At 27.7% G+C, this 66,724-nt stretch overlaps 17 protein-coding genes across 20 annotated transcripts in view; 10 read left to right on the forward strand and 7 right to left on the reverse strand.

The window, feature by feature from the left end:
* Positions 1–416: 416 nt before the first annotated feature.
* Positions 417–3,554, forward strand: LOC145750541 (mitochondrial fission regulator 2-like). The gene is made up of 7 exons (XM_082566600.1): positions 417–554; positions 753–961; positions 1,169–1,395; positions 1,648–1,892; positions 2,113–2,216; positions 2,489–2,672; positions 2,950–3,554. The coding sequence occupies exons 1-7, from the start codon at positions 531–533 to the stop codon at positions 3,004–3,006; spliced, it is 1,050 nt and encodes a 349-aa protein (XP_082422726.1). The 5' UTR covers positions 417–530; the 3' UTR covers positions 3,007–3,554.
* Positions 3,555–3,666: 112 nt separating this feature from the next.
* Positions 3,667–5,219, reverse strand: LOC145750401 (low molecular weight phosphotyrosine protein phosphatase-like). The gene is made up of 5 exons (XM_082566433.1): positions 5,125–5,219; positions 4,918–4,991; positions 4,610–4,794; positions 4,124–4,232; positions 3,667–3,927 (listed from the first exon to the last, which is right to left on the reverse strand). The coding sequence occupies exons 1-5, from the start codon at positions 5,162–5,164 to the stop codon at positions 3,841–3,843; spliced, it is 495 nt and encodes a 164-aa protein (XP_082422559.1). The 5' UTR covers positions 5,165–5,219; the 3' UTR covers positions 3,667–3,840.
* A 361-nt stretch (positions 5,220–5,580) lies between these two features.
* LOC145751115 (uncharacterized) lies at positions 5,581–6,344 on the forward strand. Its single transcript, XM_082567199.1, has one exon. It carries the CDS (start codon positions 5,677–5,679, stop codon positions 6,082–6,084), a length of 408 nt encoding a protein of 135 aa, XP_082423325.1. The 5' UTR covers positions 5,581–5,676; the 3' UTR covers positions 6,085–6,344.
* Positions 6,345–6,462: 118 nt separating this feature from the next.
* Positions 6,463–12,174, reverse strand: LOC145750108 (nucleotidyltransferase MB21D2-like). The gene is made up of 10 exons (XM_082566053.1): positions 12,005–12,174; positions 11,712–11,839; positions 11,275–11,392; positions 10,361–10,483; positions 9,981–10,107; positions 9,539–9,755; positions 9,011–9,189; positions 7,863–8,093; positions 7,506–7,627; positions 6,463–7,299 (listed from the first exon to the last, which is right to left on the reverse strand). The coding sequence occupies exons 1-10, from the start codon at positions 12,040–12,042 to the stop codon at positions 7,125–7,127; spliced, it is 1,458 nt and encodes a 485-aa protein (XP_082422179.1). The 5' UTR covers positions 12,043–12,174; the 3' UTR covers positions 6,463–7,124.
* Positions 12,175–12,516: 342 nt separating this feature from the next.
* On the forward strand, positions 12,517–16,188 carry LOC145750495 (AFG1-like ATPase). Its single transcript, XM_082566546.1, has 10 exons — positions 12,517–12,704; positions 12,864–13,123; positions 13,204–13,363; positions 13,550–13,677; positions 13,802–13,901; positions 14,048–14,189; positions 14,507–14,696; positions 14,893–15,033; positions 15,324–15,446; positions 15,905–16,188. The coding sequence occupies exons 1-10, from the start codon at positions 12,569–12,571 to the stop codon at positions 16,034–16,036; spliced, it is 1,512 nt and encodes a 503-aa protein (XP_082422672.1). The 5' UTR covers positions 12,517–12,568; the 3' UTR covers positions 16,037–16,188.
* A 121-nt stretch (positions 16,189–16,309) lies between these two features.
* LOC145750496 (WD repeat domain phosphoinositide-interacting protein 3-like) lies at positions 16,310–17,694 on the reverse strand. The gene has a single exon (XM_082566547.1). The coding sequence runs from the start codon at positions 17,662–17,664 to the stop codon at positions 16,642–16,644; it is 1,023 nt and encodes a 340-aa protein (XP_082422673.1). The 5' UTR covers positions 17,665–17,694; the 3' UTR covers positions 16,310–16,641.
* A 255-nt stretch (positions 17,695–17,949) lies between these two features.
* Positions 17,950–26,884, forward strand: LOC145749429 (dual serine/threonine and tyrosine protein kinase-like). 2 transcript variants are annotated; one of them, XM_082565194.1, is made up of 19 exons: positions 17,950–18,048; positions 18,250–18,398; positions 20,086–20,195; positions 20,337–20,552; positions 20,891–20,992; positions 21,166–21,815; positions 22,003–22,162; positions 22,501–22,573; positions 23,225–23,351; positions 23,598–23,700; positions 23,830–23,913; positions 24,111–24,238; positions 24,371–24,549; positions 24,743–24,914; positions 25,093–25,219; positions 25,402–25,515; positions 25,711–25,825; positions 26,139–26,273; positions 26,475–26,884. In XM_082565194.1, exons 2-19 carry the CDS (start codon positions 18,254–18,256, stop codon positions 26,636–26,638), a joined length of 2,904 nt encoding a protein of 967 aa, XP_082421320.1. In that variant the 5' UTR covers positions 17,950–18,048; positions 18,250–18,253; the 3' UTR covers positions 26,639–26,884. The 2 variants fall into 2 exon arrangements, with proteins under 2 accessions (XP_082421320.1, XP_082421318.1); XM_082565192.1 differs by having other exon boundaries at positions 17,963–18,119.
* Positions 18,862–20,139, forward strand: LOC145749430 (uncharacterized). Its single transcript, XM_082565195.1, has one exon. The coding sequence runs from the start codon at positions 19,016–19,018 to the stop codon at positions 19,832–19,834; it is 819 nt and encodes a 272-aa protein (XP_082421321.1). The 5' UTR covers positions 18,862–19,015; the 3' UTR covers positions 19,835–20,139.
* Positions 26,885–39,800: 12,916 nt separating the features above from the next.
* Positions 39,801–46,908, reverse strand: LOC145749379 (extracellular signal-regulated kinase 2-like). Of its 2 annotated transcripts, XM_082565129.1 has the most exons (15): positions 46,794–46,908; positions 46,325–46,453; positions 46,081–46,171; positions 45,864–45,994; positions 45,433–45,608; positions 45,095–45,292; positions 44,655–44,789; positions 44,341–44,446; positions 44,146–44,226; positions 43,956–44,045; positions 43,579–43,809; positions 43,209–43,319; positions 42,773–42,853; positions 41,890–42,033; positions 39,801–40,996 (listed from the first exon to the last, which is right to left on the reverse strand). In XM_082565129.1, exons 1-15 carry the CDS (start codon positions 46,857–46,859, stop codon positions 40,778–40,780), a joined length of 1,989 nt encoding a protein of 662 aa, XP_082421255.1. In that variant the 5' UTR covers positions 46,860–46,908; the 3' UTR covers positions 39,801–40,777. The 2 variants fall into 2 exon arrangements, with proteins under 2 accessions (XP_082421255.1, XP_082421256.1); XM_082565130.1 differs by lacking the exon at positions 42,773–42,853.
* Positions 46,909–47,822: 914 nt separating this feature from the next.
* LOC145749799 (uncharacterized) lies at positions 47,823–50,364 on the forward strand. Its single transcript, XM_082565662.1, has 10 exons — positions 47,823–48,010; positions 48,112–48,236; positions 48,301–48,417; positions 48,503–48,625; positions 48,836–49,016; positions 49,139–49,241; positions 49,349–49,476; positions 49,677–49,775; positions 49,970–50,069; positions 50,239–50,364. The coding sequence occupies exons 1-10, from the start codon at positions 47,823–47,825 to the stop codon at positions 50,362–50,364; spliced, it is 1,290 nt and encodes a 429-aa protein (XP_082421788.1).
* A 606-nt stretch (positions 50,365–50,970) lies between these two features.
* Positions 50,971–52,638, reverse strand: LOC145751091 (molecular chaperone MKKS-like). The gene has a single exon (XM_082567173.1). The coding sequence runs from the start codon at positions 52,510–52,512 to the stop codon at positions 50,971–50,973; it is 1,542 nt and encodes a 513-aa protein (XP_082423299.1). The 5' UTR covers positions 52,513–52,638.
* A 361-nt stretch (positions 52,639–52,999) lies between these two features.
* LOC145749736 (multifunctional methyltransferase subunit TRM112-like protein) lies at positions 53,000–53,860 on the forward strand. The gene is made up of 3 exons (XM_082565587.1): positions 53,000–53,141; positions 53,243–53,344; positions 53,503–53,860. Exons 1-3 carry the CDS (start codon positions 53,043–53,045, stop codon positions 53,695–53,697), a joined length of 396 nt encoding a protein of 131 aa, XP_082421713.1. The 5' UTR covers positions 53,000–53,042; the 3' UTR covers positions 53,698–53,860.
* LOC145749734 (uncharacterized) lies at positions 53,828–54,921 on the reverse strand. Of its 2 annotated transcripts, none has more exons than XM_082565584.1 (2): positions 54,609–54,921; positions 53,828–54,512 (listed from the first exon to the last, which is right to left on the reverse strand). In XM_082565584.1, the coding sequence occupies exons 1-2, from the start codon at positions 54,800–54,802 to the stop codon at positions 54,131–54,133; spliced, it is 576 nt and encodes a 191-aa protein (XP_082421710.1). In that variant the 5' UTR covers positions 54,803–54,921; the 3' UTR covers positions 53,828–54,130. The 2 variants fall into 2 exon arrangements, with proteins under 2 accessions (XP_082421710.1, XP_082421709.1); XM_082565583.1 differs by having other exon boundaries at positions 53,833–54,518; positions 54,615–54,921.
* Positions 54,826–55,604, reverse strand: LOC145749735 (ADP-ribosylation factor-like protein 16). The gene has a single exon (XM_082565586.1). It carries the CDS (start codon positions 55,532–55,534, stop codon positions 54,995–54,997), a length of 540 nt encoding a protein of 179 aa, XP_082421712.1. The 5' UTR covers positions 55,535–55,604; the 3' UTR covers positions 54,826–54,994.
* A 477-nt stretch (positions 55,605–56,081) lies between these two features.
* Positions 56,082–57,020, forward strand: LOC145749764 (large ribosomal subunit protein uL23m-like). The gene has a single exon (XM_082565625.1). It carries the CDS (start codon positions 56,220–56,222, stop codon positions 56,769–56,771), a length of 552 nt encoding a protein of 183 aa, XP_082421751.1. The 5' UTR covers positions 56,082–56,219; the 3' UTR covers positions 56,772–57,020.
* On the forward strand, positions 57,020–58,534 carry LOC145749763 (replication factor C subunit 5-like). The gene is made up of 4 exons (XM_082565624.1): positions 57,020–57,313; positions 57,442–57,609; positions 57,693–57,930; positions 58,025–58,534. Exons 1-4 carry the CDS (start codon positions 57,038–57,040, stop codon positions 58,327–58,329), a joined length of 987 nt encoding a protein of 328 aa, XP_082421750.1. The 5' UTR covers positions 57,020–57,037; the 3' UTR covers positions 58,330–58,534.
* Positions 58,535–60,079: 1,545 nt separating this feature from the next.
* The window catches only part of LOC145750001 (uncharacterized), a 7,479-nt gene continuing 834 nt past the window's right edge, over positions 60,080–66,724 (forward strand). Inside the window, exons 1-26 of the mRNA XM_082565906.1 lie at positions 60,080–60,175; positions 60,243–60,300; positions 60,432–60,527; positions 60,662–60,724; positions 61,069–61,121; positions 61,379–61,424; positions 61,603–61,698; positions 61,777–61,827; positions 61,939–62,096; positions 62,184–62,239; positions 62,366–62,466; positions 62,567–62,742; positions 62,925–63,022; positions 63,137–63,202; positions 63,324–63,597; positions 63,720–63,889; positions 63,961–64,099; positions 64,211–64,291; positions 64,375–64,616; positions 64,722–64,882; positions 64,959–65,053; positions 65,256–65,423; positions 65,508–65,692; positions 65,850–66,076; positions 66,204–66,414; positions 66,527–66,668. Of these exons, the coding sequence (XP_082422032.1) occupies positions 60,130–60,175; positions 60,243–60,300; positions 60,432–60,527; positions 60,662–60,724; positions 61,069–61,121; positions 61,379–61,424; positions 61,603–61,698; positions 61,777–61,827; positions 61,939–62,096; positions 62,184–62,239; positions 62,366–62,466; positions 62,567–62,742; positions 62,925–63,022; positions 63,137–63,202; positions 63,324–63,597; positions 63,720–63,889; positions 63,961–64,099; positions 64,211–64,291; positions 64,375–64,616; positions 64,722–64,882; positions 64,959–65,053; positions 65,256–65,423; positions 65,508–65,692; positions 65,850–66,076; positions 66,204–66,414; positions 66,527–66,668 (3,259 nt within the window). The 5' untranslated portion in view covers positions 60,080–60,129. The remainder of the gene's footprint in view (positions 60,176–60,242; positions 60,301–60,431; positions 60,528–60,661; positions 60,725–61,068; positions 61,122–61,378; positions 61,425–61,602; positions 61,699–61,776; positions 61,828–61,938; positions 62,097–62,183; positions 62,240–62,365; positions 62,467–62,566; positions 62,743–62,924; positions 63,023–63,136; positions 63,203–63,323; positions 63,598–63,719; positions 63,890–63,960; positions 64,100–64,210; positions 64,292–64,374; positions 64,617–64,721; positions 64,883–64,958; positions 65,054–65,255; positions 65,424–65,507; positions 65,693–65,849; positions 66,077–66,203; positions 66,415–66,526; positions 66,669–66,724) is intronic.

Consider the following 66,724-nt stretch of genomic DNA (forward strand, 5'->3'; position numbering starts at 1 on the left):
TTTAATTTTTTGAATCACATCTACACAGTTTTTAAATTAATCTTACGCTATTTTGTAAGACCTTTAGAAAATTGTTCTAAAAAGGTATATTTGTAAAAATTAAATTGGTATAATTGTTTACCGTTATTAAATATAACAAATCCTGGCAAAAAAGTTGTTGTAGTAAAATAAAAAGTATTTTAAATTGTTAACGTGTTGTTTAAAGTCCTATACCAGTTACAACGCTTATTTTACGACCTCTGCCAAAATTCAATTTTTCGCTTTATTTGTATTACGAGTATTGTGGTTTTCTAAGCTGTAAATGTTGTTGTTATTCGTGATGTTTAAGCAATGATAACACCTTTAGATTGCTAGTTTTAGGTAATTTATATTATTATCATATCTTACTTAAAAAGTTTATATTGATATTGCTTTTTAGCTTAGAAAAAATTTATCGAAAAATAGTTTTATGTTGATTTTAAATTGTGAACAAAATATTGGAATATATGAAATTATTTTCAACTTTGTATTTTGGAAAGTTGTGACTACATATGGATTCTACCATTAAGAGTCAGGTAATACTTGTTTATTTAAATAAAACCGTAACAGCTTGTTGGTTTTAAACAAAAAAAAACGTGTTATCCAAAATATTTTAATTGTTAAAGCCTTATATACCTAAGGTATAAATATACTAGCTTCTCTCAAAAAATAAATGAAATTTTAGTGCGTAGTTTATTAAGTTAGGTGCCTAATTCTTTAATTTGCTTTTTTAGGGTGATAGAAGTGCAAATTTGGATGACAGTAGAGGAGGATATCGCAGAAGTTTGGTTCGAAGAATTGGTGCCAAATTACCACTCGCAAGTGTAGAAAGACCTAGATTCGAACTCCTACCTAATGGTGCCAGGTTGATCGAAAATAATGGGCAAAAAACAACTTTGTTTTCACTGTCCGATATTTGTCAACTTATGGACATACCAGAAGTGTAAGATTTTTAAAATATTATTGTACAAGTCTACATGATTTTTTAATAAAGGGCCTCCATAAAAAGCATTACATTCTAAGATGCTAATTAATTAAACTCTAAGGCATGTTAGCTTTATTTTAATAACTTAAAACAAATATAAACTATCTGCAATTTTATTTAAAATTGATAATTATTTCATATTAAAAATGTTACTCTTTATTTTAGATTTCCAACTTCAAGATCAAGTTTAGATCTAAGAGCTGAAGTTGACTTCAGAAAGGAAGAGGAAGATGTAGGAATTGGGATCATTAAATCTACCTCCATGACTTCACTATCATCCCAGAATGAAAACATGCCAAATATGGTGACAAAAATCACAGCACTGGAAGATGAGCTATCTCAACTAAGATCACAGATTGCAATGCTTGTTTCAAACCAACACAAAAATGATGGTAGGTCTATAATATCTAAGTACGAGAATATTTATGCTTGTGTATTGAAATAGCAATTTGATGTTCGATAATGAAGTGATTTAAAAGTGAAGTGTAACACTTAAATCATCTACTTAAAAGGTTTTTAATATTGAAGTGTTTTATATTTATTTAACTCTTATTTAAGTTAAATATTGGATTAAAAATTCGTTGTTTAATTAAGTTTGTTTTAAAATTATTTGTTTAACTAAACAACAAACATTTTTATTTTAGTTTCAATCAGTTTTAACTCAACCATGAGTGGTGCAGGGGAACCAGCGTTATGTTCCACCCCCATAAAACCTCCTGCAACAATTATCCCCCCTCCCCCTTTATTTAATATCCCTCAACCCCCCAATTTGTCCATACCACCACCCCCAAATTTGTCTATACCCCCTCCCCCACCTTTATCGAGTAGCACGCAATGCAAATCTGCACAAAGTGTGATAGACCTAATAAGAGAAAGAAAAAGAGCTAAGGTAAAAACTATAAAAAGAGTTTGTAAAAAAATTTAAAGTTCATGACTTCAAATTTGTAATAGAACATAAGTTAGAGCTGTTTAATTGTAAAAAAATGTATTTAATAACCTTTGTTGGTAATCACTAAAAGTAACATTATATACTATATTAGAGTTGGACTTTGTTTTTTTAATTTAACATTTTTACTTTATTTTAATTAATAAAATTGTTTTGGTTTAAGGGCAAAGAAGTGGGAACTGCACAAGTCTCAAATGAGCACAGACCTGTTACAATGGCCGATGTTTTAAAAGATTTACACAAAGTCAAGTTAAAGTCGGTCACAAGGTACCACTTATATAAATAAAAAATACAACCTAAAAGACCCAGTTGTTCTACATTTAGTTTAAATACCTGCAACTTAAAGTTTTAACCAACAAATATTATTGATTATTTTATAATTTCTAAATGCATGCAAAATTTTAACTTTAATGAAATGCAAATCTAAAAAAGGAATAAAAAATAACCTTATAATATAAACTCAAAGGCTTTGAGAAATCGACAAAAAATACGAAACCGACAAAAATTCTATTTTGCTTAAACATTTTTGTTGATTTCAGGTCCCCAGGGGGAACCCCCATGAACAAGAAAGCCCCAAGTGAACCAGATCAATCGGACCCGGCTGCTTTCATCGCTGCAGCTTTGCGCAAGAAGTTTGCCCACCGCAAACGAGTCGACAGCCCAGATGGGAGGAAGAAATTGCAAGTTAATGGAGATAAAGAATGGGAAGATTCACCACCTAAGGTTTATACTTAAACACTAACACTATATAAAACTAATATAGTTGTAGTTATATATTCAGGGTTTTAACTGTTATGTTTTAGTAATTTAGTTATTAAGTTGACACAGTCAAAAGGGTTAAACACTGTTAATATGATACTGAACTTTTTAAAACATTTTAACTGGATTAATAACTGTAAAAAAATAGATTTTGATACTAACATAATATGCACTTTTTTCCGTTACCTTTCATATAAAGTAAAATAATTGTAAATTTTAAATAACAAACTTATTTTTGCAGTTTGGTCAGCACTTATTGAAAAAAAGAACTTCATTAAACCAAGTTGCAACAACCTAATTGTTACAAGAATTAAATTAAGTTATAACTAATTCATAGTAACTAACTGTCATGCTAATTTTCATGTTCTTACCTTTTTATGTTTTTTATTTTCTTATATGTCGAAAACTAAGAAAAAATATTACATTAATTGTCTAGAATACTGTATCAAAATTATATACTATATTTAAATAGAGTAAAAAGGATATTTTAACATTGAACTGTTTTACTTATCAAAAGTTTTAAAATGATTTTTTTATTTTAAACCAGTACTTAAAAACTGAGCATCATTTTAACTTTCTTTTTTATGCATGAACTTTATTTCATCTTTATAAATATTTTACTTTTCATATTACATACAAGTTCTTTTTAACTTGTGTAACAACTTCGCGGTCCCCATGATTGTATAGTGAAATCACCAACCTATATGCTTGCACCTACTTTTAGTACAATTCTCATACTTATAGTAATACTGTGCTCCATGTAGTAAATTATAAAACCTCTCAAAATTTTATAAATATTTAAATTAAACTGCTACTTTAAAATGTAAGGTGGTTTAGATGTGGTGACGTTGGATATTAATTCGAATTGTTTTTACTTTTGGTTTGCAATATTAAAATGTTCCTGTATTTGTTATTCTTGCAGTTTTTACGGTAACAAATAAATTGTTTTGCTTTTAATTGTGTTTAATTACTTCTAGACAGTGATCAGAGTATATATATCAGGTAGTAATGGGATAAAATTATTTTTTTATACAAATATGATCCTAGTTTTTTAATAAATCCAAAATTTTTAACACTGTAAAATTAAACCTATATAAACAGATAAAAGTAAACGATAACTAACCATTTCTGATTATTTGAAATGATCTGATTTCAAAAAATTCAAACAGGACCTCATGCATTGTTCATAAACATTTTCAAAATCTTTAATATTATTTCCCTTGAAAAAACATAATTAACATGTTAGATAGTAAGTAAAAAAAAAAAAAATTAATTGTCGCGCACCACAAATAGCAGTTTTATTTTTTGTAAAATTATAAATTAAATATACATATATATATCATCCATTAAGCTCCTTTACATATAGATTCTACATTAGCTATAATAAAAAGCACTAAAGTCGTGGTCAAACTTACATAATAGGGGTCTTCTATAACTCCATTGCTACTTTGGTCGTCATCAAAAGTTCCCAACATGAATAATTTTGCTTTGTAAGGTTTTCTGGGAGCCATATGTTTCAGATCACTTTTACAAACAAAAATGTTATACTTGATTATGTTTGGGTAACTACTGTTTGGGTAATAGTATATAAAGTTAACAGATGGTCAGGTAATTTTAAAAAATATAAAAATTTAAGCGAATTAAATAGAACTTTAAAAGTATTGTTTAAAATAATTTTTTTTAGAAAATATAAGTTGAAATACTAATCCCACTAGAAACACCCTATGGTTGACCTTCTGATATACCAGGTATGGCACTACATTACAAGTCATAAAGTTTTATGTTCAAGATTGACCAACGCAACACTTTTCACCTCACAACCGCTCACCTTTTTTGCAAAAAACTACAAAAACCTATCACGTTACCATGCTAAACATAAAAAAATTTTTAATTATATATACCTCATATTTTCTTCATCCATTCCAAAAATATAATCAAATTCCATGTAATCAGCTTTGGTAATTTGTCTTGCTCTATGGTGTTGAACATGATGATAAGTTTGTTTACTTTTCATACATCTTTGACCAAGTAAATTAGGTGGTTCCCCAATCTGATATCTTGATGTCGCAGCACTGTCCACTTTCCACTATAATAAATTGTTTAATTAAATGTTAGGAGGTTAAATTGAAAATAATATTATTTGTACTATGGTGTGTATTTTTCAGTTTTGTTTGGTAGCTTTAAATTTTTAACAAACATTTAATCTTACATTTTTAAGTGTTCCCTTTTGTTCAAGGATATGTTTAAAACAAGCTTCTGCTATTGGAGATCGACAAATATTTCCTAAAAAATTTTAAATTGCAATTTTATTGGATAAATCTACCTCAATATTTTTTATAAATAAAACAAACAAAAATTTTTATTCAAATTGGACAATTTAAGTTAGTTTTAAATGACATATTATTTATTTACCTACCTAAGCAAACGAATAACGCAGATCCTGTAGATTCCGACATTTTATTTGGGTTCTTTTAAGGCAAAATGTTTTGTTTTGAAATTCTCCTGGGACACGTGCAAATCTTAAACAGGGGTTGTAATAAAATATCACGTAACTATGCAAAAAAGTATTACGCAATGATACCATGATGATACCGATTGAATTTTCAAGTCACTAATGTGTTTAGGGCAGAAAATAAAAAAAATTTCTAAAAATTGTTATAAAAAGAACTTCAACATGAAAACTTGATTAATACAGACGTTTGCTTTTAGATAAAATTGCATCTCCGATTTTGGTCATAAATATGTCATTACACAATTACAACGTGACTTTTGTTTAACGTTGAAGTAAACAACAACCTGACAAATCAAATTTTTGCATAGAAAATATATTTATAGATACGTTTTGCTGACTATTTTATGTATAACAGATTATTAAGCATATGTTTATTAAATTGTGTAATTTTAATATAATTTACAATTATTTAAGATCTGATTTAATCTAATTTAACATTGTGAAACCAAGAAAAAAATGAGTCAAAAGCGAAAAAGAAATGTAAAAGATGTAATAGTTGATCCACAAAAACTGAAGATTGTCCATGAATATAAGAAGATGGCCAGAAAAGAGAATCCAACAGGCTCAAAACAAGTTAGCGGCGGTAACTTTGAGAAAAAACGAAAAAAGGTGTTCAGTCAAACATCTAAAACAAACGATGTTATGATTGCTTACAAAACAAACTTAAAGAATAAAGAAAAAAAGAATAAAATAAAGATCGATAAACAAGAACAAGAAAAAATAAAGGAGCAAAAAAGAAAAGAACGACATCAAATTCACAGGAAATTAAAAGAGCGAACTTCTAAAGGGCAACCGATCATGAAAAATCAAATTGAACATTTATTAAACAAAATTGAGCAGAAAAAAGATATTTACTGCCCTTAAAAGCATATATAGTGTCTTTTAACCTTTCTTCTTGTATAATTTAAGGCTTTTTATTACAACGCATGATCAGCAATATAAATTCTTTATAAATACATTATCAAATTGCAATTGTAATAACTTTATTTAGTTTTTTTCTGACATTTTTAAACAAATAGGGTTCATATAGCTATCACAATTTAACTTTATTATAATGTATGTTTTAGTGCTACAATTTACCTTTAACTTTCCAATAATAAATTAACAAAACTTCTTATCTGTTGGTTTCAATCTAACTTTAAAGCACAATAATAAATTGGTTTATGATAATATATTTTTTATAAGTTTGAAACAAAAATATACAGAATTTGCTACAAAATTAGTTAAGTCATCAACCATTATTAAATTTAAATAAAAAACAAATATAAAAAGCTTCAACACAAAATAGTAGTTTTCAAAAGATTTTTGTTAGCTGTTTTTGTTATAAATATGGGACGGTAAAGAAAAATATTAATTACTATTTAAATTAAAATGTTGACAATGATTATTAATTGCACGCAAGCACTAAATTAGATTTCTAATTATTCAAAAACTGGCCAAATAAAATAAAACAAAATTACAAGCACTAAAATAAAAATAGGGTATGATATATATATAAAGTAAAACTTCACTTAGCTAAGAGAGATTCTCATTCAACTTTATATTAAGAGTATTAGGTAGTCTGGATTACATTAATGAATATACAGAATGGGGGAAGTTTGGTAAAATTGCACTGTAGCTAGCACCTTATAAAATGGAATTTATTTTAAACAAAAATGGCAGGATGAATTGAAAAGGTAAGTGTGTAATGTAAGTTGACCAAAATCAGATTTATTGTTTGCATGTTTAAAATTTTTTAATTTGACCAAATTCTTTCAAAATTTTAATTTTATCAAATGTATAATGTTATTTGCCTATTGTATACATACAGCTTTAAAACAGGAACATGGAGAATAGTGCAATTAACATTAGCTATGCTTTTGTAAAGCAACAATCATTGTAGGACCATTTATAGCTTGAAGAAATCAGTAAAATTTGCCATCGATTCGAAAATGTGGTTGTAGACTTTCATCATCTGGATTTAAAAACACAGAAATACTTTTGCCTGGGTTGCTGTCAACAAGTCTTCGCATTTTTTCAGCTAAATCAAGTTCTTGTCGTGAGTCTGTGCCCATTTCACTATTAATATCTCCATTGTTGCTTTAAAAAAGTTTAAAAAAAAATTCAATTTTGTGTTTTCCAAAGGGCATGCATTTATAAACCTCAATAATTTATTAATCTATTAAGTCAGATTTGTCAAATTAAAAAACAAATTTAAATATTAATTAACACTTGGCAAACATGTAACTTAAACATAGTTTATAATACATAAATCGTTGTGTTTAAATATTCTAGCAAACACTTACCCGTTCATTTTTCTTGGATGTCTTTTTTCCATAGCTTTGTCATGATGTTCTTTTGTTAAATTTCTTGCATTTTTAACTTGGTCAACTGCATTTCTTACATGCTCAGCAGGATCACTTCTTACCTTAAGTTAAAGAAATAGTTAAACTGAATTCATGGACTTAAATATACCTTCTGTTAAAAGTTAATAAGCAATTGGGTACGTACAAACCTATGGAAGGTTTGTACAAAAATTTTGTACAAACCTTCCATAGGTTATGTTTAGTAAAGCGTATAGAAAATTAAGTTATACTAAAAGAAAACAGTTTCATACTTATTAAGTTACACTAGAAATTTACAGTCTTATACTTTTTACCTACCATTAATACAACTTGACATAGTTTTAAGACCGTGGCATCATCAAGATGCCCAATCATGTTATATTGTGGAATAAAATAATTAGGACAACTTCTGCTGAGTAAACACTGTAAAGTATCGTCTATTAAACCCAGCAACATTTCTGAAAGAGTTTCTTCAGATTCAAGGTAATGTCTTTTAACTCGATCGCAAGCCCATAATAATAATCCTCTAAGTATATACGGCTTCATTACCTAAATACAAATTTTAGTTAATTCAAATACCATCATAAAACCTTGTCGATAGCCTACCCCACAGTTGGGATTGAAATTGTTGTAACAACCCTTAACTAATAGTAGCTTGCGATGATTTCCCCTTGCACCACAAACTGCAGTTTTATTTATTTGGCAGCAGATAAATTGGACATATGTTTACTAAGCTCCATTATATATCGATTTTCTAGGTATCTATATTCTAGTTTTTAGAAGAAACTAGTTAGCTGTAAATTAATTCTACATCAAACAAAATGGATTTTTAATTACTAAAATTTTAATGACAATTTATGAAGGATAATTAAAAAAATCAATATTATTTGCTTTATATCAATTTTGCAAGCAGAATGCAATAAGAGATAACAGCATAATCATATAACTTAAAATATGAAGTAAGTCTTTAAAATCAATAGGATCAATCACAGCAATAAATCTATTCATTGATTTACCCAAATAAGGTCAGTGTTTAAAAATAAATTAAAGTATTTATATATTAAAATAACTTTAAGGTGAATAGTATTATGTTAGATGTTGCTATAAATAATTTATTTACTTTTAAAATAATATTAAGACATCAAAAGCCTACACTTGCCAATTATTTTAACTTAAAATAAATAAACTAATAAGAATCTAGTTCTATTTTGTAATTTAACCCAGCATACAAAAACAAACACACACCTTTTTATAAACAAATTATGTTATTAGAAATCCATAAAAATGGAAATGAAGAAAATATGTTCAATTTATAACCATTCAAAATAAAAAAAAATGCCATTTGTAGTATGTGGATAAATTTCATGAGCAAATATTAGTTGAAAAGGGCGACGATATTACGACCAATAAAATCCCAATCGTGGCGAGCTATTGATAAGTAATTTAAGTAACAAAATTTAACTTACTTTACTATATCTAGCTAGGGATCTGTTCATCACAGCTTTAAATGCATAAAAAGTTTTCATAAATGCAGAAGGAATAAAACGTTTAAGTTGGACTTCACTTCGGGCAAACGATAACCTCCATTCCATTTCATTATTCCCCACTAAACTACAAGCTGGGAGTAGGTGGAATCCAGTTATAACTGTAAATAAAGTTATACAGAATCAGTTGTTGATTTTTTTACCCTAAGTATCTGGGTTTAGCTTAGCAATTGTATCTAAGTGTAAATACCCTCACAAAGTAAGTGCTTGTTATTATAAAGTGAGCTTAAACAAAAGTTTAGTGTATATATAATTTAATTTTAAATAACAATTAATTAACAAATTTAAATAAAAAAATTTTTACACATAAATTAAGAAAAAAACACAAAATATGAAAATTATGTGACCTCTTTCTTTATAATAGTAACAAAATTTAAATTCTAAACCAATATTCATTTTCAATTTAAGATCTCTAAACTTGGAATTTAAAAACAATGTTAAATAATTTACCTTCCTCTTCTGGTATAATCCCATCCCAGAAATGCATTTCTTGTAACCAGCCCATGGCTACAGCAGGCCAACCTCTGAAAGAAACAACAGGAACAAGATCATATAATATTCTGGTGCCTCCATGACAAAGTATTATTGTTGTACAAACTCCATTCTGTTTCACTATCGATATGGTAGGTTGACCGCGTTTAGGGTTCAATTTAATTTCATCTGTTACCTTTAAAAATTTAAAATAGCTTGTTTTACTTAAGGTGGTTTTGTTATGTAGATTATTACATAGTGGTTTAAAAGAGTAGCTTACACTTACAGCAGACATAAACTACTTTAAACACTTTGTTTTTATTTTGTTTAATTTTTTAACATTTTTCAAAACATTTTAATACAAACAACTTTAAGAAAATTATAATGAAGTTGTGGGCCAGGTAGTTAAAATTGATCCTACCTTTACAAGAGCATCACTAAACCACTGACAGACTTTAGGGGGTGATAAAAAATGACTTGTCTCTTCATTTTGTTCAACTTTGCAACAACAAGGCTCCCACCTTGATACTGTTTCATCATCAAACAATCTGTTTAATATTTAATTTTTTTATAACATAATGGTAAACATGTTATGTCAACTTAATTTAGACTTAGACAATATAGAAATACTTGTTACTTTATCTCAAAAGTTAAATATTATGTTTAAATTGGAAGTTTAAATTTAACATTTAAGTTTTATTACAAAAAATAAAAATTGCAGTGCCAATAAACTCCCTTCAAAAAAAACCTGTGCCAATAAGCTACATTCAAAAACATATTTTATAGCTTCCCATATCTTACTTTAAACTAAGCCAAGAATGGCAAGGAATGGAGTGTCTCATATCCAATACTACTGGTTGATTTCTGTCATGCAACTTTAATACAGGAACAAATAATGTGTAGTCCAGATCAAAATCATTACCTCTGTTAAAATAAAAAAATGTTTATGTTAAAAATTTTAATTGAAGTATTTATGGTATAAACATCTAAGAGTAATTTAAACTATAGTGTATTAAATAATTTTAAATTATAACAAAAATATAAGTGTAAGTTACATGTTTATATATATAAAATTTATATTTTGGATATTTTTCGGGGGAGATGCTGTATTAAAACTTTTAAAACAAATATTTTGACATTTAAAGGCACTTAAATTACATTTAAATTATATTTTACTATCTAAACTTCTTATTTATGTAGTAAACTTTTAATAACTTTAATAAAAGTTTACAAGACCATAAAAAGTCAAGTTTTTATTTGATAAGAATCAAACACAGGCACAAAGAAGTAGCGGTTAGCTTAGACAAATATGTTATCAATTATTTATTTCTTGAAAAAGTTAGCAAGAATAAAATAATAAAACTAAGACTCCAAACCAATTACAAGTTGAATAAAGAATAATAATAAACAAATTGCCAATTAGGTGAAAAATTGACCTTAATTATATTTGGAACAATAAAATAAAATAACAAAAGATACAAATTATTTAAAATAGTCCAAAAAATTGTAACAAATTTTACAATTAAATACGCTCTACAATAGCAATTACAATTTTAGACAAAAAACAAAGTTCCGAAATACAAAATTAGTATAATGTATACATGTTCCTTTATATTGTAGTTAAGCATAAACGCATACAGATTTACAAACAAATCAATAGTTACAATCACATTTATGTATATGACAGAATAATAAAATCATTTTAATATAGTTACCTTGTTAATTCTCCAGGTCCATCAACTTCGATATCAAGAGTTCCATCTCTAGCTCCACCCGACAGAAGTAAATATTCGTTTGCTATCGGTAGTTTGTTGTCTAATTTTTGAACATCACCTAAAAAACAATATGACATTAATTTAATGATTTCTATATAGAAAACATTGTGCACGTTTTAACATAACATTTTATAATATTTTTCAAGCTCATCGAAATTTTAGTTAAAGAAAATACAAAGACGATGCTTAGAAGGCGAATCTTATTAAAAAAATAAATAAAAAAATTAAAAAACTGTTTCCTTTTTCGAAAATAATTACATTTGTAAATAAAAACACAAAATTTTAATATTATTAATACCAAACCGATTTAACTGTTACTATACAAAAAAGATATATAGGCTATATACATTTAGCAAAAAAGTTATAATGCAATTGACCTAAAATATTAAAAATATGCTCCTTCATAACATGAACCTCCATTGCCATCTGATCATCAAATTCATGTCGATCATATTCATCAAAAATATTAATTAGTTTCTCCAATCTGTCCATACTACAACCAGATCTGAATAATAAAAATACAACTTTTAAATAAAAAAATACAACCGCAGTTTTTAAGTCTAATAAATAGAACAAAATTTCCTCTTTTAATAAATTTTTAATAAAAATCATAATTTTGCTTGAAATAAATAAAGAAAACTTATAGCAAATATATTTAAACATTAGGTACCTGAAATCTATTTTTTCAAAGTGATTTTCGTCCGCCATGTTTACAGAACAAGTATAAATCCCGTTTAATATTTTCTTCCTAGTTCATAGACAATTTCAACACCTTTTCTTGTATATATAAATAAATCTCTTACTAATTTTAAAAATAAACTTACAATACACGTTTTATGGTGGCCGATAGCAAAACTAAAATGAAATCACGTAGCATAAAAATAACCTTTTTTGATATTTTTAAGAGAAATTCCCATACAGTATTGTAAGAAATAGTAAGTAAAAAGATACCATAGGTTTAATTTAGGTACAAAATATTACTAATATAAACATAAAATATATTTTAAACTTGATTGTACTTCCATTTTTTTAAATTTTGGCGTAAAAATTAACAAAAATTAATAAAACCGCCGGCAAAATTATTCAACCATAAAAGTTCCTTTTTTCTTTTTTACAGCTGTATCTACTCTACTGTGACCAAATTACGTAATCAATTTTGTTTTTATAAATAATGTTGCGTTGTAGTATTAGTTAACAAAACGTTTTGTTTTGTGTTTTTAAACGTGTGTAAATAATGAGAAAGGTGGTTAACAGCATTGTACAAAGACGACAGCTTTTAAACAACTTATTTTTTTACAATGTGACTGTAAGTAGAAATATACGAACCAACGAAAAACAGAATTATGGACATGTGCTTTTTTCATCTAAAAGTAAGTGTTAGCACTTTGCCAAACTAAGGTTCTATTTTTTGTTTAACTTAACTAATATAATGTTATATTATGCATTCAATTTTAAAGGCAAATATAGAAAATACTGTATTTAAATGTTTTTTATTCAAAAAATAAATTTAAATTTTTTGTTATTTAAAGATCCAAAACAACTTTATACCACAAACTTTCACACTACCTCTACACACTTCAATAAAAACATAAGAAAATTAACTGTGGAAAATGTTATTGCGGGAATAAATGAATCAACTACACCAGAGCAAATATTTAATGAACTTATTTCACTTGAATTAATTGAACCTGATGCCAGACAAACTGCAGTTGTTGCAAAATTACAAAAACTATCTGAAATTCTGAACGGTTACGAATCTTCTACAACAGCTTCTGGATTTTTCAATAATGTAAGTCATATAATTTATTTAAAAAAAAACATAATATTTTTGTTAGCTTTATTTTATTTAAGAAATACTTACCTTTACAGTTATTTTCAAAATCGAAAAAGAGATCGCCAAATGGTCTTTACATTTATGGAAATGTAGGAACTGGTAAAACGATGTTAATGGATTTTTTTTATTTATGTGTAAATGTGCCGAGGAAGAAAAGAATTCATTTTCATGAATTTATGTTGGATGTTCATAAACGTAAGAAATTAAAAAGTTTTTAGAATAATAAAAATATAAAAAAATTTAAAAACTAAATAGAAAGAAATGTAAGCTAGTGCTAAACTAAAACCTAACATGAAAAGTATAAAAATAATATTTTTTTACTCATGTGATATTTTAGATTTTTACTGATAAACTTGACTGATTGAATGTTTTTTGTATCAGGTATACATAGGTTAAAACAAGGATTAACTAGACATCATGGAACAAAACCAATCCCATATGATCCTATTGGACCAGTTGCAAAAGAAATCAGCACTGAAACATCTTTGCTTTGTTTTGATGAATTTCAGGTATTCACCTCTAATCTACATTTGTGTTGAATATTTTTGAACTTTGTTAGCATGCAAATAGTCTCATAGGCCTTTATAAAAATGGACATTTTTACCTTTTTTAAATTTTTGGTATTATTTTCAGGTAACTGATATTGCTGATGCCATGATATTGAAAAGATTATTCACAGAATTATTTGATAATGGAATAGTTATGGTCGCAACAAGTAATAGACCCCCAATAGGTAACTTAAACTGCATTGGACTCTTTTTTAAAGAGTGTTTTTTTAGCCTATGCATTTGCATTCTTTTTATAAATTTTTGCTCAGGCCTATTTAAAATCCTAAATTGTGTTTTTAGAATCAATAAAAGTTTTATTATTTTTGTTTAGATTTATATAAAGGTGGATTACAAAGAAGTAATTTTGTTCCTTTTATTGAAACTTTAAAGAAAAATTGTGATGAGTTTTGTATTGATTCGGTGATGGATTATAGGATGACTGGACCTCCAGTAGATGGAAAAGTGTTTTTATTGTAAGTTTATAAACTAAAGTAAAATTTTAGTTTGTTTTTTAGTATTCTGGATTTTAATTTATCAAAACTTAATGTGCAAGAGGCTATATTGTTACAAATTTATTTGTTTTAGTCGATTGCCCGCCCTGCGATTTGCAGCACATAGTTAATTCGTGTCTGTTCAAATTTATGTGATACCACAAACAACAGTTTTTTAATTTTAAAAGCTTGTAAAATTGTACATAGCTACATATGTCTAAATCGGCAACTAAGCCTTGATATATATACATTTATGATTAAAACTATTTTTTTTTTTTTTTAATCTCTTTTGATTTTAGAACCTCAGACCCAATGGTAGAAAAGCACATGGACGAAATCTTTAACTACCATGTTTTACTACAAGAAAATTTACCCCTAGATGAACTAATACCTCATACTAGAACTTTAACAATATTAAAGCGAGAATTAAAAATTCAAAAATGTGCTGGGAGAGTTGCAGATTTTACTTTTGAAGAAATGTGTATGCAGGTAAAGAATAACTTTATGATTTAGCAATTTACTAACTATTTAATTTGACCTTCAAACTGAAAAATGTAAATAATTTGGTGTCTTAGTAGGAAAATGTGTTATTTATTTCTATATGGTCAATCATAAATTCTGTATCTTTCACTTTGTAATTCTATTAATTATTAACATACGTAGTTACATGATGTTTTTCTCTAAGGCGGTTGGTGCAATTGATTACATTGAAATAGCCAAAGAATTTGATATTGTGTTAATAAGAAATATTCCAAAAATGAATATATTTCGAAAGGCCGAAGCAAGAAGATTTATAACTATGATCGACACCTTTTATGATGCAAAGGTTATATTTATCTTTACACTCATGTTTGTTCAATTGTGGTGACAAGGTTTTATCACTTTCATTTTCATTGTCAAAGAAACATATTGTGTTTGATTTTATAAATTCAAGTAAATAAAATAGGTCTATGCCTACTACTATTAACCTTCAATGCCAAACTTTTGTAAAATAGCATTTTATTTGTAACAGTAAAACTATTGTTTGTCATACACAACTTTAAAACTATCAAACTGTATTTTTCTTACTTTGATTTTTAAAGTCTTGATTTTTAATAATTTTTATCATCCAAACAGATTGGTGTGATAATATCTGCTGAGGTGGAAATTAATGAGTTGTTTGTTAATGCAACTGAAGATGAAAAGAAAATTATGCTGCAAGAAAACTCAATTATTTTAGATGATTTAAAAATTGACGAGGTATATTCATTTATGATATTTTATTGCCTTCCATATATTTAACATTAAACTGTTACTTTATATTTAAAATTTTACTTTTTAGCAAAATAGTTAAAAACTGTTAACATAACTATTTGATCCACACTGGTCTCTTGTTGGAGTGCTCTTAACTATGTTGCCATTAACGGTATAAACTACTACTGAGCCAACACTTAACCAGCAGCAGTTATCGGGCATTTATAATCTATAATATCTCAAACTGCCAAAGGCAACTCACAACTTGGTCAGGGTAACTGATGTTACTCTATGTTTAGGTCATGAAATCAACCTTCTGAAAAATGATAAACTAAATATTAACAAGCAATTTATCTTGGTAACTGATTTGGAAATTTATTTTTGGTGTAAACAGGCCTTGATTATTTCTTAACCTTTTATTGATATAAATACATGTTTCAAAAACTTTTTTTTTTGATGTTCAGGAAACTACTTCAACAGATTTAAATGTTTTCTCTGGTGAAGAAGAACAGTTTGCATTTTCTCGTGCTCTGTCACGATTAAACGAAATGAGAAGCAATAATTATTGGAAAGAAGTTAAACTTGTCCCTAAATAATATTTATTTTATTTGCTTTTAGGAAATGCATGTTTATTTATTTTACATTTTACAGTATTTTTAACTTTTTGTTTTATCTTATATATATGGGTATGGTTTTATAAGCTATGCATAACATGTTTAGCCAACAGTATTTAAATAAAACATTTTAGTTAGAAAACTGTGGGTGTTAAAAATATTCTTAGTCATTTTAAGAGATACCAAAAACACTTGTTCATGTTTTGAATGCGATATATAAATTTATTTGATAATAATTATAGAAATATAGGAGTAAAAAATAATGATAATGAAACTTAATAAAAATATGCTAACTGCAAAAAACACTGCCATACTTATGCTCATTAAAATTAAAAATAAATCACCAGAAATTTAAGATTTACACAAAATTAAACAATGTTTTATATAAATAGGGATTGTAAAATTTGTTCAGAATAAAATATTTTTAGAGTAAAATGCCACATTAATTTAAAAAATTACACAATAATTTGTAATATTTACATATATAGGTTTGATTAAGCTTACAGATTTGATGTCATATATGTGGCACATTAACAGCAATTGCACAATTTTGAATTTAAATGAAAACAGTAATAAAAATATGAAGTTTATTTATCGTCGGTCATTTCTAAGAAATGAGTAAAAATATCTCTCGTACAATCTCCATTTGATTTAAATGAATATTTGTAGTATGTTCCATTCATACAAATAGCTATTACTGAGTTGGAATCGGAGCTAAAAGCACAGATACATTGTGATGATCCTGGCACGTTAAACCGGCCGAAGCTCCATTTGCTGTTGAAGTATTTTGGCAAAAAGCGAGCGCCAGAGCCCGACGCTTTATTATTAGTATTAGCGTTGTCAGGTTTGTCTTCTACATTAAATATATGAACTGTTCCATGATCACTTGATGCGCACAGTAGTGTAGATTCAACATTAAAATTAATGCAATAGATCTTTGCATTGCCAGATCCCCTTCTTAACTCGAAAACTTGCTTTCCATTAGAGGTATCAAAGATCCTGATCAGGGTTCCTTTTAAAGATGCTGTTGCAAGCCTAGTGCCATGAAGATTAAGTGAGAGGCATGATATCGGACCTTCATGGCAGGATGTTTCTATCGGAGGATCATCTGTTTTTCCAAGATCAACAATTTGTACACTTCCTGTTTTCTTTGCTGGAAAAATTAAAATTGAATTACTGCTGCTTGGGCATAATTGGCACAGACCTTCGGGGTTGTATGTTGTCTCAAACACGTGAAGTTGCTGAGGATTTTGAGTGAACGTAAATACTTTGATTAATCGATCCAAAGCAACAACAATTCGGTCTCTTCGAAGACGCACACTTCTTACATCTGATGTAAATGTTAATTCAATAACTGTTTTCTTCTTTAAATCATCCCAGATCATGACCTTGTTTCGGGGAAACTGTGGAACCGTCCCACCGCCAACAAGTGCTAAGTAATTACAACGAAAAAGCATTTCAATATGGCCAATACCTCCTCCACCTATATCAAAATCTTGGCTTTCTTTTTCCTTTAGCGGGTGTGAATTATAAACCTTGAAACCATTTTGTAAACCGCACACGAAACAACCTTGGTCCTGATTAAACGCACAGCACAAAATATTAGACATCTTGGATTTGTAAAAATGTTGAACTTATTAGGTTTGTTTATTTATACGAATGAAGTCTCAAGAAATGCCAACAAAATTTAGTGGCACATAAGCCACAGAATATGAACTTAATTATACGCCAAAACTTAATTTTTTATATGAATATCTTAATTAATGATGTTTTACTTTATTTTTAAAAAGTTAAAAAAATGTTTTATAAAAATCTAAAGTTATGTAATGAAAATTTCGGCAACTCTGACCACAAGATTATTCAACCATTTCATAAACAAAACTAGTTGTCGAAAATTTTACGATGTTTTGCATAAGTTCCAATCAAAGTTTTACAAGTTATCAGCAATAAACGTATTTAAAATAGTGAAAAGAAATGGTTTGATTGAATTAAAGGTAAAGAAACAATTATTTTGAGAAACGATTTTTCAAGATTTGGTTAAATGATTAGTTTCCGAAAATTCGAGGTATTATTTAACTTAATGCTTGCTTACTACGTATGTGTTCTATAAGTAGTTTATTGCAATCTATAGACTAAATGGTACTTCTAAATTACAATAACACTACTAAAAATGTAATAATATTGTTTTTTTTTAGAAAAATGCTTCAATTAAATGAAAAAAGCCAAGATAAGTTTGAAGAGAATGAAAATTTACTGGATAAAGTGTTTTCATCTTTTACCCGATCTCAACAAAAACTTTTGAATGTTTATGAAGACACTTTTAAACTTATCGATGCTGAACCATGTAAGTTTAATTAAAAATTAATAATTATTCACATATATATTTAAAGTGGAGTTTGTGTTTTGTTATTTTGAAATTATTGTTTTATTGACTGTATTTTCTTTCAATATAGCTATAATGATTTTTTTATTCTATTATAACATTTTATGCTTAGTTATGTATTTTTGCTATATATTGTATGTTTAATATAAAGTGGGTAGGCAAAAACACATTTTATCAAACTATTTATTTTCAAAATGTGTTTTCAAGGATTGGCGCCCTTGCCCTGCCAGCCGAAGTTTTTATAAATATTTTGAATATTTTATATTACCTTATAGTACATTTTATATACTTTAAGCGGCATAAAATTAAAAAGTAATATTTAAATGCCATTTAGTTTTATACATAATGTTGCAATAGTTTATTCATGGTTTGATTAATTTTAGATTAAATTAGTAATGGTGCAATTTGTCATTACATTAATCAGGAAATAATAAGTGGGATAGGTTTAAGTTAATGACTGTGCAAATTCAGGATTCAACCACATTGTTAGGTGTTATATTAATAATGTAACCATATTAATTGTATTTCTCAACTCATTTTATTGACAGGTCATAGGTAAAAAGAATTAAATTATTATTATGTCTGTTGCATTTGTTCCCCAAAATGTAAGAAGTACAAAAACCCCAGTTACCCAAGAAACAATACAGAAGTTATTGGATGAAAACTCTCATTTGATTCAATGTATATCTGACTATCAGGCGAAGGGAAAAGTCCAAGAATGTTCTCAGTTTCAGCAAATTCTACATCGCAACCTAGTTTGGCTTGCCACTGTTGCTGACTCCAACCAATCTGGGTCAGGGGGAAGTTTATTAGGGGGGGGCACTTCTATGGGTAAGGATTCAATAGATGGTGGCCAAGCTACAATAGCAAGTGCAATTTCACCCCCAGTATCATATGAAGCTTCATCTAATAACCCCCAAAGTGGAATTCCACCCCCAAATTCACAACCACAACAACAACCCCAACCCTTTCAGCAGCAACCTGTCACTCAAGGTTACCCACCTTCAACTATGGCTCCACAATACCAACAACAACCACAATTACAGCCTCAAATTGGAACCCCAGGGATTCCACCCCCAAGTGACCCCAATATGATGTCACAACCTCCTAATTCTCACCCGCAGATGCAACAACAACAACAACAACAACAAGTAGATCCAACACAACAGTACCCACAGCCACAAGGTGTCCCTTCACAACAGTTACCACCAAGCCAACCAATATCAAGTGCTTATAGTCAACAACAACCATACACATACCAGCAACCACCAGTGGATAGCGTTCAAGGTCAATATGGAGGTCAAGTCCCCCCTCCACAACAGCAGCAGAGTTACCCCTCTTATTCACAGCAACAACAACAGTATCCTAACTACCCTCCTCCACAACAGCAACAATAATATTGTGTTCAAGATACTACAAAAGAATTATGAATTAATTAATTGAACATACACAAATAACTTTGACTTAAACAGATTTTAAGAGTTGGAAACTTCAAAAATAATAACTTTAAATATTTTTGTTGTAAATGCTTTGGTATTTAGATCTGCTGTAATGTGTAATGCACATATGTTGTTGTATAATCCTGTGTTGTTAAATTAACATCATCCACCACTGCCATGTTTCAAACAATTTCAACTTTACTTTTCAGATTTAAAAAGCAGAGATACTGGTTTTCTTAAAGAGGAATCAATTTGTAATATTTTGGAAAATTCTGTTTCTATTTTTGTCTTTGGGGACTCATATCAAAAGCAATGTCAAGTAAATAATATTTTCATATTAGATTAAAATTTTGTACTTAGATATATTAATTTAAAAATTTTATCCTGGAAAATTGAAGTTATTTTCGACCGTTAATAAAAAGTTTAAATATATGTTAAAAATAAAATCTTTATTTTTTAGTTTTTAAATCATTTTTTGGGTGCCAACATTCTGCCAACCCACTCACCATCTTGGCTTTCTAAAAGAAGTCCAATCACTGTCAGATATGGAGCTAAAATTCAACTCAACTTTACACTACCAAGTAGTTTTATTCTTCCTGTCACTCAAACATATGCGCTTGACAATGAATTGAATTCTTCCTTGCTACAATATGCAGAACTCTGTCAAAATATAAATGTAAGTTTTTTTTATGTTTTTATCATTAATTTTCAATTTGTTGTTTGTTTTTTAAATATGCTATAAACAAAAGGGAATTTTTTAAATAATTTTAATTTTTTACAAATAGTTTTTGCAATTAGAATTGAAGCTCATATAATTTTGTTTAAATTTTGCTAAATTTTAGTTGTCTTTGTGCTATTAATATTATTCATTTTGACAACCAACTGGTTTATTTACTAAAATAGGATCACACCAACCTTCTAATTACAATTAAACCATAACACAGTTACAAAGTGTTTAAATTTAAATTTGTTGTGCCTTAAAATTTTTAAAAACTAAGTTAATTTTATTTTTAGACAACATCAGATAAATATTTTATGGAAATTAATGTAAAAGAATTAGAAAACTCAGGACTGGAAATTTTATTAAACAAACCATTTTTAAAAGAAAATGTTAATGTAAGTTGTGCTAAAACACATGTTTTTAGTTAATGTCGTAAAATACAACTTTGCCTCAAAATTACACTTGTAATATGGCATTACATCATTAGATTTAGTGCTTAATTTAAATAAAGCATTAATACCTACCATTTTATTTTTTCTAATTTTAACAAATTTGATTTATATTTTAGATTATTATAAAAGATTTTGATATGATGTCAAATCAAACTTCAACTGAATTAAATCCCAATACCTCAACTTTCCAACATTCTTCACAACATATCCCCATTTTAATCTATGCAATCGATCTTAAAGATATCAACATTAACAAGTTAAAGCAACTTAAAACAATGTACACCAACTTACCAGTATTATTTTGGCTCCCAGAGCAAAATACCAAAGTCAAAAAGAAATTTATAAAAAGTAGTTTGGCTGTATTAAATACTGTGACAACATTGCCATATTTTAACACTTTAAAAAGTGAAAACATTATACCTCAAACACAAAAAATCGACGAAAATTTATATCAGAACATCAACCAAGAAAATATTAAGAAAATTTTAAAGCAAGACCCTTTAAACTGTGTAACAAATCAAAGCACTGTGAAGTTACAAACTGGGAAAAATACATTCAAGAAATCAATATTGACGATACATGAGGTTAAATCCACATTGCAATATATCGGATTTAATTTTGGAAATATTTGTGCTGTTGACAACCAATTAAAAAATCATTGTTGTGTTTTATATGAAGATAATGATAATGAATTTATTGAAATTGTTGATTTTATGGAAACAACTTTAAAATCTTATTTATTCAAACCTGCAAATGTCATAAAATGGTAAGTTAGTTTTGCTGTTTCACAAATTGCTGTTTCCATTAGAAAGGATTTGTTCTTACCAGTACCCATGTTTAAGATATACAGACTTACTATTTTTTTAATTTTGAACACTATTTACAATAGTACAATTTTTTGCCAAAAAAAAAATCAAAATTTTTTAACATAAATAATCTTATTTTCTTACTAGTTTTCATCATGAAGTATTGGATGAAATGATAAACAGAGTTTTCACACTCAGCAGAGATGTGATGATGACTCCAAAGAAAATGGAATATGCTCGAAACAAGGAAGCTATGTTGTATAAAAGATTAATGGAGATTGCTACACATGAACAAGATGAAATTACTGTAAGTATATCAACCATTTGTGAGAACTTATATGTGTAAGTATTGCCTTTTTGGGGTTTTCAAATTTTAGTAGTCTGCTTAAAATTTTTTAACAATTCAATTTTTTATTTTGTGGTTTTATTACATTTATTAAAAAATCTTCTTTATTACTCTGTAATTAAACTTTAAAGACCTTTTTATTGCCTTAACATTATAAAAATACTTATTTTAACATTCTTATTTTGGGCTATTTACTCAAATTTATTTTTAGCCTCATTTGACTTAGTTTCGATTAAATAACTTTTGTTTATATAATGTTTAGTTTCGTTTACATGGAGCTTTATTTTGTTTACTTTTAGAATGTGATCGGTTTAGTTAAGCAAGAATGTGGGCCAACAATTTTGGATGTCGCAAAAAATTACCCGACCAGTGGTAAGTTATCAATGAAATCAAATTTTTTTAAATTAAAAAATAAAATTACAAATTGGTTGAAAAATTTCACTGTATTTTTTTTATTGCTAACTTATTAATTTTAAATTGAATAATTGCAATAGGTATTGTAATGTGTCATCGTATCTATTTATAAATATATTTACGTCATAGCCATATATATTGCATAAATTCACATATGACATAACTGTCATAACAGATTGTGAAATATTGATTTCATTTTGCATTTTCTCCCTTATCATTATTGTCAAACAAACATGTTAGTGTTGGTTTTAAAAGTATGATAACTTTAAACATTAATAACACATGGTGTACTATCGAATATCATGAATTTAAAATTTAAAGCCAATATTATTAGATTTACAACCATATACCAACAATAAATATTTCCAAATACATCAAAATGAATATTTTGAATGTACTGCATTTAATTGCAAATATAACAACAATTATTTCTTTATTAAATATGTTAAATTTATTGGTGTACTATCAAAAATAATAAAATTGAAATTTACGCTGATATTATTAAATTTATATACTATATAAAAATAAATAATAAAAATTTTTAATACAACTACTGGATTTATTTACTAATATAACATCAATTTTTTATTTAAAATTTTTAATTTATAGTTGATGACAGCAACATAATAAGTTTTCATGATGTCACAATCCTTACCAATAATATACAAGACATGGTCGTTCAGCAAATCAAACTAGCCTCAGCCAATAGACTCAGCAAAAACATTGATGTTTTACGGTTAGTGTTTAATCACCAATAAGTTTAACAATATTTACACTAAAAAAATGTTTTTAAACTGATTTTATTGATTGTTTGGTTTGGATAAATTATTAATAAACTAGTTGCTTTGTATAGTTACACTTTTACAAATAGTATTTGTAGTAAGTTACAAATTTAAAAACAATTCGCGTTCTGTTGTTGTTATTTTAAAATTAGAAAGTTATTTTTTTGTGTGTTTAATTTGATATATTTACTTGAATTTAGTGAGAATATGACAGGTACGTTACAAAGATGTTTGGAATCTCTGGAAAGTTCAACAGATTCTCAGGGAAACACTGACGATGATGCAAGCACTCATTTAAAACTGGTAAAACTTTGTTGTGTATGTTTTTAAACCTTTAATATATAAATATATATAAATTTAGAATAAAATTGGTATTATTTATTGTATTAATTTTTTATTTAAACTAACCGAATAACATTTATGTTTTATTAGATAATCAATGCTGCCTACAATGTTGAGGTTAATATAAAATCAAGTTCTTCTTTACTTAAGATAGTCATGGACAAAATAATTGGGGTGATTAGCTTTTTATTTCATTTAAATAATTACTATACATGTTTATGTGTTGGTTGAAACGTGTAAAATTCAAGACTTATATATTATCTCTATATATGTAAACAAATGAAAAAACTAAAGTTATTATAACTAGTTAAAATATGATTTTTTCATGAAAAAAATTTTCGAAAAAATTAAAAAGAAAAAAATTGTAATAGTTACTGCATCAACTTTTATGGAAAGAAGTGCCCATATTGGATGAAAATTGGAAATTAAAAATTGCAAAAGATGTTCTTATAAATATTTGTGAAGAAAAATTGGCTAAAAATATCTGCTCACAATTCAGGTAAAGTTATAAGACTAAAACCTTATTTAAATTTTATAATATATTTCTAACACACTTAATTTAAATTATAGTTAAATTTTTTTTTGATAATTTTTATCAACTTTCTAAAAAAATTCATAATTTTTATTTTAGATTACATTTACACAATTCTCACAAAGCATTTCTTTGTGCAATGCGCCACCTAGAGGCCCACCACACAGAGCGAGTAAAGCGTGAAAAAGAAGATAACCACCGAACCGCGAAGGTGTTGGCACCTCATATTGCTCAGCTTACTTTAAGAAGTAAATCTTTTATTGACGAACTCATTTATGGTAAGAATTTAAAAACTTAATCAACAAACAATCTTTTACATTTTAAATAAAAAAAAGATTTTGATTTATTCTGTATGTGCAATGTCTTAAAATTAAAATAATGTAAAGAATTAAAATTGTGTATATTGATAAATTTATGTTATTTACATAATTTGGAATTTTATCAAAAAAAATATCAAATCATTTTTTTTAGGAATTCCGAAATTGGGTCGTGAGATTGGTCGAGGAATGTATGGGGTTGTCTACGCCTGCTCTGATTGGCCCACTTCAACCAGCAGTGGTCTCCCTTGTGCTGTGAAATCTGTTGTACCTTTTGACGAAAAACATTGGAAGGATTTGGCTCTTGAATTTTATTACAGTAGTTGGTAAGAGCTTAAAAGATATTATTTCTATATACAAAAAATGGACAATAAATTTAAATATTAGCCAATTTTAGAGGAAATTTTATGTAGACGATGTGTTTATTTTGTTTACTTTTTGTATTTTTGTAATAATATTAAATATTAAAATGTATTAGTTTAAATTATTTTTTAACACATTTAGTTTACCACCCCACCCTCGAATCGTCCAATTACATGGCTCAATAGTTGATGACACTTATTCTGAGGACCAATCGGCTGTCTTGCTAATAATGGAAAGGTTGAACAGAGATTTACACACTGCATTAAAGGTAATACTAACTTACTAATCTCTTAATTTCATAAATTTGTTTGGTTTTAACAAAATTTGTATGATTTGCTGTTATTGCAAGATAACAACTTTCTGTCAAATTAAAATTAATAATTATTTGTGATATTTTTTAAATTCTCTTTTGTATAATCTCTGCTAATACTTGGTTTATTGTGAATATAGAGAGGAATGTATGAACATCACAGAATGATAATTGCATTAGATGTTGTGGAAGGGATAAGGTTTCTGCACAGTCAAGGTCTCGTCCACAGAGACATCAAACTTAAAAATATCTTGGTATGCATTAGTAACTGATAACATATTCATTTTTGAGGCTTGAAATAGCCTAAAATTGGTTTAAAACATGAGCATTAAATTTGTTGTGTTCTATTCTGTTTTTATAATAGTGACAATTATTTTTGCTGGCAGATGCTTTACATTTAATAAACAATCCATTTTTAAGTTAAATGTTTAAAAATTAATTTCTTTTAGTTGGATGAAAACAATCGAGCAAAAATCTCAGATCTAGGTTTTTGCAAACCAAGTGCAATGATAAGTGGATCAATCGTTGGAACCCCGGTTCATATGCCACCTGAACTGTTCACAGGTTAGGAACTGATAACATTATTGTGCAACATAACAAAAGAAATTTTTATTACCCAAATTGCCAAATTTTTTTATAAACCACAATGTGGTTTGTTACCATATATATTTTTATACCAATATTGACCTGTATCAAGTTGATTCATGCCGTTGGTACTTTATATATAAGATGTAAATATGCCTATGCGCATTATGTCCCAAGCTTAAGGCATACAAGCCCGTGTAAATTTCATATCAGCGTTTTTAACTTAAAAAGTAAGAATCTTACCTGGACTATAATAATACTCTGATAACCAGCCTTATATTTATGTTTAAAGGTAAGTATGATAGTAGTGTGGATGTATATGCATTTGGGATATTATTCTGGCATTTGTGTTCTGGCTCAATAAAGTTACCCAAGAATTACAAGAAATGTAGCACAAAGGATCATCTTTGGAATGCAGTGAGAAACGGTAATTTTACCAAAACGTTTTGTAAAATGTAGGATTTATTTCCTACTTCTGGTATATTTAATTTTAAGAACTTTAATATAACCTTATTTTTTATGAGTTCTTACATTGCAAAATCACAATTAAATTTGAATCAAATGTTGTAAAATCAAAAAAAAAAAATCTATGACGTTGAAATTTTTTAATCCAAAATTTTTTTTTTAGGAACAAGACCAGAATGTTTATCAATGTTTCGTAACGATTGTTGGCTTATGATGTCACAATGCTGGGACGCAAATCCAAGCCATCGACCGTTGCTAGGCAACATCGAGGAAAAGTTACGTCATATTATAGAGCTGGTTGTCAAGGAAAATGGATTATGTGCATAAAAATAAAAATCTATTATTTCCATTTTAAAAGTTGTCATATTTGTTTCCTTTAAAATGCTTTGTTTTTATGACCTAAATGGATTTCTTTATGTCTTAACTTTACCAAGTTTCTTTTGTCATTCAAGCTAAGTTCAATTTTATATTTTTCCAAATTTAACAACTAAATTAATTGGGTGCTTTAGTAATAACAAATTTCACTTATTGTTTTTCTTATTGACGATTATTCTGAAACAATAAATACACATATTATTTAAAAAAGTTTGTTTTTGTGTTTGCAAAGATAAAGTGAGCAACGTTTACGTTTATATATACTATGTCGGTATTTTAAAACACATCATAAAAGCTAGCACGATATGTGACTAACGAAGCCAAACCGTTAACCCGCTAATCGTTGACTAAAAAAAGCTAACTTTTGCGTAAAAATTTAACTTTTAAGTGAACTTTAAAAATTAGTATCGAACCTGTTAACTTTCGTTAAATTGTGCCTCCGTTAATATAAGTTCGTTATCTCATTTTTTTAAATCTAAGTTAATGTTCTGAATTACTGCTTTTTTACCGTATCACAATATCAAATGTAATATGACACGTTCCATTTAAGCTAAAGTCATAAGACATTAGTTTAAATTGTTGGGGGGGACCCCACAAATAATTGCACATTTGCTCTTACATCTTATAAATAAATATCTTACTATTTGTGGTGCGTAATAATTTTGAAGTATAAATTTAAATTGGTCACCACAAACAAAATTGTTTTTTTATGCGTAAAGGATTTTATGGCAATTTCTGAAATTGAGATCATATGAGCGGGCTCGTTCTAATCATTTGTATCTTTTAACTTTCCTGTTTTCATTAACAGCCTCGACTAACAAATGGAACGGGTTTAAGTTATTTAACACTTTTTGTGATAATAATTTATGCCCTATTTTATTTTTCTAGGTGAAAGCTGTTTTTGCTGGACAAGTGGATAGAGCTCCCGTCTGTGGATGAATGTCTCTTTTTGCTTACGGAATAAAGAAATCAGGGTCAGGTGGGAATGGGTAGGCAAAAAGGTTAAGGTAAGCCAGATGGAGTGAAGAGAAAGGGTAGGCGGGTTAAATAAGGGGAAAAGGTAAGTCGGAAGAGGGGAGAAAAAGTTAACACTGTTAATGTATTGTGTAACGAATTACTATTTAACGAAGTTACTTTTTCGGTTAATTGTGCCCACCTATGGAAGTAGCCCGTTATACATCGAAATAAAACAAAGAATATGTAAGTAACATTATTTTCTGTAAAAAGATTACCTTTTAAACTCGGAATTTACAAATCGCTTTTCTTAATTTTTTAGGCAATTTTATATTTAGTTTACCAAAACAATTATAAACGTATTTTAAAAATATTATTAAAAAAAATTTATATTTATAAAAGTTATGAAGATATTTCATAAAAATCGCCAACTTTTAAAACTAAATTTATTGCATTTTTTTAAATTTGTATTTGGTATAACTTATTTTAAAAGATTTTTATGGCCATAGTCCTTATGACGTCATAGGTACATACTATTTTGTATATAAAAACAAAAAAAGGGATTTTTTAGATTTTAATTTTTTTTACTTAAACAACCGGAGTGGTTTAATTAACGTATTTTTAAAATATTATTTTGAAAAATTAATATTCATAAAAGTTATGAAGATATTTTATAAAAATCGCCAAATCTTTAAAATTAAATTTATTGGGTTGATTAAACTTCTATTGGTAACTTAAATACCTATTTAAAAAATTCGTAAAAAAAAGATAAAACAAAAAAGTTATGGCAAAATTTTTTGAGGGTGGACCGCAAACTCTGTCATTCTTATAGCATAAATAATTAATGCCGTTTTATTTTAGAAATTATACAACACCAGTTCAAGAATATATTAAACAACAAAATATAAAAGAAAAAATAATATCATGTACAATGAATTATGCTTGAAATGTGCCTTGAGTCATATACAATATGAATATTTTTTTTTCAATTTTTTCTTTTTAATTTTATTATATATACACATATTTGCAAAAGTGGTTCTAATGTCAAGGTAGCGTACTTGTAAAGGTAATTCTCAACTCTAGGTTCGATTCCTGTTATTGTCATTTACAAATATAAAATTTAGAGTGTAAAATTTTATAAATTTTTAATAAAAGTGTCATAACTTTTATGAATATTAATATTTTTAAAAAATATTTCGTAAACACGTTTATTAGACCTATGCAGTTCTAACAAAAGAAATATTTTTCGATTTTAAATTTTTTATTTTTTTTCAAAAAAATTTATATGTAATATCCATAGGGCCAAAATAACACGTGACCTAATTAAACACAAAATAAAAATTAGCTTTAACTTTTTTTCTATTAAAAATTTTAACGAAATGTTCTATCTTGAATGTTAATTAGGCCAATGCGCGTCTAATAAAATATAAAATTTTGGGTTTTGAAATTTCATAAATTTTTAATAAAAGTGTCATAACTTTTATAAATATTAATATTTTCAATAAATATTTCATAAACACGTTTATTGGACCTATGCGATTCTAACAAAACAACTACTTTTTGATATAAACTTTTTCATCTAAAAAAAAAATATATGCAATATCAAAGGCCAAAATATCACGTGACCTAGTTAAACCCCAAATAAAAATAAGCTCTAACCTTTTTTCTATTAGAAATTTTTACGAAATGTTTTATCTTGAATGTTAGTTGGGCCAATGCGCGTCTTATAAAACATAAAATTTTATGTTTTGAAATTTCATAAATTTTTAATAAAAGTGTCATAACTTTTATTAATATTTTCGAAACATATTTTGTAAACACGTTTATTAGACCCATGCGATTCTAACAAAACAACTACTTTTTGATTTAAAATTTTTCATTTTTAAAAAAAAATTATATGCAATATTATAGATAAAATATTACGTGACCTAGTTAAACCCCAAATAAAAATTAGCTCTAACTTTTTTTCTATTAGAAATTTTTACGAAATGTTTTATCTTGAATGTTAAATGGACCAATGCGCGTCTTAGAAAACATAAAATTTTATGTTTTGAAATTTCATAAATTTTTAATAAAAGTGTCATGACTTTTATGAATATTAATATTTTCGAAAAATATTTCGTAAACACGTTTATTAGACCCATGCGATTCCAACAAAACAAATATTTTTCGATTTGAAAAATTTTATTTTTTTTTCGAAAAAATGTGTATGTAATATCATAGGCCAAAATAACACGTGACCTTATTAAACACAAAATAAAAATTAGCTTAACTTTTTTTCTATTAAAAATTTTAACGAAATGTTTTATCTTGAATGTTAGTTAGGCCAATGCGCGTCTAATAAAATATAAATTTTTGGGTTTTGAAATTTCATAAATTTTTAATAAAAGTGTCATAACTTTTATGAATATTAATATTTTTGAAAAATATTTCCTAAACACGTTTACTAGACCTATGCAGTTCTAACAAAACAAATATTTTTCGATTTGAACTTTTTTTCTATTAAAAATTTTAACGAAATGTTTTATCTTGAATGTTTATTAGGCCAATGCGCGTCTAATAAAATATAAAATTTTGGGTTTTGAAATTTCATAAATTTTTAAATAAAGTGTCATAACTTTTATGAATATTAATATTTTTGAAAAATATTTCGTAAACACGTTTATTAGACCTATGCAGTTCTAACAAAATAAATATTTTTCGATTTGAAAAATTTTATTTTTTTTTCGAAAAAATGTGTATGTAGTATCATAGGCCAAAATAACACGTGACCTTATTAAACACAAAATAAAAATTAGCTAACTTTTTTTCTATTAAAAATTTTAACGAAATGTTTTATCTTGAATGTTAATTAGGCCAATGCGCGTCCAATAAAATATAAAATTTTGGGTTTTGAAATTTCATAAATTTTTAATAAAAGTGTCATAACTTTTATGAATATTAATATTTTTGAAAAATATTTCCTAAACACGTTTACTAGACCTATGCAGTTCTAACAAAACAAATATTTTTCGATTTAAAATTTTTTATTTTTTTAAAAAAAAAATTTGTATGTAATATCATAGGCCAAAATAACACGTGACCTTATTAAACACAAAATAAAAATTAGCTTTAACTTTTTTTCTATTAAAAATTTTAACGAAATGTTTTATCTTGAATGTTTATTAGGCCAATGCGCGTCTAATAAAATATAAAATTTTGGGTTTTGAAATTTCATAAATTTTTAATTAAAGTGTCATAACTTTTATGAATATTAATATTTTTGAAAAATATTTCGTAAACACGTTAATTTAGATCTATGCAGTTCTAACAAAACAAATATTTTTCGATTTGAAATTTTTTATTTTTTTTTCAAAAAAATTTGTATGTAATATCATAGGCCGAAATAACACGTGACCTAATTAAACACAAAATAAAAATCAGCTTTAACTTTTTTTCTATTAAAAATTTTAACGAAATGTTTTATCTTGAATGTTAATTAGGCTAATGCGCGTCTAATAAAATATAAAATTTTGGGTTTTGAAATTTCATAAATTTTTAATAAAAGTGTCATAACTTTTATGAATATTAATATTTTTAAAAAATATTTCGTAAACACGTTTATTAGACCTATGCAGTTCTAACAAAATAAATATTTTTTGATTTGAAATTTTTTTTTTTTTTTTTAAATTTGTATGTAATATCATAGGCCGAAATAACACGTGACCTAGTTAAACACAAAACAAAAATTAGCTTTAACTTTTTTTCTATTAAAAATTTTAACGAAATGTTTTATCTTGGATGTTAATTAGGCCAATGCGCGTCTAATAAAATATAAAATTTTGGGTTTTGAAATTTCATAAATTTTAATAAAAGTGTCATAACTTTTATGAATTTTAATATTTTTGAAAAATATTTCGTAAACACGTTTATTAGACCTATGCAGTTCTAACAAAATAAATATTTTTTGATTTAAAATTTTTTTTTTTTTTTCAAAAAAATTTGTATGTAATATCATAGGCCGAAATAACACGTGACCTAATTAAACACAAAATAAAAATTAGCTTTAACTTTTTTTCTATTAAAAATTTTAACAAAATGTTTTATCTTGAATGTTAATTAGGCCAATGCGCGTCTAATAAAATATAAAGTTTTGGGTTTTAAAATTTCATAAATTTTTAATAAAAGTGTCATAACTTTTATGAATATTAATATTTTTGAAAAATATTTTGTAAACACGTTTATTAAACCTATGCAGTTCTAACAAAACAAATATTTTTCGATTTGAAATTTTTTATTTTTTTTTCAAAAAAATTTGTATGTAATATCATAAGCCGAAATAACACGTGACCTAATTAAACACAAAATAAAAATCAGCTTTAACTTTTTTTCTATTAAAAATTTTAACGAAATGTTTTATCTTGAATGTTAATTAGGCCAATGCGCTTCTAATAAAATATAAAATTTTGGGTTTTGAAATTTCATAAATTTTTAATAAAAGTGTCATAACTTTTATGAATATTAATATTTTTGAAAAATATTTCGTAAACACGTTTATTAGACCTATGCAGTTCTAACAAAAGAAATATTTTTCGATTTGAAATTTTTTATTTTTTTTTCAAAAAAAAAATGTGTATGTAATATCATAGGCCAAAATAACACGTGACCTAATTGAAACACAAAATAAAAATTAGCTTTAACTTTTTTTCTATTAAAAATTTTAACGAAATGTTTTATCTTGAATGTTAATTAGGCCAATGCGCGTCTAATAAAATATAAAATTTTGGGTTTTGAAATTTCATAAATTTTTAATAAAAGTGTCATAACTTTTATGAATATTAATATTTTAAAAAAATATTTGGTAAACACGTTAATTGAACCTATGCAGTTCTAACAAAACAAATATTTTTTGATTTGAAATTGTTTATTTTTTTTTCAAAAAAATTTGTATGTAATATCATAGGCCGAAATAACACGTGACCTAATTAAACACAAAATAAAAATCAGCTTTAACTTTTTATCTATTAAAAATTTTAACGAAATGTTTTATCTTGAATGTTAATTAGGCCAATGTGCGTCTAATAAAATATAAAATTTTGGGTTTTGAAATTTCATAAATTTTTAATAAAAGTGTCATAACTTTTATGAATATTAATATTTTTGAAAAATATTTCGTAAACACGTTAATTTAGACCTATGCAGTTCTAACAAAACAAATATTTTTCGATTTGAAATTGTTTATTTTTTTTTCAAAAAAATTTGTATGTAATATCATAGGCCGAAATAACACGTGACCTAATTAAACACAAAACAAAAATTAGCTTTAACTTTTTTTCTATTAAAAATTTTAACGAAATGTTTTATCTTGAATGTTAATTAGGCCAATGCGCGTCTAATAAAATATAAAATTTTGGGTTTTGAAATTTCATAAATTTTTAATAAAAGTGTCATAACTTTTATGAATATTAATAATTTTAAAAAATATTTTGTAAACACGTTTATTAGACCTATGCAGTTCTAACAAAACAAATATTTTTTGATTTGAAATTTTTATTTTTTTTAAAAAAAAATTTGTATGTAATATCATAGGCCGAAATAACACGTGACCTAATTAAACACAAAATAAAAATTAGCTTTAACTTTTTTTCTATTAAAAATTTTAACGAAATGTTTTATCTTGAATGTTAATTAGGCCAATGCGCGTCTAATAAAATATAAAATTTTGGGTTTTGAAATTTCATAAATTTTTAATAAAATTATCATAACTTTTATGAATATTAATATTTTTGAAAAATATTTTGTAAACACGTTTATTAGACCTATGCAGTTTTAACAAAACAAATATTTTTTGATTTGAAATTTATTATTTTTTTTTCAAAAAAATTTGTATGTAATATCATAGGCCGAAATAACACGTGACCTAATTGAAACACAAAATAAAAATTAGCTTTAACTTTTTTTCTATTAAAAATTTTAACGAAATGTTTTATCTTGAATGTTAATTAGGCCAATGCGCGTCTAATAAAATATAAAATTTTGCGTTTTGAAATTTCATAAATTTTTAATAAAAGTGTCATAACTTTTATGAATATTAATATTTTTAAAAAATATTTCGTAAACACGTTAATTTAGACCTATGCAGTTCTAACAAATCAAATATTTTTCGATTTGAAATTGTTTATTTTTTTTTTTAAAAAATTTGTATGTAATATCATAGGCCGAAATAACACGTGACCTAATTGAAACACAAAATAAAAATTAGCTTTAACTTTTTTTCTATTAAAAATTTTAACGAAATGTTTTATCTTGAATGTTAATTAGGCCAATGCGCGTCTAATAAAATATAAAATTTTGCGTTTTGAAATTTCATAAATTTTTAATAAAAGTGTCATAACTTTTATGAATATTAATATTTTTGAAAAATATTTCGTAAACACGTTAATTTAGAACTATGCAGTTCTAACAAAACAAATATTTTTCGATTTGAAATTGTTTATTTTTTTTTCAAAAAAATTTGTATGTAATATCATAGGCCGAAATAACACGTGACCTAATTAAACACAAAACAAAAATTAGCTTTAACTTTTTTTCTATTAAAAACTTTAACGAAATGTTTTATCTTGAATGTTAATTAGGCCAATGCGCGTCTAATAAAATATAAAATTTTGGGTTTTGAAATTTCATAAATTTTTAATAAAAGTGTCATAACTTTTATGAATATTAATATTTTTGAAAAATATTTTGTAAACACTTTTATTAGACCTATGCAGTTCTAACAAAACAAATATTTTTTGATTTGAAATTTATTCTTTTTTTTTCAAAAAAATTTGTATGTAATATCATAGGCCGAAATAACACGTGACCTAATTGAAACACAAAACAAAAATTAGCTTTAACTTTTTTTCTATTAAAAACTTTAACGAAATGTTTTATCTTGAATGTTAATTAGGCCAATGCGCGTCTAATAAAATATAAAATTTTGGGTTTTGAAATTTCATAAATTTTTAATAAAAGTGTCATAACTTTTATGAATATTAATATTTTTGAAAAATATTTCGTAAACACGTTAATTTAGACCTATGCAGTTCTAACAAAACAAATATTTTTCGATTTGAAATTGTTTATTTTTTTTTCAAAAAAATTTGTATGTAATATCATAAGCCGAAATAACACGTGACCTAATTTAACACAAAATAAAAATCAGCTTTAACTTTTTATCTATTAAAAATTTTAACGATATGTTTTATCTTGAATGTTAATTAGGCAAATGCGCGTCTAATAAAATATAAAATTTTGGGTTTTGAAATTTCATAAATTTTTAATAAAAGTGTCATAACTTTTATGAATATTAATATTTTTGAAAAATATTTCGTAAACACGTTTATTAGATCTATGCAGTTCTAACAAAATAAATATTTTTCGATTTGAAATTTTTATTTTTTTTCAAAAAAATTTGTATGTAATATCATAGGCCGAAATATCACGTGACCTAATTAAACACAAAATAAAAATTAGCTTTAACTTTTTTTCTATTAAAAATTTTAACAAAATGTTTTATCTTGAATGTTAATTAGGCCAATGCGCGTCTAATAAAATATAAAATTTTGGGTTTTGAAATTTCATAAATTTTTAATAAAAGTGTCATAACTTTTATGAATATTAATATTTTTGAAAAATATTTCGTAAACACGTTTATTAGACCTATGCAGTTCTAACAAAACAAATATTTTTTGATTTAAAATTTTTTACTTTTTTTCCAAAAAAATTTGTATGTAATATCATAGGCCAAAATATCACGTGACCTAATTAAACACAAAATAAAAATTAGCTCTAACTTTTTTTCTATTAAAAATTTTAACGAAATGTTTTATCTTGAATGTTAGTTAGGCCAATGCGCGTCTAATAAAATATAAAATTTTGGGTTTTGAAATTTCATAAATTTTTAATTAAAGTGTCATAACTTTTATGAACATTAATATTTTCGAAAAATATTTCGTAAACACGTTTATTGGACCCATGCAATTCTAACAAAACAACTTCTTTTTGATTTAAAATTTTTCATTTTTAAAAAAAAATTATATGCAAAATTATAGACCAAAATATTACATGACCTAGTTAAACCCCAAATAATAATTAGCTCTAACTTTTTTTCTATTAAAAATTTCTACGAAATGTTTTATCTTGAATGTTAGTTAGGCCAATGCGCGTCTAATAAAATATAAAATTTTGGGTTTTGAAATTTCATAAATTTTTAATAAAAGTGTCATAACTTTTATGAATATTAATATTTTTTAAAAATATTTTGTAAACACGTTTATTAGACCTATGCAGTTCTAACAAAACAAATATTTTTTGATTTGAAATTTTTTATTTTTTTTTCAAAAAAATTTGTATGTAATATTATAGGCCGAAATAACACGTGACCTAATTAAACACAAAATAAAAATTACCTTTAACTTTTTTTCTATTAAAAATTTTAACGAAATGTTTTATCTTGAATGTTAATTAGGCCAATGCGCGTCTAATAAAATATAAAATTTTGGGTTTTGAAATTTCATAAATTTTTAATAAAAGTGTCATAATTTTTATGAATATTAACATTTTCGAAAAATATTATGTAAACACGTTTATTAGACCTGTGCGGTTCTAACAAAACAACTATTTTTTAATTTAAAATTTTTTATTTTTTTTTCAAAAAAATTTGTATGTAATATCATAGGCCAAAATATCATGTGACCTAATTAAACACAAAATAAAAATTAGCTTTAACATTTTTTCTATTAAAAACTTTAACGAAATGTTTTATCTTGAATGTTAATTAGGCCAATGCGCGTCTAATAAAATATAAAATTTTGGGTTTTGAAATTTCATAAATTTTTAATAAAAGTGTCATAACTTTTATGAATATTAATATTTTTAAAAAATATTTCGTAAACACGTTTATTAGACCTATGCAGTTCTAACAAAACAAATATTTTTTGATTTGAAATTTTATATTTTATTTTCAAAAAAATTTGTATGTAATATTATAGGCCGAAATAACACGTAACCTAATTAAACACAAAATAAAAATTACCTTTAACTTTTTTTCTATTAAAAATTTTAACGAAATGTTCTATCTGGAATGTTAATTAGGCCAATGCGCGTCTAATAAAATATAAAATTTTGGGTTTTGAAATTTCATAAATTTTTAATAAAAGTGTCATAACTTTTATAAATATTAATATTTTTAATAAATATTTCGTAAACACGTTTATTGGACCTATGCGATTCTAACAAAACAACTACTTTTTGATATAAAATTTTTTATTTAAAAAAACAAAAAATTGTATGCAATATCAAAGGCCAAAATATTACGTGACCTAGTTAAACCCCAAATAAAAATAAGCTCTAACTTTTTTTCTATTAAAAATTTTAACAAAATGTTTTATCTTGAATGTTAGTTGGGCCAATGCGCGTCTTATTAAACATAAAATTTTATGTTTTAAAATTTCATAAATTTTTAATTAAAGTGTCATAACTTTTATGAACATTAATATTTTCGAAAAATATTTCGTAAACACGTTTATTGGACCCATGCGATTCTAACAAAACAACTTCTTTTTGATTTAAAATTTTTCATTTTTAAAAAAAAATTATATGCAAAATTATAGACCAAAATATTACGTGACCTAGTTAAACCCCAAATAATAATTAGCTCTAACTTTTTTTCTATTAAAAATTTCTACGAAATGTTTTATCTTGAATGTTAGTTAGGCCAATGCGCGTCTAATAAAATATAAAATTTTGGGTTTTGAAATTTCATAAATTTTTAATAAAAGTGTCATAACTTTTATGAATATTAATATTTTTTAAAAATATTTTGTAAACACGTTTATTAGACCTATGCAGTTCTAACAAAACAAATATTTTTTGATTTGAAATTTTTTATTTTTTTTTCAAAAAAATTTGTATGTAATATTATAGGCCGAAATAACACGTGACCTAATTAAACACAAAATAAAAATTATCTTTAACTTTTTTTCTATTAAAAATTTTAACGAAATGTTTTATCTTGAATGTTAATTAGGCCAATGCGCGTCTAATAAAATATAAAATTTTGGGTTTTGAAATTTCATAAATTTTTAATAAAAGTGTCATAACTTTTATGAATATTAACATTTTCGAAAAATATTATGTAAACACGTTTATTAGACCTGTGCAGTTCTAACAAAACAACTATTTTTTAATTTAAAATTTTTTATTTTTAAAAAAAATGTATATGCAATATCATGGGCTGAAAAATGTGTATGCAATATCATGGGCCATCGCGTAAGTAAAAAGAGACAACCATCCACAGACGGAGCTCTTTCCACTTGTCCAGCAAAAACAGCTTTCATCTAGAAAAACAAAATAGGGCATAAATTATTATCACAAAAAATGTTAAATAACTTAAACCCGTTCCATTTGTTAGATAGTGCTGTTAATGAAAACAGAAAAGTTAAAAGATACAAATGATTAAAACGAGCCCGCACATGTGATCAAAATTTCAGGAAGCTCCATAAATTGTTATACGCATAAAAAAAAAATTTTGTTTGTGGTGCCCAATTTAAATTTATTCTTTAGAATTATTACGCACCACAAACAGTAAGATATTTATTTATAAGATGTAAGAGCAAATGTGCAATTATTTGTGGGTTCCCCCCCCAACATTTAAAACTAATGTCTTGGGACTTTAGCTTGGAGGGAACGTGTCATATTACATATTGATACGGTATAATATTGTGATATATTATGATATTGTGATACGGTGAAAAAGCAGTAATTCAGAACATTCATTAACTTAGATTTTAAAAAATTGAGATAACGACATTATATTAAAAAAGGCACAATTTAACGAAAGTTAACAGGTTTGATAATCATTTTTAAAGTTCACTTAACAGTCAAATTTTTACGCAAAAGTTCGCCGTTACAGTTGTTTTGATAAAGCAAATTTAAAATTTGAGAAAATTTTTTTTGTTAAGTTGTACCATACAAAATAATATATGCCTATGACGTCATATAATCAATAGCCGTAAAAATCTGTCAAAACAAAAAATTTTGGCAAATTTTTGTTTTTTTTCCACAAATTTCCTTAATAGTCATGTTAGTTATACCAATACAAAATTAATAAGTTTTAATTGGCAAATTAATGGGCGATTTTTATGCTATATGCAACTTTTACAAATGTTATTTTTTTTGAATATTATTTTCAAAATACGTTTATCAGGCCGCTGCGGTTGTTTTAGTAAAATATATTTAAAATCTAAATGAATTTATTTTTTAAGTTTTTATGTAAAATATTTTTCCAAATAGTGATTTTTGGCATTTTCTACAAGGGTATTATAAAGCCTTGCTGTTTTTACCGAATTTGACAACCACAACAAAACTGGTAAGATATTTTATTTTTAAATATATATTATTAAAACTAGCGTAAATTAAATATCAATTAATATTTTGAATTTATGGGATTACCCAATTAGCCTTAAAACATATTACCATCTATATTCAAATTTAATTGCACGCACGTAAATATTTTTCTATCCAATAATTCTTAATCGCTTAAAAAAATTAAATTTAACCATCTTACCTTTATAAATCTTGAATTGAAGTTGTGAAATTTATCCCCTTCTAATATGGTTATTATCTTGACTTTTTCAGACATGTACGTTATATCTTACATTTTATATATTTTAAATCTGCATAACAAAATATTGAATTAGTTCAACGATAAGCTATAATTAATATTCTACAAATTGTGGACTTTTAATTTTACATTAATCAACCATTTAAAGTATGCCAACAACTTCATTGTTAAATCAATCCTGTTTTTATAAAATTTCAAACTTACTTAACTTAAAACACGTCCACTCAGTTTAAGCTCTAAGGGTAGGTTCTCAATAAACGAACTGACAAAAATCAAAACAAACGTGATCACGTGACTTTGTTTACATTTTAAGGCAATGCTGAGTTTTTATAGAAAACCAAAACGTGGTGATCTTTAGTTCGAATCCCAATAAAAGCATGTTAAATTTAGTTCGTATGTATTTCTTACGTTATTTTTGTGCAATTTGTAAAAAGAATTGTAATTTGGAAGAATATAAGAAAAATTTATCTCGCATTTGATAGAATTTTATTCAATATTTCGTTGTGAAGTATATAACAAAAACCCATATACCATACTATTTAAACTTTGTAAAAGTGTAATTTAAGATATCGTAAAAGTAACCTGAAAATCCGTAATTAAAAAAAAACAATATCTGCCTACAAAACAGTTGCAAACAGTCATATAAAAGCTCCTGTTTCCGTGTTTACAGGGTAGGCTACATAACAAATGTACATAAACGATTTATTCACGTAACAAAAACATAATATTGTACAGCACTTTAGAAATATCTATATAGCCTATATCCAACTTAATAATCACAGCAACTTAATTGTTTTGATTTAATTAATATTTGTTGCTTTGTAAATAGGCAAGAGCAGCAAACTAAAAAGCAGCCGATTCGCGATTCCATCATGCTTTATGGTAATTATATATTTAGTTAATGGTGATACAATATTAAACAGCTGTATATAACCCATATCGAAAAAAGTTTACAGAACACATTTAAAAATAACATCTAAGCTAAAAGCGTGTGAAAATATCAGCCTGCTTCAAAGTTTATGAACTGATCTCATAAGGTTAAATCAATAAAAATTATAAAAATATGTAAAATTGACTTTTTAACCTGTTATATATTGCAACCTTACAAAATATAAAAAAAAAACTTGAAATAATTCAACTTTAGTGCAACGTTAAATTTTGACAACAGTTAGATATAGTGCTGTAAAATATATAAAATATAAAAACTATGCAATTAAAAACAAAAAATGGAAAAAGGGCATCTAAGATGCAAAAGGTGGCAAAAAAATAAAACGCAAAACCTATGTTTTCTACAGTACACAACACGTTAAAAAAATCCAAATTTTAAGAAAATCTAAATACAAATAATTTTTTCTACTTTAAAAAACTTCTTTTATAAATTTAACACTTATTTGAGTCCTCTGTCTGTCTAAACACAGCTAAAAATTGTTGATTTCTGATGCATTAATTCGGTTGTGTAGAAAGATAAACCTTTCCACTATTTAAGTTTGTTCTTATTTTCGCCCTCCAGCGCCAATAGCGGTCAAAGCGGACTGACTGATGACCGAATAGGCTTGCGGGTAACTTCCAAGTTTTTGTTTGGGGCTTCCTGACGACGCCATGTTTTTGCTGGTACCGGATGCTGCTCGTCTTCCAGCACGTGGTGGCGTTACATTAGCATGTAGTGCCGCTTGGTGGATGTTTGCAGCGGAACTTGGACGTTGGACAGGATTCTTGTAAGAAAACATAAGTTTTTTTATGGATTGTATGACAAACAATTTTTCTAAGTATACATTTTGTATTGTGTACCACTAATTCACCAATTAAAATTTATAACTAAGTTTTAGCTTAAAATCCTATTTAAAAATGTTGCATTTATCGTATTTAAAAACTGTAAAATCGAAGATTTATTTTAAAACAACATAATTCTGTAAGGCTAGGCATCCCCGCAAAGAAGTTATATGATACTTGTGCGACAATTGCACCACAACATAGCGAATATAGAACTAGCACGGTAATGTTTACTTATGCCACTGTAAACCAGATACTGTTGTATTAATTAAGCATAGACATAAAGGCACAATCAAAATCTGTGACGCAAGTTTTACATTAATACAACATGACGAGTAGTTGAGTAGGCTCGCTTACACACACTACCAACCTATACAAGTACGCGATAAAAAAGACATATCGTAATGTCGTCATATGACGTCACAAAACAAAAAAGCGTCTTTACCAAGCAATAACCGAGCCAATCTGCGCACGACCATATGAACAAAGCTAGTAGGAAGCGAAGTACAATAAAGTTTTGGATTTTAATCGTGGGAACTGAAATGGATCCGCGTTTATTATAAGAAGCGCATCTTATAAACAAAGGAACGTAGGGCCAGCCAAACAGGCTTCTTTAAAGTTAATTAATAACATCACAGCTGACAACAAATCTAGTAAATGCTTTTATTTTAAAACCTGATAAACTTTCACTTTCAAAACAGGCATAGTAAAAAAGAATGCGACTTAACTCTTACATTTAATGGATAACATAAAAAACAAACATTACTTAGGCTACAGATTTTGTTGTTTAAATTTATATTTATTGAAGTTGTTGTACCAAATTAAATTGACTTACCAGTCTTTGTCCATTAATAGTTGGATTATCCTGTCTTGTTAGTAGTCTATGTGCATGATTAGAGTTAAACTGTTGGGTTAAAGACCTGTGCCGGTTATTTCCGTTATGAATGGGAGCTGAGTTATTCCGTTGCTTTATTGAATTCTAAAATCAAAAATCTAGTTTTAATAAAAACAGGGCCATATTTAAACAAATAAAATAAATTTTTAAAGGCATAAATAGTTCAATAATATAAAAAAACACTTTTAGCAATATTCACAAAAAATATCGTTTTCAAAATGGTTAGATTATTTTATTTAATTAAAAAATAACACACTTGGAGTTAAAAAATGGGTCTCACGATATCAAACATTTTCCCACAATATACAGTGACATAAAAGAATAATAAATAATTCATCGGTCGATATACTTTATATATCATTAGTATTTGAAAATCAAACAAAAGCAACCAAGTCACAAAGAGTTAGGGTCAGTAAGGTCGAAATAAAATATTCAGCTGATATTTTAAACCTTACGTGTGGCTGGGAAAAATGTTTTTGTTAAACTATTTATATTGTAAAGAAAGAGTAAGTTGCTAAAAGTTTTGTTTTGCTATTTCTGTTAAAAACAACTACAGAATAAAACAATTCCTTGGTTTAGGAACCAAAGCATTCGAATAAATTCTAATTCTAATTACCAACCAAAAATAACACCTTAAAACACAAACACTAACCCCAAACAGTTAATAAATTTAAACACTTCCAAAGTTCGCTTAGTTAATAAGGTTAATATATTGGTTTATAACCAAACTTCTTAATATCAAACCAAACAAAATTTTAAAATAAAATGAACGTCAAAGTATTGCAATTTAGTTTTCACATCAATTAACTTATTTTTTGCCTACCCCTCCCATACTGTGGTGACGTTGCAATGAAGATTTGTTTACACCCTGTATGATACGTTGTTGGCGAATCATTTCACGATTCTATGTATATACAAAACTTTAACCACAAGTATACAAAAGAGGAAAATAAAATTAAAAACCACACCCTTAAAATTGACAGTTAACTAAAACAACAAATAATTGTGTTTTTTGCCTTTTTTTTATACTTTTTTTTAATTTTTATCCATAAAACCTTACGTAAAAGGTTTTTGATATTACTTTGGGAAAAGGGTGTGTTGTTGTAAAATGTTAAACTGTTCGTAAATGTTAGGCTAAAAGGCAAATGGTGTGGCATGATAGGCTTAAACCCGAAACTATTCGTTCATAGTCCAATGTCATACCAAACAAACAAACTATTCTATTTTTAATACTAATGACATTGCACAAAATGCCTCACCCCATCAAAGCTGTCTTGTCTCTGCACTTTTCCAGCACTGTGTGGTTTATAATTATTCCTGGTGTTAGATTGGTTGGCAACCTTTACAGTTCGTCCGAATGCCACGCCATACTGTGCCAACAAAAGAAACTTAAATATTTGTTTTCTGATAACTATTTGTTTAAATAAAACACAATGTAATGGAAAAAAAGTTAAATAAAAAAAGTTATTTAATTGGCAAATAGGTGATGTTGTTTGTAATATTGGAAAACAGAAATGTAGAAATTTCTAATAATATAAATTATAAGAGACATTAAAAAGTTAAATCAAAAAAAAAATTTTTTACCCGATTTTTTAAAAGACATATAAATTTACAAAAAAGTTTGCTTACTTGTTGGTTTGCATCTGGTTGTCGTTGTTTTTCTGGTGTACTGGTGTTTGAGTGACCATTTTGTTTGTCACCAGCTGCTGTCACCTGGTAGTGGTTACTAGTTTGGTAGTTACCATTATGACCATTTTGTCGATGAAAATGATGATGATCTGGTCTTTGTTTTTGACTCTCGAAATTGTTTGCAATATTTTGAACCGTCCCAGATTTGACGTAACTTGGTTGTATTTGTTGCTGAACAAAATAAAAAAGCAATTAAAGAAAACACAACGCTTTATATAATTATATATAAATTACACTTATACTTTATATAGATTGCATTTAAATTATGTTAAACATTTAAATGATATACATGTTAGCCTAACTTAAAAAAATCTTACATTTCTAGGTTCAGCAGGAGGTGGTGATTCCGTTTTGTGTTCATTTTCTCTTTGTTGTTTGTAATTTGTTTCTATCACTTGATCATTGGCCTAGCGGAAAAAAAAAATTTATATACCAAGTTAATTAATGAAAATAAATATGACATAAAATAAAGAAACTTAAAATGAAGTGAAACAGAAAGTCACATACTTGTTGTTTATAATTGGGTTGTTTTTCATGTAAAATAGCTCTTCGTTGTCGTCGGGCGACAGTTTTCTTTTCCACAATCATCTAAAAATAAAAAATCTTTATATAATGGTGCTTTGTGGACGATATATAGATATAGATAGATATATTTTCCAAAATCGACTAGTATTTTAAAAAATGAAAAATATTTTAGAGCACCTCATAAAGTTTTGATCTATATTCAGCAACACTTAGTTGAATATCATCATCTAGTGGAGGCAGTACATCATAATCGAGACTTGTTTCCTCTCGAGAACTATGAAATCTAAATACAAATAAATAAGTTTTTTTGTTAAAATTTTTATTTAAAAAAGAAAAATATTTTTATGATTAAATAGGTGTTAACCAATTTAGCATTTACAGAATTGTACCGTATTTATTAGATATAGTTATTACTATTTTTTAATATGTCGTTGAAAAATCATGAAACAAAATATAAAATAAAATTGAGAAAAAAATGTTAAAAAACCAACTTGGCAACATAAGGATGGGATAAACATTCTTTAGCAGAAAGTCTCTTTTCTGGGTTGAACACGAGCAAGTTCTCCATCAGATCCAAAGCATCTTCCGGAGCTCCAGGAATTAAATCTCTTAACTTTTTCTTAGGCCTGAATTTTTTATTTTTTATTATTTATATATATTTAGTTTATAACTTCAAAAAATTTTATGATAATATTTTTAAATTGAATATAATTGTAATTAAAATGCTTTTTGTATAATGGTTCTTATTTTACTTCTAAAAAAAACTTAAAGGATACATAAGTATAATAAATAGGCCTATATACAATAAATACTTGAATGGATACACTAAAAGGAAATGTATTTTTAAATTTAATATTTGATTATATAGCCTATATAATTTTTCTTCATGTTATATAACCTAAACTTTTAAAATAAGTAAGATTTGTTTTACCTTAGACTGGTTCGTTCCAAAATAGAATGCCCATATTCAGAATGTATTGAATCTATATCCGCTCTAGTAGGACGTGGAATAACACTCATAATTCTTTCAATTTGATTTAATGTGGATGAACCAGGGAAAAGTGGCTTGCCAAGTAACAGTTCCCCCAATATACAACCTACTGACCACATATCAACACCTTTAGTGTATCTAAATATAAAAAAACGACAGGTTACAAATATTAACCAAAAAATTTAAACCAAAAATTAAAAAAAAAATTGAACCAGATTAAAAAAAAAATTTGCAAATTTTTTTAAAAAAGAATACTGATTAGGCACTTGCTACATTACCTTGGTGATGCAAGTAAAATTTCAGGAGCCCTGTACCATCGTGTTGCAACATATTCTGTTAATGCTGGATTCCCTCCACTACCCTGTTCAGCTTGTTTTAATTGAGTTAATGAACGGGCCAGGCCAAAATCACAGATCTTAACATAACAGTCGCTATCCAACAATATGTTTGATGGCTGAAAACAAAAAATAAATAAATTCAAAACAAATGTGATATAGGAGTCCAATTTTTTACCAAATACGATATAAAAGTCCAATTTTTTACTATGTCATTAAATACTTAAAATTTCATGGTAACAATAATACTTATGGTATGTTTTAAAGCATAAAATAATTTTTTTTTATTTTTTCCTATCGATTATTATAAAATTAATTGTATTATATATTTTTATTCACTTTCATCAACATGCCAAAAAAAAGATGTATGTTACCTTGTGGTCCCTGTGAATAACATTGCCTGAGTGCATATACATCGTTGCTTTTAATAACTGGTACATTATATATCTTTTGTGAATGTCTTTTAAAATATTTCCCTTTTTAATTACAGCATGTAAATCAGTGTCTAGATAAATAAATATGGTTTAAAAAAAGGGATAAATTTTAACTGTTAATTATAGGCTAATGCAAGAAGAATAAAAAATAACAAACCCATAAATTCAAAAACTAGGTAAATATCTCGGTCGTTGTCTGCTTTCATAACATTCATCAGTTTTATAACATTGGTGTGATCACCAAATTCCTTAAAAAAACTCTTGTTAAATATGCACATATTTTTTTATTTAGTTTACGAATAAAAAAAATAAAAATAGTCATTAAACATTTATGCTTTATATATTTTAAGTGTGTTAACATTATCATGTATACTGATATTGTTTGAGGTAAACTACCATACCTGTAAAAACATAATTTCCCGGAATGTTCTTTGTGCATCAGTGCAGTTACGAAAGGCATCAAATATTTTTTTAAGAGCCACAACTTCTCCTGTTCTTCTGTCCAGAGCTTTCCAAACAATTCCATATGCCTGCAATTTAAGAATATATAATATATAAAAAACATTAGCAAAATCACATACAGTTTTTATAAGAATAAGATTCTAAGCTTATACCGTTGCACATAATAAAACAAATCTCTAACTTTTGAGACTGTTTAACCAATCATAAACACACCTACAAAATTAACTATATATATATCACAATGACACTGACTTAAACTAAAAAAACGGCCAAATTTTACATTAAATTATAAAAATACCCATTTGATGAATGGGCTTTTATAATACCAGTACTATTTAAAGTATTATTTTAAGAAAAAATTAGTAAAATGATATTTGTATAGAATAACGATTTTTAAATTTAACTTACTCCTTTTCCTAATCTTCTCTTAATTTCATATTTTTCTGTAATATGTGGATCAATATCATTGCTCATAGTGAATTGTAATTTGATTAATATTTTTAATAATTAAATAACATTTCTGTGCAAAAACAAATAAGAATATAAAATTTTTTGAGTCTGTTAACTTAAATTACTATGTCTTCTTACAGATCACTTACAAAATATTATGGTAAAAACAATTAAAATTTTCCCAAAAAATGCCACTTGCAAATAATTTGCAAAGTAATTTTCTGGTAAAAAATAAATATTCAGCTTAATTTCCACACAATCCCAACCTGGCATTTTATTCATTTTATATTTTAACTCAATAAGAATTAGTGAAGTTATAGACCTAACACATAATAAACATAGAGTTGTATACTGAGAAATAGGATTAACAGAATAACGATCAAAACATTGAAACTATCAGATTTTTTTCAAGTCTCTGGCAGTCTAACTTTTATGCAATTAAATCTTAAAAATAGAAAATAAATTTTCATTCACAAGTAAAATTTCATTTACAAGTATAACCTGCTTAACCATAATTTACTGGTTCCTAATAACAGTTAGCATTCTAACGATTTAATAATAATTAACCGTGTTTATGTTATCTAATTAACTCAACAGTTAAACTGGAACACTCAAGCATTTCGTTGTCATAACAGTTGGTGTAATCAAATTGTGACGTTGGAATTTGCTCTCTAGCTCCGCGATATCAGTTTAAATATTTTTTTATAAAAACATAGAAATACTAAAATGTAAATAATAAATATTTTTATATATTTGAAAAAAAATTTAAAAAAATGTCTGTTGAATAAAGTTAAAAACGTTTAGCAATTGTGGTAGTAATAATAAAGCCTAATTTTTAACACCAAACACACATAAGTACAACGTGGACATGTGAAAAAAGCCTGATGGTTGATATTTATTTTATGAGATGTCATATAAATAAACGGGCTAAATATATTCAATGTAATAACCAGTTTACAAACATAACGTACACTAAGTATTAGCACAATGTTATCGTTCTTGAGCTTGTTAGTGTCTGTATCTCTTGTAGCTGGTATTGAACAGCCAACACATTTGTACGAAATTGAAACGGAAGTTTTTCCCGCATTTTGCAACCTAATTCCAAATGGACTTATGACCGCTGACCAAGATCATCCAATATATGATTTAATTTATAGTTCTTTTACTCCAAACCCGTAAGTATACCATATTACTTATGTAAATATACTTTTAGTGGTTTTATAGAAAACAATAAGTATAAAGAATATATAAAAACTAAATGTTTTTATGTTTTAAGTCGACAACTTGACCCAGTTTTTCGAGTAGAAGCATTAAACTACAAGTATGCTGATGCCAGTTTAATGGATTTTAAAATAATTACAGAAGAACTAGTGTGGCCAAACGAACTCTCTAGAGTACCTAGTAAGTTGTTTAAAAGTTTTAATATAAATTACCTTTAAAATTAATGCCATGCTTATTCTTTTAGATGGAGCATTAAATAGACCGTATGTGGTGGTAGCTTCTACTGGATTTTTTATTACTGGAAAAGATGACGGAGAAATTGCTTTGTTAGATCTTACTGAGCTTCTTTACGAAAGAGCAGGTAAAGGCATAGCCAATTTAAAAAATATTCTTTTATCGATTTAATATGTAGAATTGAACTTAACATATACATATGAACGTTGCAGATAAGGTAAAAATCTCCTCCAATGATGACGGTCTTAAATGGTATTACCATCGCGTTGAATGGCATGATATGAACGGTGATAACGTGTTAGACGCTATTACAGAAAGAGCAAACGGTGGTGGACGTAAGAAAACAAGTTGTAACAAGTTGTAACAAGTTGTTTTTAATTGATTTACAAACCATTTAACTAAGATAACTTACATGCTACAAAATATGTTTTTTTCTTTATATAATTTACAATACTTATAAAACGGTATAAACTCAAAAGTCTTTTAATTCTGTTAAGATAGGTCTAATTGAATAATTTAATTGAATAATTTAATTGATCATTTAGCTTCTGCTGATAAAACTCAACTTGTCTGGTTTGAGAATCCTGGCGGTGATTATAAACTTCAAGGGGCTTGGGATACACATGTAATAAAAGAAAATTCAGAAGATGTTCATTTTAGACTTCACGAATTAACTCTTTCTAACGGTAAAAAAGTCACCACTATTATCAGCAGTTGTTTTTACAGGTAAATTTAAAAAATAATTTAAATTTATGAGCTGTGTCGAAATATAAGATGTTTAACATAGCATATATAAAGGCGGTATAAAACTTGCTAAAGCTAATCATTTTGTGTTTGTGTGTTTGCAGCAACGAATTGACTATTGTCTGGAGCGATACAGATGATTTTACAGATTTAAGTTCGGTGCGATCCGTAGTTATCGATACATACGGATGGTATTTTGATATTGAGGCAAGTAAAATTGCATAAAAAATATTTTAAAATACTTTTAGCGCAACAAACCTATATTAAATAAATATAAATTTATAGCAAAGCAACAGTAACCAAAATTTTGCTAGATTGTGGATATCAATAATGACGGTAGAGTTGATGTTTTAACATCTACGTGGAGTCAAGCAGGAAAACCGGGTGCAGTTCTCGCGTACGAAATACCAACAGGAGATTGGACAACCGAAGAATGGCCAAGGTAAATTTAACCCAAATATATTTTTAAGGGCAAATAAGTTTAAGTATTACTAGTGACCAAATACAATTGCCAATAAGTCATACAATATTCCTACTTTTGTTTGATTTTATATAAACAGGACTATAGGCCTACACCTATTTAAGCCCGAAGGTTAGCAAAGGCTAAAATTTAAAAAAAATAAATAACGTTACTATTTTTAGACACATTCTTCAGGACGGATACAAATCTTTTCTGTTAGCTGGTACAGGCTCCCCTGGATCAGCAATTGCATTTACGCCAACGAAAGAATTAGAAAACAAGTAACGATTTTTATTTTATGTAACTTGCAGTTGCTAATCACCTTTAATAATATATACATGCTTGAGTATGTAGCCTACTCATTTACCTATAATTCAAATTCTAATGACTAAATTATATATATATATATTGTCTTCTTGAAGACATAACGATTTTTAAATAAAAAAATGTCTAACTTCAAAACATGATGTTTTAGCAAGCCATACGTAATGGTGTCTGGTGATGACGATGGCAATGCATACGTGTTGACAGCAAATAGTGAAGATACTAATGATTGGAGTTATACCCAAACGACGGTATACGACAAATTTTAAAAACCAAAAGTGGCTAAAATAACTAAATATATATAGAAAATATTCTAACACTTATCTACTGCTTTTCTTGGTTCAAAACTTAAAACCGTTTAGTATTTTGTTAATGCAACATGTAGAGTTTTTTTCTTATATCTACAATTTTTTTTTATAGATTGCTAAACCAGGAGGAACCGTAGGAATGATTGCAGTTGAAGATGTTGACCATGATGGTTACGCAGAAATTTTTATTCCAGCATACACAATGAAAAAGATTGTGGTTATGTCTTACAAGAAATAAAAGTATTGAACCACGGTGTTTAAATGTTATTTTTCAGGTAGAAAGATTGAACTACGTAAATTTTATCTGTTAACCTAAGAGCCCCTGAACTACATCTTGTTGGCAAACTTAGCGCGATGCTTTTTACTTGCCATTTTGCGTATACTATTTTTGATACTAATTAAAATGTTGGTAAAATTTCATTGATAGGCAATTAACTGGTAATAGACTACATTTCAAGTTAGGTAAGATAATTTTTTAATTCTTAAACTTTGTTAACGGTGCTAAAATAAATAAAAAAATAGTCGTTAAACATTTTCGACAATCCAATATTTTGTCGAGCGTTACAGTAAAGGACTTTATAACACGAAAAACGCAGAAATCAAACCTCTAATGCTCAACAGGATCTTTACTCTTTAATCAAGGCTAACTCCATTACTTATTGAAAACTAAATTAATACCTAAGTTTATTAAGCAAGATATACCTAAAAATTATAAGGTAGATAGATTATTTATTTAATGTAAACAAAGTAACAAATATTTAATCTTAAGTAAGTACAAAAACAACTTTTGCAATTAAATATCAAAAATACTATTAGAGAAAAAGAAATTTAAAAGTATGACTATTTAATCTTGAATTTGATAATTTATTTGTAATACCAAACATGCTGTTTGTACAGAGACAATTAAGGCATTTAACTTAGAACTAAAGCAATCATGAATATCTTCTTCTTCCTTGCGATTTTGAGTACATTGTTCCCCTAATATATTTAATGATGCACAAAAATTATCAAGACATTTTGAAAATGTCCCTATTGGCAATTTAACATTATTAAAATTATTTTTATAAAAATCTTTGAGAAACTGGATTAAATAAATTTCCATTTTTCCACCACCAAGAAAGACTTTTTGGTCTTTAAAAGTTTTTTCGATAGTATTAAAGCAGGATAAGCAGATTTGTTTCATATCTTGTTGCATAGAGTCATGGAAATAGGGAACAATTATACTAGATGTTAAAACTGAACTATTTTTAACGAATAAAAATGATTTTGAATTGACATTTAGTGTAGATATTTCATCTACAAATCCTTGACAGGATTTAATATTTAGAAGATCTGAGATATTACATACTTTAAATGCTTCAGTAACATTTAACAAATATGGCATTGCCTTTATACCAATTCTATCAAATACTAGGATTTTGTTATCAGCAAATTTTTTTTTAATTTCTTCATCAATAACTTTTTGATTAAATACAACTTGTATATTGTTTTTTAAGGCAGTATCAACAAAGGTATTAAAAAAAGCCATGATATCCAATTTAGAACCTTGATTATCTATTAAATGCAGGGTTTTTTTCATGTCCCCAACAGTAAGTGATATATTAAGGACAAGAACATTTAACTTTTGCCCTTGTAATTCAGGTAATGACAAAACTATATCATCTAAACAAGATTTTGAATAATGGTTAAGATCCAAAATTAGTCCATCCTTCATTTTTAGGTGATCAAAATGAAAACTTTCAATATATTGTATCATTGGCCACATTTTACAACCTACTTCTTGAGAAGTCATGTTTTGTAGGTAAGCTTTTAACAAAGTGACAGAAAGTTTTTCTATAGATTTTTTGTTTAATTGAAAAACAGATTTGGTTGCAATTACACTATTTAGAAGTTCTATTACAGGTTTCACTGTTTCTATGTCTATGAACTTCACAAAATTATTTGATTTTTCGTCTTTAATATGTGTAATCACTTCTTTAAGTATAGTCTGGTAACATTCTGATACTAAACAATTGGCAACATTTGTTTCCAAACCCTTTTCCACCAAACTTAGGCTTAAGTAAACTCCATAAAGCCCAAAATCATGGTGTACTTTTAAATGTTCGATAAGACTTGTAACAATTATATTTAAAATTGGGTCATTTAAGTCCCTATTCAAAGATTTTAATAACAACATCGATGAACTACCTATTTGCAAATCATCATTTTGCTTATTTGCAAATAGTTGTAGCTTTTCATTTGAACCATAACTATTTAATAACATGTGTTTTAAAGTCTTTATTTTTAACAAGAGTTGTGGACTGGACAAGGGTTTTACAATAACATGTTTTTCTTTTGGTTCTGTAGTAAAACTTGAACCCCTACATTTTGAAGGATTTAGATTCATTTTAACAACTATAAAAAAACATTTAATTATAAGTCCTTAAACACATTAACATATTTATAATATCTAAAGCACCTCGTTTTATCTATGCTTTTTTGACGAATTTTGAAATAATATTAACCTGACAGCCTGAGATTGTTCCAGCAGTTTATGTGATCATTCCTTACTGCAAACCTTTAAATATCTAGAGGTAAACACATTGTCGAAAATGCAAACTTAATACAGTGGTTTCCAAACCTCATAAATCGCAATCCCTAAAAATTATAATCTGAAGAGTTTTTCCTCTTTAAGGCAGTAAATTCGATTAATTAAAAAAAAACATTGTTAATTTTTTGATATTCTTAAATTTTTTTAAAGTTATACATAAAGTTCCCTAAGTCCCGCTACTTTCCGATTCTATAACGTCGTTTTTTTCGCCTTTTTTTACAAGGTTCCGCCTTTTCCGCATTCCGCAGTTTAGCACGGTGGTTTCCCGCAATATCTTTAAACGTGCTGCATTACTGTGGATTATACGAAGAAATTAGTAAAGTTGTATGAGGATTTCAAAACTTTTGAAAATGCGTCTTTTGACCCACAACATGCTAACTTCCCACGTTAAAGGCGTTACAAATGGGTATCCATTATTAATTGAGGTAAACAAAAATTATAAAGTATTTCTCATTTAAATGTTGTCTAGTACTTTTAAATATAATTTAAATGCAATTTTAATTAACGTTTTTTATTAATTTATTAGGCCACAGAAACAAAAGAAAGTGAAGTTGATTTTAACCCCGAATTTATCTCAAGAATGATGCCAAGAATTGAGTGGTCTACTTTGACCCAAGCAATGGAAATGGTAAAGATTTTATTCATTAATTAACCTGACCTTCGTATTAAATTAGGACAAATCAACTTATTTATTAACGATTTCTTCTTACAATGTTATTAAATCAAAACCCTACAACAGATTTAACATAAACTTGCCATCAATTAAAAAAATTCTACTGTCTTTAGATTGGCCGAAAAGAGGAATTGCCAACCAAAGTTGTTGAAGACTACAAAAATGACACAGACTTTTTAAAAAAAGCACATCATGCTTTAATGGAGATTGAAGTGATAACTGGAAATTTAAAATGTCCAGAAACAGGCAGAAAGTTTCCGATCACAAATGGTATCCCAAATATGTTGTTAAATGAAGATGAAGTATAAAAAACTTTAGCATCACTAGGCTTGCTGACTTGTAAATGATATCATATTTGAGTTATTTATTACTTAAAAACCATCAATTTTTAACATTATGTTTTTAAATATGGCTTGATCAGTAAATTTTAAGGTGCTTGTGCTTGTTGATCTCTCAATAAAATCGTTTGTATGGTAATTTGTTTTAATTATGACATTATTTACATAACAAATTTGGCGGAACTTAATTTACAGTGAAGAATAAGGTACAATATATTGATTTAATAGCTGAGTATATGGCATAATATATTTTTTAATAAGTAAGCACAATTAAATATAAGCAGTTGTACCTTTTTGCATGATTCAGGGCAATATAAAAAAATCGACATACAAATGAAATAATTAACCCACAGGAATTTAAAACAAAAGCGCAGTTAAGTTTTGCAGGATGAGGGGCCCACAATTATTCTTCTACTGCCCCAGGCTGTGATGCAAACTCTAAAAAATCCTCATCATAATCTACTGGCCTAGATAGAACAATGTGTACATCAAAATTTGTGTTTTTTATTTCTTTGTACTTTACTATTTCATGTTTTAGGTCACTTCTATCTCGACTTGCACGCTGTGACGAGTCCAATAGCTCACAAGACGAACAATTTCCCTGCATTGATTTATTTAGACTCTCTTCTGATTTATTTCTACTTTTATTCAACTTTGCCTTTTTCTTTGGTGATTGAAAAGTTGTGGGGTCATCTTTGGAAAACCTGCATCGATGACATTTCCATAAATTATCTTCTTCACATTGTAATTCCTGTTCCTCCTTGTCATGAAGAAAGTATAAAGCCCTATAAGTGCAAGAAAACGAATTTATTTAATTGCTGTTTTAAAACATAGAAGTTTGTAGAAAGTCAATAACTAAAAAGAATTTAAATAGTCCTTGCCTGAAGCCAGTGTTTTTATAACTGACTTTTTGCCAACCTCGCAGCTTCAGAAAAGGTTGAATTAAATTTGCATGTAAGCGTTTTGGGGCACCTCCAGGTGTTGCAACATATAAGAAAAACAAACAATCCGTTTCCCCAGCTTGGGTTGCAACCCTAATATCGTCAAGTATTTGTTGTGTATCAACATCACACATTTTATATAGGCCTGCTAGTATACCTCAAATACAAAAAATATACGTTTAAAATAAACTACAAAAATTTCAAATGAACTAATTGCCTGATTTAAATAACGAAAAAATTAATGATTACAGTATTGGTATGTATATGAAAATAATACTAAATTAGCAAAAAACAAACATAAGTGCAAAAAATTAAATATTTAAACTTTAACATTTTAATAACCACGAAAATATTTGATCAATATTCTCCGTAAGCTCTCTACAGCTAAATTCCACAACATCTATGTTTTGAGAAGACGTTTTTACTAAGTTTTTAATTCCTAAAAGATATCTGATTTCTACCATGCTTGTTGGACATGGTATGTCTGTTTTGTTTAAAACTATCAAAACTGGCAGATTTTGAGTATCTAAAGAAGAAAGTACATCCGAAAGCAAAACTGAAGAACAAGAAATAACAGATGGTGCGGAAATATCAATTACAAAAATAATTCCCTTTGCTTCTTTATAATAACTATTCCATATTGGTCCCATGGTTCCACCTAGTTCCCGAAATGTAACACTTTTTTTCTTATCCACTTTTATATCACAAATATTAGTACCAACTGTAGGGACTGTGTAAGGTAACTCCATACATTCCACAACAGGATCATTGCAATTTGACTTAACATGATTTGGTTTTCGGAAATTCATCAAAACTTTTAAAAGGGTTGACTTTCCAGAACCAAAAGGGCCCAAAACTAGAATCATTTTAAATCGTTTACCTTAAACCATAGCCTAAAATACTAAAAATTACATTATTTTTTTTAAATAATCCTGAAGTTCTTATCATTACCTAAATATAAATTTCATCGGTATTTAAAACAATGCTTAAAAATAATACATAAAAAGGTTTTCATGCAGACCATTGTTTTTAACTTTTTAATGTGTGTTTTGCAGTATGTAAAATGAACCCGCAAAAACACGAAATTAGTTATCAAAACAAAACTCTAAACAGCTAAATATTAGGCAAGTAACAAACACTTTAAACTCCTTCAGGGTTATTGCAAATAGTGAAATTGCACATTTTCTACTAATATACTAATATATTTTGGCGAGCAGGGGTTTACAATAAGCTCACATATTTAAAATTTCCACATGACTTTGCACTAAGGGCGTTTATAGGCGATTAAAAAGTTAAGAGGAACTTTCTCATGGTGAGGATAAACAAAACAATGCGTTACTTTGTTACGCAACAGTGCGCAACAACAGCTTTGAAAAAAGTCAAAGACATCAACATCTTAGACATGTGCGCGCTTTGTAGCCTTTATGGGTTTGCTTTTGTTATTTATGCATTGCTTTGTAAACAAATATTACATTTATTTTTGAGTTATTTAACATTTCATTTATTTAGGTAAACTTTATCTCAAACTTGAATTAAAACAAACTTTTCGACATGTCCCGAATACGAATTCCTAGAAAACTCCCCTATTTAAAATTCCCACTTTATTATGAGGGTGCCCCACAACGTAGATTATTTTTTCCTGATTGGTACATAACATTGGCAAAACCGAAAGAAGACAGACCCAGCAATTACGTTCGTTTTCATGTACCAGCTGATATGACAAAGTACGACATGAAGGAATATTTAGAAAAAGTATACAACGTCCCAGTTATGTCTGTTCGATTAAGTATTGTTAACTATATTCGATACAAATCGCCGCTTATATCAAGTCCCCTAAATAGACCAAGCTATGAATGGAAGTTTCTGGATCCTTGGAAAATAGCTCATGTTTATTTAGGAAAAGGACAAACTTTTAAGTATCCCGATGTGTTTAAACCGAAAGAAGAAAGTAAATTAGAAGAAGGTGAAACAGAAGAGGGTAAAGATGATGATTTTAAAACAACAGTTGAAAGATTTGATGAATATCAAACTGAATTGAAAAAAATAAAACCAAATACTAACACGAAAGAGTCACAAATACATTTTCAAAACAAATGGTTTTAAATAAACAATTCCAAATTCTATTGCTTTAATATTTATTTGTGCTAATATTTTTAATTTATTGTTTAGTTTAATATATAAGTATTAGAATACCAAACAGTAAACACTAGTTTGGCAATGTTATTTAAGCTATTTTTAGATTTAAAATTTGATTTTTAATTTTAAAACTATAAATGATTTAATTTATATACTTTAGCTGTTTATTGTACAATTTCTGAAAACATTTTAAACTTTATCTTGTTTTGTGTTTAGTTCAACATAGTTTAAAAATGTCAACTGAAAAGGTAAATTTACCCTGGGTTGAAAAATACCGACCAAAAAAATTAGAAGATCTTATTTCCCATGAAGATATTCTTAAAACCATCAAGAAATTTATGGAGGAGGATCGTTTACCTCATCTTTTATTTTATGGTCCTCCAGGGACAGGAAAAACTTCAACAATTTTAGCTTGTGCTCGTCAGTTGTATAATCCCAAGGAGTTTAACTCAATGGTGCTGGAATTAAATGCATCTGATGATAGAGGAATTGGTGTTGTTAGAAACCAGGCAAAAAAGTTTCATAAAATCTTGTTAAATCTTTTTCACTTTAAGTAATTTGTGTAAAAATACAAATTTTATCTTAAATCTATGAATATTTTTTGTATATATGTTTAAGCTTACTTTTTTATTTTTAGATTTTGAACTTTGCTAGTACTCGCACAATATTCAAAAAAGGTTTTAAATTAATTATTCTGGATGAAGCAGATGCCATGACAAAAGATGCACAAAATGCTCTGCGACGAGTTATGGAGAAATTTACGGAGAACACAAGATTCTGCCTTATTTGCAATTATTTAACAAAGGTAGATTAAACAAATCACATCTCTATTGTAATTTTTTTCTAGTAAATATGACAATTTAATTGAAAGTAATTATTGTTGAAAAGATTATTCCTGCTCTTCAATCCCGTTGCACCCGTTTTCGATTTGGTCCTTTAACTACCGAACAAATGAAACCAAGAATTGAACATGTCATTGAAATTGAACAACTGGATGTGACTAAAGATGGAATGACAGCTTTGGTCACCCTAGCAAATGGAGACATGCGAAAAGCACTCAATATATTACAAAGCACTTCGATGGCACATGACCAAGTGAATGAGGATAATGTTTATACATGCACAGGTAAAACTAATTTCATTTAGTTACTTCATTCAAAAAGATAAATTCATCTTTTAATGTAAACTTTCAATTGATTAAAAAATAATTTTTTTTAAAGGTCATCCGAAACGAAAAGATATCGAAGAGATACTCGAATGGGTATTAAATCGTGATTTTACAACAGCTTACAAGAATGTAATTCAACTAAAAACAGAAAAGGGCATGGCTTTGCAAGATATTTTGCAAGAATTACATCTTTACGTTCACAGAATTGACTTTCCGGTAGAAATAAGAATTCATTTGTTGGATAAAATGGCAGAGATCGAAAACAGATTGGCTTCTGGCACAAATGAAAGGTTACAAGCAAGTTCAATGATTGCTGCATTTCAACAAGCCAAAAACATGGCTGCTTCTCATGCTTAGGCTTTACAGATTTAAATAGATTCCCGCATTTATATACACCATTTTCTGTTTAAAGAAATGCATTTTTTATTTTTTTTTGATTCTTTTTTTGTTGTTATGGAAAATAATTGAATAACACTTTACACAAATATTTTGAAATGTCAAAACTTCATAAAGTTTTTCGTTTATTTCCTTTAAAAAATAAACAAACACATATTATATTCTACACTAATTATTAGTAAATCTATAGTATAGGCTAACTAAAATATAGGGAAATAGCGCATTTACTATTTTTATACCAACACTGATATTACCACTATTGACCAAATAGTCTGATAGTGTGGTAAACCGGTTATGGCAGCAGACTACGAGCCGAAAGGTTTCGGGTTTGAGCCGCACTGATGCCAAACTGTTTGCAATTGGACCCGACGTTTACGAATAGCTTAAAAATGCGTCCAAAAAGTACACACTTATCAATAAAAATAGAAAAACTTATCGCCTTAAAGTGATACGAAAAAAAAATTATTTACCAAAGAGTTGACCAAAAAAATGAAAAAAATATTGCTAGGTACGTTTTTAAACGATTAATTTTCTTGCTTACTAATTTGATTAAGTATCTTCTTAGAGAAAGTACTATGATTTTTACAGACAACTTTAAAATCCCTTATAAAGATTTAACTAATTTTAATATTATCGCATATTTAATTAATCAATCTTTTAAAAAACACCCTATTCGGGCATTTTAGTTCATAAGTACAGTTTTAGCTTACAAGATTAGCGCATTAATCTAAAAATAAAAGTGGATATCCTATGACTATAATTTAGTCTGGATTTCTAAAATCGAAAGGGCAATGAGTTAATTTCCGGAATGACTAGAACAAGTACTTTTGTCACGAACCTTGGACAACTTAATTATAAGTTACAATCACGCTTACTTAACACGACGAATTCGACGACCACAAAAAAACTTTTATTAAAATAAACTTATTAAATTTTCGCTTATATATATAATTTCTAAGTACCTGATATGGTGTAATACATAAATTTTTTTCACTGTTTTAATCTTTGGATTTATTATTTTATATTAATAAAAAATCTTTTTTAAATTTTGTTTACTAGGTAAATATATAATCAACAAAAATTGTTGTTCGAATTCGTAAAAATTAAAAAAGTAACATGATTCATCAGCGATTTGTGATGACTTTCAACTTTTAGCTAAAGTTGAATGAATATTATATTTTTTTGAACTTTGCATTAGGCATGATTTTTATAAAATTTTGATAATAAAATTTAAGACATTTTTAGATTTATGACGAATCGGAAAAGGTGCCATTTAATGCACAACAAGAGAATTGCGTTGCTATCTCACACATGACGTAATCCTACATCGCGAACGTACAAGAAAAAGTTCTGCTGAGGTAAGTGAAGTTAAATTTACTCACGCGACGCAATCTGCAAAAGTTGAGAAAAAGTTTAAACGCTGATATAAAAGCTGACATGAATTAGATATTCTACAAATCGTTAGAGATAAAAAGCATGTAGCACAGTTCTTAATATAAAAAGGATTCGTTTATTCTATGAATTTAACAAAAAGTTGACTTTAGTAAGATAAAATTATTGGTTTGCAATTTTGCTAAGGCACAATTAATCATCTCACGAGATTCTTTTTTAAAAAGCAAGAGTTTTTTGTTAAAAATCACCTTTTTCCGCAAATTTTAGTTAATTTTTAAGGAAGTAAATTAAGAGAATCACATTATTTTTATTTTTAGTGTTATTATTTATCAAATATTAAAAAAAAATTAAGTGAAAAATACCAAGATAATGAGAAAACTGTTAAGCATAGCAGTGTTGCTGCTTTCTATCACAAGTAAGTACAAAAAAATAAACAATTAAAATATATTAACAAAATAAAAAATAAATATTTATTTTTGCAGTGGTGATTGAGGCACAAAAATGCCCACTACTTAAGAACAAACTGCTGACCCGTGTAGCGTAAGTTGTTTTAATAAATGCAATTTTTTTTTAATATAAATCGATTTACATTAAAATGCCTACTAACATTAAATACACTTTAATACTTAAGTTTTAGTATTTGATTGCTTTAATCTTATTTACATTCGTAGATGCTCGAACTCAAACAACCAAAACTCGAGATGTTTTTTTAGATGTGTTCAATCTTACGTTCTTACCAATCCCGATGCCGAATTGAGAATTTGCAGGTAAAAAAAAGTTAATTTTAAACATTACCTAGAGTGTACTTCTTTTAATAATTCACTTACAACTACAACTACAATACCATTTAATATTAAACATGTGAATTATAGATTCTTTAAGTTTAGTGTTTTTTTAACAGATGTGAAAGAAATCGATGTTCATGGACTGGAGTAGAAGCATTTTGTACACGCCAGGCACCAAGGTATATTAATATAAGACTAATATTAACATTGTGTTTTCAAAACATCGTTTGGCCAGTTTTAAAAACGTTAACATTTCGCTACGATACTAATTGAAACCTGTTTTAAGATGGATGAGGTTATGATTGCCATGGAATTTAATTTAATTAAAATTTAAATATCAATTTTCGTGTATAAATATTTATAAAGTCATAATTTAAACAATGTTACATCGGTTGATATAAAATTTTACGGTGAAGTTCGTGACTGGCAGATTTTCTGATCAATTAACTCGATTTTCCAGTTGGGAGTGTTCATATCAAAGATAATTAGATATAATCACTAAACAATAAACATAACATTTTAGAACCACGACACGTCGCCCAGTTGCTGTTCGAACCACAACTACCGCTCCTTCAGGTTAGATATGAATCATTTTGCTGAGATTTTTTTACCCTAGGGCTAGTAAATGTTTAAACAAAGATCAAGTTGTCAAATGTCGTACCACATGATGAGTAACTGATACCGATCTCAACATAAAATTAGCATGAAATTTAAATGCTAAATTATTGCATGTAGTGACCCAATGTGTCACCTAATTGTTACTTTATGTGTCACCTAATCGCTAGTTTGTTTTTAAGATAATGTCTAATTTAATTTTACATGTGTTTTTACAGTAAAGAGATGCTCAGGATTAAGTTTATCGACCACCCTTCGATCATCGTAAGCAAATAATTCCTTTTTAAACAAATATAATTTCACAAACAAATATTTTTTGACCGTTTGACAAAGAAAAAAACTCACAAATATTTACATATAAAACGACCTAATTCTATTGCAGTAGTATTACATAAGTAGAGAAATCAAAAAAGTGTAAAGTTTAACATTTGTTTAATTGTAGATGTACCAATTCCCGAAACGAAGGTTCAACTTGTACGTTTACTTGTCTGAGAGGTTTAGTTCTTTCCAATTCTAGGGGACAAACTAGAACATGCAGGTATGAATACAACAAGAAGTTGTGATTTATATTTATTGCAGAGCTAAGTAGATAATATATAAAATGCAATTTTTTTAGATGTTTTGGAAACACATGTACCTGGACTGGAAGCTCTGCAAGATGCATCAGGTATTGACAGTAAATCTTATTTTAAGAAATATTCTAGCGTTCTAAAACCCGTAAAGATGCCATGGACATATGTTAGTTTCTACATCACAAAAATGTATCTTGTATAAATAGGTCTGTTACTACAACAACAAGACCACCGACTACCACAAGAAGGACAACAACAACAACAAGGCCGACCACAACAACTACAAGGCCAACTACAACAACCACAACAACTACGCCTGCCCCTACTACAACTAAAGTCACTGTTTCCATTCCCGCACAGCCTGGTAAGTTGTATAAGCAGAAATGTGTCGTAATTTTTTGTAAATTTGAAATTAAAGTGGAATTTATTTGCAAATGTTTGTTTTTAACAGAGCGTTCTGTAGAGAATGATTGCCCGATTCCAGATTTCTCCAACCATGCTTACCAGGTAAAAACAATGCAATATACATTTACTGAAACTTTCAAATTAGAAGCTACAGAAATAGAAATTTCAACTAAAATATCTACATAAATAAGTTAAAACTTTAATAAAGTTTCGCTTTTGTATTTTTAGATCGTAGATAACTTCCCAAATGGCGCAATGTTCCGAGTTGTAATCAAGAAAAGTCACTTGTTGGTTGAAAACGGTTGGACTGTGATAATGACTTTTACAAGGTGAGTAAACATTAATAGGCATCGAGTTATATTAAAACAAGTATGTAAAGAACTCCACAAAAAATTTCAACCAAAATTAATTTGATATTTCGTTTTAAAGAGACTTGCCAAAGAACGTTAGAGTTCTATCTTGGAATTCCGAACTTCGAGAAAAGAAAGGAAAATATTTAGTTCTGCAAAATCAAGACCACAACGCGGACCTTACCGGATTCGACATGTTCTCCTTCTCGTTTGTTCTCCTGGGGGCAAATTCTGCACGAATGTCAGGATATACATGTAATTAAAATCTCAATATGCAAAAACATAAAACTTTGATCAGCTTGAAAATTAATCAAGTTTTAAAGTGTCTGAACATTTATCTGTATTAATTTATGCAAAAACGTGCAGACTTAATCGTGTAAAAGATCCGGTTCTTGAAAAACTACGTGAGGTGTTAATTTATATTTTAATCTTTTTAGCCTTAGTTGGCTTCTACCCGGAAATCGTTAACGATGTCGAGTGTTTTTCTCAAGCTAATAATGGAAATCCGGGCAACATGCTTCAGCCTACTCCTGCAGTAAGTATTAACAAACAACCTTTGTTAAAATATTTTAAACCAGTAACGAAGCTTGTTTTTAAAATAATTGTCTTACTTCAAACCAACACATTTTAATAAACTTATATTATTTAGACCATTGCTTTGGTGACATCAGCAGAAGATCGTGAACAAGCAGAGAGTTATCGTCGGCAAACTGAAGTAAGTTATTCAGTCCATATCCATTCACCCCTCCCTATGTTTACCACACTTGTTATATTAAACTTTACCTTGATAAGACCCTGTGCTTTGTTTCAGTTGTAAATATAATTTAATTTTAAAGGAATTCGCTACCCAAGCACCACCAGTTCCCGATACAACTCGACCCCAGGCCCCAACAACACAAAGTACAACAACAACAACAACTAGAAGACCTACAACAACCAGGAGAGCTACAACACGCAGAACTACAACAACTACACCTGAACCACCGGTGACTACCCGAAGAAGTCAAGCGACAAATCCACCTGTCCAAGAAGTGTCAACTTTCCCAAATAATTACGGAGATCTTCGAATAGATAACGCCGCTGTAAACAGACTTCGAGGAGGCTGCAATGGTAAGAAGTTGAAATATTACTCCTTTTTATCTTGGTTTGGTTTATTTTAACAGATATGTTTAGAAAATACAAACTAAACTACCTAAACAATTTTTTTCACTCAAATTCGTTTTTTGTAACAGTTTTGCAAAATTCACTGTCGATTAAAAATCCTGGATATGAAGTGCTTGGAAAAGATGTACAAGGCAAAAAATATCGATTTAACGCTGATATTGTTATTAATGGACAAGAAAACATGGTGAACGATTGGGTTCTTAAAGTCGTGTTTTCTAAGCCTATCAGTGACATCCAAGTAAGTTGTAATTATATTTAATTTTGATTCGTCAAAAGGCAATTAAGTAATTACTTAATTTATTTAATTAGGTATGGGCAGCAGTGTTAGGTGAAAGGTCAAATGACGGTCACGTGTACATATTTCGACCACATCCCTGGAACGCCAACTTGCGGGAAGATTTTAGCTTCTTGATTATCCCAGAAATGACAACTGAAGTTTCGCCACTAGGTAAAACGTTTTTTTCTTCTTATCAAGTTTACTAACAAACTTATTGTATTATGGTATAACTTTAAAGAATTACAAATTTTTAAGTTGATTAAATTTTGTTTTAAATTTTAGTTGTTATGTATTTATGCTCGGGCGGCAATACTCCAGACTTAAGATGGGACGGAATTTTCGGATCACCCCAACAAAATCAAGGTAAGTTTACAAACTTTCTATCCCTTTACAAATTCTGTTATTTTTAACCGTGATAGCTAATTTTAATTGTCTCTTTTGTTCAGGTAATAATGGTGGGACACCCGACGAGCAGGACAGAATTAGAAATGAACAAGAAAAACAACGATTAAGACAAGAAGAAATTGCGCGGGAACAACGAAAGCAAGAGGAAGAAAGGCAGCGTCAGGTTCAAATTGAAGAAGAACAAAGACGACGAGGGCAAAACAACAACGGCAACAACAACAATAACAACAACGGCAACAATAACAACAACAACCATAACAACAACAACAATAATAATAATCAAGTAAGATCTTTTTTTTGATAAAAAAACCCTCGTTAGAATTGTTTTTTTATCAACCTGTTTTAATGTGTAATTGCAGATGATTTAACTTCAACTCTATTTATTTAGCGCCCTCGAACCACGCAAAGACCAAGGACAACACAACGCCCAAGGACAACACAAAGACCAAGGACAACACAACGCCCAAGGACCACGCAAAGACCAAGAACAACGCAAAGACCTAGAACTACACAAAGACCAAGATTTGTACAAAGACCTCCAAATAGAGGGTAAAGACTTAATGCCAAAAATACTTTATATTCGTTTTTCTACAAACGTTTAATATTAATGTTATTTAATAAATAGTTCAACCAACGCCCGACGATGTTCTGCACCAACCGGTTCTGCTCCACGAAATGCCCCACAAACACGACCCACTTACAGAAAATCTCCCGCTAGCGGTAAGAATATTACTATTTCCAGTTTTGTTTGAAGTTTCCAATAATTTAAGGCCTTTTTTAGGAACCTGAAAGATGATTTAGACCAAAAATAATGAAAAGTTTTAGAAAAATAGATTAAAATAACTCAGTTTTTAGCCTGTTATAATATATTAACTTTCCAATTAAGACACAGCTTAGAATATAATATAAATCGTATTTTCAGAACGTACTCCGTACGACTACAACCAAGTCCTGAGCCTTTCCATTCTTTTCTACGAAGCACAAAGATCTGGTAAATTACCGACAACCAACAGAATACCTTGGAGAGGAGACTCTGGGTTAAGAGATGGATGTGACGTCAATCATGACCTAACTGGGGGGTGGTATGACGGTAAGCACGACTCACAAACGTAGATAAATACAATTATTCAACAAATTTTGGCAAAAACTTCTAATTTTGTAATTTTATTCGTAGCTGGTGACCACGTCAAGTTTGGTTTCCCAATGGCATGGGCTGTAACAACGATCGCTTGGGGGGTGATCGAGTTTAAAGATGCCTACCAAGATTCTGGTGAATATAGCAGAGTTCTTGATCAAATTAAATGGGTCACAGATTACTTTATCAAAGCTCATGTTTCCAAATACGAGTTCTACGCTCAGGTAATATAAAATAAATAAACAAACCCTTATAAGAAAAAAACTAACAATAAGACTGTATTAAAATAGCATTTAATAAACAGGTGGAATTATGACTGAAATTGCAGTTTAACATAAGTACATCATATTGCATTCTATTTAAAATACTGTGGTAATGTAGGTTGGTGACGGACACGTCGATCATAGCAACTGGGGAAGACCAGAAGAGATGACAATGAGCAGACCAAGTTACAAGATTGACAAGACCCACCCCGGGTCGGAGGTTGCTGCTGAAACCGCTGCCGCTATGGCTGCTGCTTCGGTGGTGTTTAGAGACACCAACCCAGCTTATGCTAATATCCTTGTGCAACACGCTAAAGATTTATACGAATTGGCAGATCGTTACAGGCAAGTTATACATTTGTTTGCAATTTAAATTATATAAAGGAACCTGATAACACATGCCGCAGTACAGAACAGTTTACTTTATTTTCTTCGAGATTTAAATTAAATATATGTTTTATTGTTACTTTAGGGGAGACTATCACGTTTCAATCCGAAATGTTTTCGACTTCTACCGATCATTCAGTGGATACCAAGATGAGTTGGTATGGGGAGCATTGTGGTTATATAGAGCAACCAACTCAAGACATTACCTTGAAGATGCGAAACGAAAATATCAACAATTCGGGGGAAGCAATTTCCCGGGCAGATTTGCATGGGACAACAAAGAAGCAGGCTCTCAGGTTAGAATGTTTTAATTACTTATGGCCTTCTTTAATTCATTAAACAGTAAATAAAACATAGCTTAAGATATCAACTCTTGCCTAATAAAAAAAACTTTGTGTATATGAACAGGTTCTATTGGCCAATTTCACCGGCGAGCAAAAATACAAGAACACAGTCCTTGACTACCAGCGATATTTGAGCAGTTCCAATGCACCCAAAACACCACGAGGACTTCTCTGGTTGGATAAATGGGGACCCAATCGTTACGCAGGTATGTACCTATTAAAAAAATGGCAAAACATAAAGGATTTTTGTTTTAGAAATCAA

This window comes from Corella eumyota, chromosome 4 (genome assembly GCF_963082875.1).
Source record: "Corella eumyota chromosome 4, kaCorEumy4.1, whole genome shotgun sequence".
Taxonomy (NCBI): domain Eukaryota; kingdom Metazoa; phylum Chordata; class Ascidiacea; order Phlebobranchia; family Corellidae; genus Corella; species Corella eumyota.

Excerpts from the sequence above, each read along its gene's own strand:
- LOC145750541 (XM_082566600.1), top strand. The coding sequence starts at position 531 with ATGGATTCTACCATTAAGAGTCAG. Across the intron at positions 1,396-1,647 it reads AAACCAACACAAAAATGATG|TTTCAATCAGTTTTAACTCA; the intron begins GTAGGTCTATAA and ends TTTTTATTTTAG. Across the intron at positions 1,893-2,112 it reads GAGAAAGAAAAAGAGCTAAG|GGCAAAGAAGTGGGAACTGC; the intron begins GTAAAAACTATA and ends TTTTGGTTTAAG.
- LOC145750401 (XM_082566433.1), bottom strand. The coding sequence starts at position 5,164 with ATGTCGGAATCTACAGGATCTGCGTTATTCGTTTGCTTAG. Across the intron at positions 4,795-4,917 it reads AAAAGGGAACACTTAAAAAT|TGGAAAGTGGACAGTGCTGC; the intron begins GTAAGATTAAAT and ends AATTTATTATAG. Across the intron at positions 3,928-4,123 it reads TTATAGAAGACCCCTATTAT|GGAAATAATATTAAAGATTT; the intron begins GTAAGTTTGACC and ends TGTTTTTTCAAG.
- LOC145751115 (XM_082567199.1), top strand. The coding sequence starts at position 5,677 with ATGAGTCAAAAGCGAAAAAGAAATGTAAAAGATGTAATAGTTGATCCA.
- LOC145750108 (XM_082566053.1), bottom strand. The coding sequence starts at position 12,042 with ATGGCGGACGAAAATCACTTTGAAAAAATAGATTTCAG. Across the intron at positions 9,190-9,538 it reads GATTATACCAGAAGAGGAAG|TTATAACTGGATTCCACCTA; the intron begins GTAAATTATTTA and ends CTTTATTTACAG. Across the intron at positions 8,094-9,010 it reads CCCTAGCTAGATATAGTAAA|GTAATGAAGCCGTATATACT; the intron begins GTAAGTTAAATT and ends ATTTGTATTTAG.
- LOC145750495 (XM_082566546.1), top strand. The coding sequence starts at position 12,569 with ATGAGAAAGGTGGTTAACAGCATTGTACAAAGACGACAGCTTTTAAAC. Across the intron at positions 13,902-14,047 it reads AAGTAATAGACCCCCAATAG|ATTTATATAAAGGTGGATTA; the intron begins GTAACTTAAACT and ends ATTTTTGTTTAG. Across the intron at positions 15,447-15,904 it reads ATGATTTAAAAATTGACGAG|GAAACTACTTCAACAGATTT; the intron begins GTATATTCATTT and ends TTTGATGTTCAG.
- LOC145750496 (XM_082566547.1), bottom strand. The coding sequence starts at position 17,664 with ATGTCTAATATTTTGTGCTGTGCGTTTAATCAGGACCAAGGTTGTTTC.
- LOC145749429 (XM_082565194.1), top strand. The coding sequence starts at position 18,254 with ATGCTTCAATTAAATGAAAAAAGCCAAGATAAGTTTGAAGAGAATGAA. Across the intron at positions 24,239-24,370 it reads AATATCTGCTCACAATTCAG|ATTACATTTACACAATTCTC; the intron begins GTAAAGTTATAA and ends TTTTTATTTTAG. Across the intron at positions 24,550-24,742 it reads TATTGACGAACTCATTTATG|GAATTCCGAAATTGGGTCGT; the intron begins GTAAGAATTTAA and ends CATTTTTTTTAG.
- LOC145749430 (XM_082565195.1), top strand. The coding sequence starts at position 19,016 with ATGTCTGTTGCATTTGTTCCCCAAAATGTAAGAAGTACAAAAACCCCA.
- LOC145749379 (XM_082565129.1), bottom strand. The coding sequence starts at position 46,859 with ATGAGCAATGATATTGATCCACATATTACAGAAAAATATGAAATTAAG. Across the intron at positions 45,609-45,863 it reads TTATTCACAGGGACCACAAG|CCATCAAACATATTGTTGGA; the intron begins GTAACATACATC and ends TTTTGTTTTCAG. Across the intron at positions 44,790-45,094 it reads TTGGAACGAACCAGTCTAAG|GCCTAAGAAAAAGTTAAGAG; the intron begins GTAAAACAAATC and ends TAAAAAATTCAG.
- LOC145749799 (XM_082565662.1), top strand. The coding sequence starts at position 47,823 with ATGTTATCGTTCTTGAGCTTGTTAGTGTCTGTATCTCTTGTAGCTGGT. Across the intron at positions 49,017-49,138 it reads ATCAGCAGTTGTTTTTACAG|CAACGAATTGACTATTGTCT; the intron begins GTAAATTTAAAA and ends GTGTGTTTGCAG. Across the intron at positions 49,477-49,676 it reads ACAACCGAAGAATGGCCAAG|ACACATTCTTCAGGACGGAT; the intron begins GTAAATTTAACC and ends TACTATTTTTAG.
- LOC145751091 (XM_082567173.1), bottom strand. The coding sequence starts at position 52,512 with ATGAATCTAAATCCTTCAAAATGTAGGGGTTCAAGTTTTACTACAGAA.
- LOC145749736 (XM_082565587.1), top strand. The coding sequence starts at position 53,043 with ATGAGGATTTCAAAACTTTTGAAAATGCGTCTTTTGACCCACAACATG. Across the intron at positions 53,142-53,242 it reads GGTATCCATTATTAATTGAG|GCCACAGAAACAAAAGAAAG; the intron begins GTAAACAAAAAT and ends TTAATTTATTAG. Across the intron at positions 53,345-53,502 it reads TGACCCAAGCAATGGAAATG|ATTGGCCGAAAAGAGGAATT; the intron begins GTAAAGATTTTA and ends TACTGTCTTTAG.
- LOC145749734 (XM_082565584.1), bottom strand. The coding sequence starts at position 54,802 with ATGTGTGATGTTGATACACAACAAATACTTGACGATATTAGGGTTGCA. Across the intron at positions 54,513-54,608 it reads TATAAAAACACTGGCTTCAG|GGCTTTATACTTTCTTCATG; the intron begins GCAAGGACTATT and ends TTGCACTTATAG.
- LOC145749735 (XM_082565586.1), bottom strand. The coding sequence starts at position 55,534 with ATGATTCTAGTTTTGGGCCCTTTTGGTTCTGGAAAGTCAACCCTTTTA.
- LOC145749764 (XM_082565625.1), top strand. The coding sequence starts at position 56,220 with ATGTCCCGAATACGAATTCCTAGAAAACTCCCCTATTTAAAATTCCCA.
- LOC145749763 (XM_082565624.1), top strand. The coding sequence starts at position 57,038 with ATGTCAACTGAAAAGGTAAATTTACCCTGGGTTGAAAAATACCGACCA. Across the intron at positions 57,314-57,441 it reads TTGGTGTTGTTAGAAACCAG|ATTTTGAACTTTGCTAGTAC; the intron begins GCAAAAAAGTTT and ends TTTTATTTTTAG. Across the intron at positions 57,931-58,024 it reads TAATGTTTATACATGCACAG|GTCATCCGAAACGAAAAGAT; the intron begins GTAAAACTAATT and ends TTTTTTTTAAAG.